Genomic DNA, 72,089 nt, shown 5'->3' with positions numbered 1-72,089 from the left:
TGAGAAAGTTGTGGCATCACCGGGCTCACACAGATTTCCCACCACCCAGCGTTCCCCCAGGTCTCCCGATAAAAATGGTGCCTCACTCGTGTGGGAGGCCCTAGTAACCGCGACAGGCAAGGGCCCAAAACGTAGTGAGGCGACATCAAAATTGCCTCTCTCAAAACCACCTGGTTTTGCAAGGGGGGTCACCTGGGTTTTTGGTCCGTGCTCGGCAGCCATCTAGGAAAACCTACCAAACCCACACATTTCTGAACGCTAGACACCCGGGGTCTTCCAGGGAGGTATGGCTTGCGTGGATCCCCCAACATTTCCTTACCCAGAATCCCCTGCAAACCTCAATTTTAGCTGAAAAAAACACTTTTTTCACACATTTTTGTGTGGGAAAGTTGTGGCATCACCGGGCTCACACAAATTTCACACCCCCCAGTGTTCCCCTAGGTCTCCCGGTAAAAATGGTGCCTCACTTGTGTGGGAGGCCCAAGTACCCGCGACAGGCAAGGGCCCAAAACGTAGTGAGGCGACATCAAAATGGCCTATCACAAAACCACCTGGGTTTGCAAGGGGGGTCACTTGGGTTTTTGGCCCGGTGCTCGGCGGCCATCTAGGGAAACGTACCAAACCCATACATTTCTGAAAACTAGACACCCGGGGGCTTCCAGGGAGGTATGGCTTGCGTGGATCCCCCAACGTTTCCTTACCCAGAATCCCCTGCAAACCTCAATTTTAGCTGAAAAAATCACTTTTTTCACACATTTTGGTGTGGGAAAGTTGTGGCATCACCGGGCTCACACAAAGTTACCACCACCCAGCGTTCCCCCAGGTCTCCCGGTAAAAATGGTGCCTCACTTGTGTGAGAGGCCCAAGTACCCACGGCAGGCAAGGGCTCAAAACGTTGTGAGGCGAAATCAACATTGCCTATCAAAAAATTTTTTGGGCCCTTGCCTGTCTGCAAGACCCAAGTGACCCCCCTTGCAAAACCAGGTGGTTTTGCGATAGGCCATTTTGATGTCGCCTCACTACGTTTTGGGCCCTTGCCTGTCGCCGGTACTTGGGCCTCCCACACAAGTGAGGCAGCATTTTTACCGGGTGACCTGGGGGAACGCTGGGTGGTGGTAAATTTGTGTGAGCCCAGTGATGCCACAACTTTCCCACACCAAAATGTGTGAAAAAAGTGATTTTTTCAACTAAAATTGAGGTTTGCAGGGGATTCTGGGTAAGGAAACGTTGGGGGATCCACGCAAGCCATACCTCCCTGGAAGCCGCCGGGTGTCTAGTTTTCAGAAATGTGTGGGTTTAGTAGGTTTCCCTACGTGCCGGCAGAACTAGGGTTAAAAAACTACAGCTAGGCACTTTGCAAAGAAAAGGTCATTTTTCACAGCAAAATTGAGGTGTGACCACGTTGCGTTTTGCGCCGTTTCCTGTCGCAGGCACTAGGCCGACCCGCACAAGTGAGGTACCATTTTTCTCGTAGGACTTTGGGGAACGCGGGGTGGGTGGAAATTTGTGGATCCACACAGATTCCAGAACTTTCCGTCATAGAAATGTGGGGAAAATGTGTTTTTTTTGACAATTTTTTAGGTTTGCAAGGGATTCTGGGTAACAGACCCTGGTGGGAGGCACTCAAGTTACCCCATCCTGGATTCCCCTGGGTGTCTAGTTTTCAAAAATATATAGGTTTGCTAGGTTTCCCTAGGTGCCGGCAGAGCTAGGGTTCAAAAACTACAGCTAGTCACTTTGCCACAAAAGGGTCATTTTTCACTGCAAAATTGAGGTCTGACCACGTTGCGTTTTGCGCCGTTTCCTGTCGCGGGCACTAGGCCGACCCGCACTAGTGAGGTACCATTTTTCTCGTAGGACTTTGGGGAACGCGGGGTGGGTGGAAATTTGTGGATCCACGCAGATTCCAGAACTTTCCATCATAGAAATGTGGGGAAAATGTGTTTTTTTGGACAATTCTTTAGGTTTGCAAGGGATTCTGGGTAACAGACCCTGGTGGGAGGCACTCAAGTCACCCCATCCTGGATTCCCCTGGGTGTCTAGTTTTTAAAAATATATAGGTTTGCTAGGTTTCCCTAGGTGCCGGCAGAGCTAGGGTTCAAAAACTACAGCTAGTCACTTTGCCAAATAAGGGTCATGTTTCACTGCAAAATTGAGGTGTGACCACGTTACGTTGTGCGCCGTTTCCTGTTGCGGGCACACGGCCGACCCGCACAAGTGAGGTACCATTTTTCTCATAGGACTTTGGGGAACGCGGGGTGGGTGGAAATTTGTGGATCCACGCAGATTCCAGAACTTTCCATCACAGAAATGTGGGGAAATGTGTATTTTTTGACAGTTTTTTAGGTTTGCAAGGGATTCTGGGTAACAGATCATGGTGGGAGGCAGTCAAGTCACCCCATCCTGGATTCCCCTGGGTGTCTAGTTTTCAAAAATGTATAGGTTTGCTAGGTTTCCCTAGGTGCCGGCAGAGCTAGGGTTCAAAAACTACAGCTAGACTCTTCGCAAAAAATGTGCAAATTTTCATTGTGAAAATGTGGTGTGTTCACGTTAGGTTTTGAGCCACTTCCTGTCGTGGGCACTATGCCTACCCACACAAGTGAGGTACCATTTTTATCGGGAGACTGAGGGTAGTTCAGATTTGTAAAGCTACTGTTATTACCTATTGATTTTTGATGCATTTTTATTCCCAATTTCGAAAATGTGAAAAAATATACACTGTTTCTAAACTCTGTAATTTGTTCCCATTTCAGAAATACATAGGTGTCTTTCATACCGATTTTTCCACGTATACATTTTCCCACAATAATTGCTATATACCCGGAACATAATAAAAAACCATTACAAAATGCTGCTCAGTTTTTTACTCTGGGTTCGTTGGGCTCTTGGTGAACCTCCAAGTCCTATATATCCCCACAACCAGGAAGGTCCAGCGGATGTAACGGTACATTGCTTTAAAAGAGATGTCATAATTAGAAAAAGTTACAGGTGAAAACGTTGACACAAAAGGCTGCTTTTTTCAACTAATTTTTAATTTTTCCTATATTTAACTGGTAGTTTCTATAAAGAAACCTTGATGGATCTACACAAATGACCCCTTGCTGAATTCAGAATTTTGTCTACTTTTCAAAAATGTATAGCTTTCCAGGATCCATTATTGCTTTTGTACCCATTTCTACCATTAACTGGAAGGAGGTTGAAAGCACAAAAAATAGCAAAAATAGGGTATGTCCCAGAAAAATGCCAAAACTGTGTAAAAAATGTTGGTTTTCTGACAAAATTCTGTCATTCCCTAAAAGCTAGAGAAATGGTGATTTCAGCCCCACAAACCCTTTTTTGATACCATTTGCAGAGAAAAACCCAGACGCTTTTATTTGCAGCCCGTTTTTCCCATTTTTCACAAAAAAAACAAAATGTTGCTGTATTTTGGCTAATTCCTGGGAACCCTCTAGGAGAATCCACATTCCCTGGGTACCTTTGGAATCTCCATGATGTTGGAAGAAAATGACGCAAATTTGGCGTGGATACCTAATGTGGTCAAAAAGTTACAGGGGCCTAAGCGCGCACTACCCCAAATAGCCCAAAAAAGTTTTTCCACAGGAGGGGAAAAGGCCTAGCAGCGAAGAGGTTAAGAGAGTCATAGTTACTCACGCCCCTTAAGAGACTCATAGTTACTCCCGCCGTTTACCCGCGCTTAATTGAATTTCTTCACTTTGACATTCAGAGCACTGGGCAGAAATCACATCGCGTCAACACCTGCCTCGGGCCTTCACTATGCTGTGTTTTAATTAAACAGTCGGATCCCCCTGGTCCGCACCAGTTCTAAGTCAGCTGCTAGGTGCCGCGCCCAACCCCGCTTCGCACCCCAGCCCGACCGACCCAGCCCTTAGAGCCAATCCTTATCCCGAAGTTACGGATCTGACTTGCTGACTTACCTACATTATTGCTTTTGTACCCATTTATACCATTAACTGGAAGGAGGTTGAAAGCACAAAAAATAGCAAAAATAGGGTATGTCCCAGAAAAATGCCAAAACTGTGTAAACAATGTTGGTTTTCTGACAAAATTCTGTCATTCCCTAAAAGCTGAAGAAATGGTGATTTCAGCCCCACAAACCCTTTTTGATACCATTTGCAGAGAAAAACCCAGACGCTTTCATTTGCAGCCCGTTTTTCCCATTTTTCACAAAAAAAACAAAAATTTGCTGTATTTTGACTAATTTCTGGGAACCCTCTAGGAGAATCCACATTCCCTGGGTACCTTTAGAATCCCTATGATGTTGGAAGAAAAGGACGCAAATTTGGCGTGAATACCTAATGTGGTCAAAAAGTTACAGGGGCCTAAGCGCGCACTACCTCAAATAGCCCAAAAAAGGCTTAGCACAGGAGGGGAAAAGGCCTAGCAGCGAATAGGTTAAGAGAGTCATAGTTACTCACGCCCCTTAAGAGACTCATAGTTACTCCCGCCGTTTACCCGCGCTTAATTGAATTTCTTCACTTTGACATTCAGAGCACTGGGCAGAAATCACATCGCGTCAACATCTGCCTCGGGCCTTCACGATGCTTTGTTTTAATTAAACAGTCGGATCCCCCTGGTCCGCACCAGTTCTAAGTCAGCTGCTAGGTGCCGCGCCCAACCCCGCTTCGCACCCCAGCCCGACCGACCCAGCCCGTAGAGCCAATCCTTATCCCGAAGTTACGGATCTGACTTGCTGACTTACCTACATTGTTCCAACATGCCAGAGGCTGTTCACCTTGGAGACCTGCTGTGGATATGGGTACGGCCCGGTGCGAGATTTACACCATCTCCCCTGGATTTTTAAGGACCAGCGAGAGCTCACTGGACGCTGCCGGAACCGCAACGCTTTCCAAGGCTCGGGTCCCTCTCTCGGGGTGAACCCATTCCAGGGCACCCTGCCCTTCACAAAGAAAAGAGAACTCTCCCCGGGGCTCCCGCCGGCTTCTCCGGGATCGTTTGTGTTACCGCACTGGATGCCGCGAGGGCGCCCATCTCTGCCACTCTGGGTTCGTGGATCTGAACCAGACTCCCTTTTGATCGGCCGAGGGCAAAGGAGGCCATCGCCCGTCCCTTCCCAACAGCGCTCGCCCATCTCTTAGGACCGACTGACCCATGTTCAACTGCTGTTCACATGGAACCCTTCTCTAATTCAGCCTTCAAAGTTCTCGTTTGAATAATTGCTACTACCACCAAGATCTGCACCTGAGGCGGCTCCACCTGGGCCCTCGCCCTGAGCTTCGGATGGTACGGCAGCGGCCCTCCTACCCGTCGTGGCTTAGCCCCCGCGGCTCTCAGCACTGGCGACGACCGGGTATGGGCCCAACGCTCCAGCGCCATCCATTTTCAGGGCTAGTTGATTTGGCAGGTGAGTTTTTACACACTCCTTAGCGGATTCTGACTTCCATGGCCACCGTCCTGCTGTCTATATCAACCATTACCTTTTTTGGGGTCTGATCGGCATCGGGCGCCTTAACCCGGCATTTGGTTCATCCCGCAGCACCAGTTCTGCTTACCAAAAGTGGCCCACTAGGTTCTCGCATTCCTTTTTTTTTTTTTTTTTTTAATTTTTATTAAAGAGTATCATGACATAGATATCCTTCATCACAAATGAGAACGTCACCAAAGAAAAAAAAAAAATAAAAATACAGGCATCTAACCACACCTCTCATTATCTACATCATCTGTATCATAACTCTTATTTTTAACGATTTTACCCCTGAGACCCCTCCCTACACCCCACCCAACCCACCCTAGAGGGGCTGTGGACTGGAGATATACATAGAAGAAATCAATTGAACCGTAAACCAATTTTTCTCAATAAATTCATAGCTAGAAAAAACACTATATACAATATACACAATATATATACATTACTATCATACTTCATTAATTTCAAGAATCATTAATTTGCACGATCCAGCCAGTTAATCAAAGGTGCCCAAATCAATTCCCCATTTCTGCGGGCCCTTGGGCCTCTCTTTCTGAAAACCAAAAGCTCCCACTTCCCAACATTTATAAATTTACTAAACCACTCATATTCTGAAGGAGGGGATGGATCTAGCCAAACAGTTGCTAAACATAATCTAAGTATAGCCATGGAAACAAAAAATAACTTTTGCTCAGAGAGCGTCATATCCACATCGATTACCCCCAATATAACTGCCTGAGATAAAAGTTGGAGCGTACGATGAAACAATATCTCTAACCATCGTTTAACTTTGTTTAACAAAGGAGTTAAATTAGGACAAGAAGAGAACATATGAATAATATCAACCGCCAGCTCACCACATCTTGGACAGTTAATTCCCATAGTCCCGCCCCATTGATGTATGCGCTGTGGGGTTATGTACAAATTATGCCAGGTTTTAAAGCATTGGACTTGGAGATTTGCAGATAAGGTGGAAATATGACTAAGCCGTAATGACTTTTCACAGACCTCCTGACCAGCATGCAATCCTATATACCATCGGCCAAAGTGTTTATCTAAGTCATCATTCCTTCTTTCGTTGATCAATTTATAAATTGAGGATATAGTGGAATGTCCACCTTTGATAGCCTCAAGTAACGGAAAAGAAGTCCAACTAACCGTCTTCCGAGAAAGAAAATCCCGGATCTGTAGAAACTTAAAAAAATGTTGGTTATTTAAATTGAATTTCTGTTTTAGATATTCAAACGTCCTGACCCCATCATCCGATACTAAGTCCCCTAGCTTTTTAACACCATGGGCCCTCCATTCTCTAAAATATCCATCAGCAAAGATTTGAGGCAAAAGAATATTTCCGTTAACTGTAGTAAATATATGTATTCTACCTATATTAAATAATTTCCGGATAGAGGTCCAGACTTTGAAAGCGGCTAGTAGACCTTTAAACCTCACACGTTTAAAGTATGCAAAATCTAAATGCTTAAATAAAACCCCTGACACTTCTTCTCCATAAACAAGTTTATAAATTGAATTCTCCCGGTCCTCAAAATCAGGACAGTCTAGCAACACAGAAATATGTCTCAAGGTGATGGCCCAATAATAGATCTGAAAATTAGGCACAGACCAGCTACCCCTTTCTCTTGGTAGCGTCATAAATTTAAAAGCTCGTCTAGGTCTTCTCCCTGCCCAAAGAAACCATGAGACAATACGTTCTATTTTTTTAAACCACGTTAAATCAAACAAAACAGGGATAGCTCTGAGGAGATACAATATCTTTGGTAGAAAAAGCATCTTTACAACATTGCATCTCCCCATGAGTGTTAGGTGAAGATTATTTATCCTACAAGCATCTTTTTCAATCTTACACAACATAGGATTAAGATTAATCTCCACAATTACTTCTGGATTTGAATTTATTAAAATCCCCAGATATTTTGCAGTCTCAGTAACCCTAGAGTCCGCCAGTAAGATCTTATCATTGCAAATAATTTGGGTTTTAGATTCATTAAGATGATAGCCAGACAATTTGCCAAATTGAGATGTCAATTTTTGAATTTCCAACAAAGCCAATTCGGGCAAATCTGTTAAGATAGCAAGGTCGTCTGCATAGCCCAATATTTTAGTTTCACCACCCTTAGATCTCACTGGACTGATCAAATTATTCAAAAGAAATTTTTTAATTAAAGGATCTATATAAATGGCAAATAATAAAGGAGAGCAGGGACAACCCTTTCGAGTGCCTCTTGAAATATTGATAGTTCCCGACTGGGTCCCCATAATTGAGATTTGCGCTGTGGGTTGTCTATACATAATTTGTATTGCAGTAATAAATCCTTCTCCAAAACCATAGTGTCTCAAAACTGCCCATAAAAAGGGCCAGGAGACCCTATCAAACGCCTTCTCCGCGTCCAGCAGAATTAAGGCCATAGGGTCCCCTGCAACCCTAGTGTAATCAAATAATGTAATTGTGCGTCGAATATGATTGATTGTTTCCCGTCCTGGGACAAAGCCATGTTGGTGAACAGAAACCAACGACTTAATCACACCAGAAAATCTCCTAGCGAGCACCTTTGCATATATTTTAACATCACTGTTGATAAGCGTAATAGGGCGGTATGATCCCATGTCCGTTGGATTTTTATCTTTCTTTAAGAATGTAATAATTCGGGCCTTTTGCCAGGATTCAGGGGAAGATTCCCCCTTCTGCACTATCTTAAATAAAGCCAACATAACAGGAATAAGTTGAAGACGAAATATTTTATAGAATTCTCCTGGCAAATAGTCTGGGCCAACAGCTTTCCCCCACGGGAGAGAATCTATACCTTGTAAGAGCTCTTCCATACTTATCTCAGCATCTAATACATCACGTTCTTCCGGAGGTAGTGTATCAACACCCAATACTCTTGTATTTCCACCTGATGCATATCATTATTGCTAATATCTTCACTATACAGATGTTGATAAAACTTTTGGAAAGCAAGCAAAATGTCCCCATCCCCGGACACTAAACCAACATCTGGATCTTGGATATTTTTAATACGCGTCGCTATTTCTCTCTCTTTAATTCTTGAGGCTAACAGATGCCCTGCTCGCTCACTATTTTCAAACATTTTGGATTTCCAGATTAAAAATTTGCTGGCTGCCTTAGCCTGAGCAAGTTCGGTTATAGCTGATTTCGCTAAAATAATCCGAGTTTGAGCAGAATCACTATCTCCGCCCGTCCGTATCTGAATAACCAGGTTCTGCTCTGCTTCTGCCAGTGCTGTATATAGTCGTTGCAGTTCTGCCTTTTCCTTCCTTTGAGATTCCCAACCAAACCGTGTTGTTTCACCCCTTACCCCTGCCTTTAATGTATCCCAGACATTCTGAATACCTGTACTATCGATATTTTCTTCCAAAAACCTAGTGATCCATAAAGACATTGTTAGACCTGTCAGCCCTTTGGGTGGTCCCTCCTCGTCATTATTTATTTTGTCCCACTTCTGCCTCAAACCCTGTTATAATTTTTTCCTTTTTGGGAACCACCAGACTTGTTAGTGTTGATGCAGGGTCAGGGAGCCATTTTCCCTACCCCTGGAACTTCTGTCTGAGGGCCTGAGACACAAAATGGTGGCCATCCATTGTCACCTGTGACACAACCAGAACTCACTGGAGGTTTCTAGAACCTCCTGGATCATTCTAGAATCCTGTGATAGTGGGAGGCAGTTTTAGAATGTTGGGAGGCCATCTAAGAGTGGCAGTTGGCATCTGACTGGAGAGGAGAGAGGACAGAGATAGAAGGAGGTCGGAGTAAGGCAGCAGGGGTGGAAACCAGTGCTTGGAGTGGGGTTCAAAAACCCACCCTTGATGCTAGTCCCTACTGACCAAGCCCAGCCTAAAGCCCTGTGTGGGACCAAGACCAGAAGAACCATCTTAAGGATCTGAACATTTGGAACAGGCCTTAAAGAGGAAGAACAGCAAGCTCCTGACCTGTTCGGCGGTGTCCTCCTGGAGTCCTGACGTCGAGAAGCCTGGAGACCTGGGGCCTGAGGTAGAGAAGCGGCGCTGACAGAAAGCAGACGTCGTACCCGGAGCCGTCAGAGGTCGTGGAGAGGCACCGGAGGTCGAGTAGGAAGTCACCTGAGGTTGAGGTGAGGCGTCGACGGGGGAGTGAAGTCCGCTCACCGGAGTCGCCGGAAACTGAGGTGAAGCGCGCCGGAGGTCGGGAGTGGAGATCGCACTCCGGAGACACCCGGAAGCGGGGAGACCGTGTCCCTGCGACGCCGGAAGGCGACATCGAGTCGAGGCCGCCCAGCGACATCGAGCAGAGACCGCCCAGCGACACCGAGCCGAGACCGCCCAGCGACATCGAGTCGAGGCCGCCCAGCGACATCGAACCGAGCCCGCCCAGCGACATCGTTCCGGAGCCGCCTCACGGCGTCGACACGGCGCCGAGCGGAGCCGACCGTCGTGGAAGGGACAGTAAGTGGTAGAGGGGGCGTCTAAGGCCCCGTGGAGCCCTAAAGACCATCCTAGGGGTTAGAGGGGTGTTAGGACCAGCCTGGGAGTGCCAGGGGTGAACTGAGACTGGTACAGTGACCTCCGTAAAGGGCTGTGTAGTTTGGAGGGCCAGATCTTTAGGTTACCCTCGTTCTGCCTCAGCTTAAGCCCCAGCCTTGACCAATCTAGGTGGGACACTCCCATGCCATCCAAATGACCACAAGCTGTGTATGGGCAAAGTAAGACCAAGTGACCTCATGAAAGTGATCTGATCTGTAATTGTCATTGATTGCTTCACCTTAATTATTGAAGGTGCTTTACTTATTGTCTTCCACTAATTTATTCTTGCACTGTATTTATTGTCTGACTGTATTTATTTGCCATCTGTATTTATTGCGCCTCTATTTATTCCTTGCTTAATGATGACCTGAACCTATTTGTTGAAACTCCGAAGTAGCATTGTTTATTTCACCTGCTCTGTTGAAGGAAAATCCTATTGTATTGTATTTATGATGTGAAGCCTGCAACTAAGAGAAAATAAGATAAAGACATATATATTTTCATCTTGTCTTCCATAATTTTTACAGTGTAGTGTCGTTTTTGGAACGGATGAACGCATGGTTATTGTGAGGGTGTGACGTACGCTTAACACGGTGCCTGACCCCCAACCGCTCGAGCCAAGCTACCACTGTGCTGGGAACCTGGTGACCGCTAACCCGGTTGTCCGATTTCCAACAGACATATTATCAATATATTCTATATCCTTAAGCAGGGCACGGGTAAACGTCCAGATGTTAGTTTGAGTTCTACAAATCAATGTGTTTATTTCAAGCAAGAGCGGATTATGATCCGACATTACTCGCGGAAATCTAATAATACCAGAACCCTGAAGTAAAACGGGTGAAACAAAAAAATAATCCAACCTTGAGCATATTCTATGAGGTGCAGAAAAATATGTAAAGCCAGGATCATCTGGATTGAAATAGGCCCATATATCCGTTAAACCATGCAAATCTATTAAGTGTTGTAGAGCGCGGTATACCCTAGGCTTTCTCCCAGTATATACACTCCCTATTTGATTTAAGGTTCCACACTCTATATTAATGTTCAAATCTCCGCATATAATAAGCGGGGATGGCCATCCTATCAGCTCTAGGCTAAGCCAATTAACTATGGTAGGGTCATCCAAAACAGGGCCATAAATAGAGCAAAGTGTAAAATGTTTGCCCTGAAAATTGCCGTAAACTATTACCCAACGACCTAAGCTGTCCGCTGCAGAGCGGGTGATATTAACCTTTCCTCGTCTTGCTAAAATTGCGACACCCTTAGTCTTAGCCTCAAGTTTAGTCCAAGATACAAGCTGGAATCCCTCAATCTCCAAGAGTTTATGCTTACTGGCTTCGACATGCGTTTCCTGCAGACAGAGAACATCTGCCCGCAGGAAACGCAGATCTTCCCTTATCCGGCGTCGTTTAGACGAGTTATTAAGTCCACAAATATTTATTGATACAATTCTTAAATTAGCCATACAGAAGAAAAAATACATCCAGTAGCCATTTCTCGGCCCCTTGTACAGGTTCAAACTTAATTGAATTATCATAAAAATCAGATCCCGTCTCCTCCCAAAACAAGTCTCCGTCCGCAGCCCCCCACCCCTCTAAAGCTCTTCCCTCCCCCCCTAAAAGACAGGCAAAATAGGTCAATGGACCCATGTGATGGCTTCCCTTACCCGAGTGTCCCAAGGTCGCTCCTACCTCTGAGGTATATAATTCAGCATACCCACAAGAAGAAAAAAAAGGAGGGAGATTCCCCCCCCCTGTCCAAAACACTAATTACATCTTTAACCTTCCCCAAGTTCTTTTAGATATTCTTCAGCCTTAATCTCTGATGAGAATACCCGGATTCTGCCAGAAAATATAACCTTTAGGCGTGCGGGGTTCATTAAGAACACCTCGCACCCTTTTTTTTTAAAAGGAGTAATCAGGGAGCGGAGTGGCCACCTCCTTTCCACTGTTGTGTGGCAGAAATCCGGGCGAACAAAAAAAGTTTGCCCTTCTACAGATCTTTTGGCATCAGGACGAGCTTTCTCAAAAATAGCTTGTCTCAATAAAAAGTTCCCAAAAAAAATCAGAATTGCTCTTGGTTTAACTCCAGAATCTGGGCTCTTTTTCAACATTAAGGGGAACCGATGGACTCTCTGGATCTCCGAATCCCATGACCATTGAGAGAGTTCTGGAAAGGCAGCCTTAAATAATTTTAAAACGAAGCCTCTAATATCCGCCCCCTCAACATTCTCTTCTATTCCTAATAATCTAAGATTATTTCTTCGGAGTCTGTTCTCGGAGTCCTCAAGTTTCCACATGATATCAGCTAGTCTATCATCATTTGAAGTGGCTTTGATATCAGTCTTTTGGAGCCCCTCCTCGAGATCAACAATTCTTTCCTCCAAAGCCGTAGTCCGGGCAATGACCTCAGAGCATGCTTTTGTGTTTCTTCGAATTGCACCCTGAATCTTCATCGTAGCAAGTTGAGCCCGTTTATGCTCTTGACGTGCCTCCCCTTGTATTGATTTTAACAAAGCATAAATCGCAGAATTAGAGGGAGGAGAATTTTCTTTTTTGTGAGCACTAAGTTCCTCTAAAGCTGCCAAACTCATTGCAGCCTGAGTGTAATCCCATTGAAGTTTATTACTGATTTCAGAGCCGTCGCTATCTTCGTCCTCTAAGCCATGCTTTGAATCAGTTTTAGGATTATTGCAGCGGATAGAGGCCTTCTTAGAGGTGCTCGCCGTTCTCGGGGGGCTATCAAGCTCACCACTTGAAGTTGAGTTATCGTTAATAACCTCTCCCTCAGATTCAGTATCTGACTCTTCTGCGACAGAAAAGAAGCTGTCCCCTTCAATCAGCTCCAGCAGAGGGCCTTTGTGCTTTTCTAACCTCCCGCCAATGGGGGTTTGAAAAATGTAAGAATTTACAGCAGAGTCATTTGGCCCCCCAGATTTTTCTCCACTCACTGCTTCATCGCTTATTTGGGGGGACTTAGCATTTAGTGATTCCACAGAACGTTCGCTATTAACCAAACCCCCTGCAGTTCTATCACCCCCTTCATTATTTTCAATCACCACATCCAAAACGCCTTCATTACCCTCCATTAAAGGGCCGGCAGCATTTATTGCGGATACTGAAGAAACCTGTGACTGACTTTTAGCTACTATGCTCTTTCCGGCAAACATCCCAGGGACCGTTAACATTTTTACCATATCAGAGCTGCCAGCAGAGGGTATCATTCCTGTTTGATTAACAACTTTAGCAGAATTGTTGCAGGGCGGTTTCTCAAGGACTTTGTCCACCTTATCTCCTCGCTTTCCTCTGATCAATGTGGCACTCACCGCTGGGATCCTTCCGGCCGGCTTCCCCAACTTCTCCGACTTGCCCGAGGTGTCCGTTTTGTCAGCGGCAGGATTTCTCCTTCCCCCGGTACCCAAGCCGACCACAGGCAGCTCTCCTGTCAGTTTCGCTGCAGAGCTGCCGCTTTTACGGATAGGCATCCTGACAAATGCGATGTCCTGGTTCCTCCTTCCAGCTACGGTCCACACCCGCCAAGCCCTCAGGTGTGCGCGGCTCAGAGAGGCGGAGACTACCCGTAGCCAGGGCTGGCGAACGTGAAGAACGGTGAGCATGGGTTTTTTTCCCCCCGTTTCTTCTTGATTTAAGGCCAAAAGCGAGAAATAACTAGTCCCTCCAGGGGGGTCGGGTCAACATCGTATTGTCAATAATGTAAATCCGAGACAAACATGCCTTTTAACTCATTGAACGATTATGCGAGCACCTGCTGTTCAGACCGATCAGCGGGAGCGACCTTCACTCAGTATCAAGCGGCCGCCATCTTGCCTCCTTCTCGCATTCCATGCCCGGCTCCACGCTTCTTACCCATTTAAAATTTGAGAATAGATTGAGATCGTTTCGGCCCCAAGACCTCTAATCATTCACTTTACCAGATAAAACTGGGGGCTCCGAGCGCCAGCTATCCTGAGGGAAACTTCAGAGGGAACCAGCTGCTAGATGGTTCGATTAGTCTTTCGCCCCTATACCCAAGTCGGACGACCGATTTGCACGTCAGGACCGCTACGGACCTCCACCAGAGTTTCCACTGGCTTCGCCCTGCCCTGGCATAGTTCACCATCTTTCGGTGCCTATCACACACGCTTATGCACCACCTCCCCGACGGAGCAGGCAAGACGGGCCGGTGGTGTGCCCGTCGCTGGAAGCGCGGCAGGATCCCACGTCACCCGGCAAGCGCCTGCCCTCACCTTCATTGCGCCATAGGGTTTTGCTCGCCCTCCGACTCGCACACGTGTTAGACTCCTAGGTCCATGTTTCAAGACGGGTCGGGTGGGTAACCAACATCGCCACAGACCGCTGGCGCCTGGCGTGGGCCTCCCCCCGACAGCACGATGCGTCGGGACGCACTGAGAACACCCGCCCCAATCGACAGTCGTGCCACGAGCAGGGGGCCCCGTCCCCCCTTCCCCGCCCCGGCGCGCCCCAAGGGGCAGCCGGGAGAGAGGGCAGAGGCGGTCGAATTTCCCTTGGCCCCGCGGACACAGCAAAGCTGCTGCCAGGGGGGCTGTAACACCCTCCGTCGGAGCGGAGGGCCACCTACCACCCCGAAGCCTTCCCAGCCGACCTGGTGCCGGTGCGCCACCCGGCCACGGAGGAAGTACGCCCTGCAGGGGTTATTTAAATTGAATTTCTGTTTTAGATATTCAAACGTCCTGACCCCATCATCCGATACTAAGTCCCCTAGCTTTTTAACACCATGGGCCCTCCATTCTCTAAAATATCCATCAGCAAAGATTTGAGGCAAAAGAATATTTCCGTTAACTGTAGTAAATATATGTATTCTACCTATATTAAATAATTTCCGGATAGAGGTCCAGACTTTGAAAGCGGCTAATAGACCTTTAAACCTCACACGTTTAAAGTATGCAAAATCTAAATGCTTAAATAAAACCCCTGACACTTCTTCTCCATAAACAAGTTTATAAATTGAATTCTCCCGGTCCTCAAAATCAGGACAGTCTAGCAACACAGAAATATGTCTCAAGGTGATGGCCCAATAATAGATCTGAAAATTAGGCACAGACCAGCTACCCCTTTCTCTTGGTAGCGTCATAAATTTAAAAGCTCGTCTAGGTCTTCTCCCTGCCCAAAGAAACCATGAGACAATACGTTCTATTTTTTTAAACCACGTTAAATCAAACAAAACAGGGATAGCTCTGAGGAGATACAATATCTTTGGTAGAAAAAGCATCTTTACAACATTGCATCTCCCCATGAGTGTTAGGTGAAGATTATTTATCCTACAAGCATCTTTTTCAATCTTACACAACATAGGATTAAGATTAATCTCCACAATTACTTCTGGATTTGAATTTATTAAAATCCCCAGATATTTTGCAGTCTCAGTAACCCTAGAGTCCGCCAGTAAGATCTTATCATTGCAAATAATTTGGGTTTTAGATTCATTAAGATGATAGCCAGACAATTTGCCAAATTGAGATGTCAATTTTTGAATTTCCAACAAAGCCAATTCGGGCAAATCTGTTAAGATAGCAAGGTCGTCTGCATAGCCCAATATTTTAGTTTCACCACCCTTAGATCTCACTGGACTGATCAAATTATTCAAAAGAAATTTTTTAATTAAAGGATCTATATAAATGGCAAATAATAAAGGAGAGCAGGGACAACCCTTTCGAGTGCCTCTTGAAATATTGATAGTTCCCGACTGGGTCCCCATAATTGAGATTTGCGCTGTGGGTTGTCTATACATAATTTGTATTGCAGTAATAAATCCTTCTCCAAAACCATAGTGTCTCAAAACTGCCCATAAAAAGGGCCAGGAGACCCTATCAAACGCCTTCTCCGCGTCCAGCAGAATTAAGGCCATAGGGTCCCCTGCAACCCTAGTGTAATCAAATAATGTAATTGTGCGTCGAATATGATTGATTGTTTCCCGTCCTGGGACAAAGCCATGTTGGTGAACAGAAACCAACGACTTAATCACACCAGAAAATCTCCTAGCGAGCACCTTTGCATATATTTTAACATCACTGTTGATAAGCGTAATAGGGCGGTATGATCCCATGTCCGTTGGATTTTTATCTTTCTTTAAGAATGTAATAATTCGGGCCTTTTGCCAGGATTCAGGGGAAGATTCCCCCTTCTGCACTATCTTAAATAAAGCCAACATAACAGGAATAAGTTGAAGACGAAATATTTTATAGAATTCTCCTGGCAAATAGTCTGGGCCAACAGCTTTCCCCCACGGGAGAGAATCTATACCTTGTAAGAGCTCTTCCATACTTATCTCAGCATCTAATACATCACGTTCTTCCGGAGGTAGTGTATCAACACCCAATACTCTTGTATTTCCACCTGATGCATATCATTATTGCTAATATCTTCACTATACAGATGTTGATAAAACTTTTGGAAAGCAAGCAAAATGTCCCCATCCCCGGACACTAAACCAACATCTGGATCTTGGATATTTTTAATACGCGTCGCTATTTCTCTCTCTTTAATTCTTGAGGCTAACAGATGCCCTGCTCGCTCACTATTTTCAAACATTTTGGATTTCCAGATTAAAAATTTGCTGGCTGCCTTAGCCTGAGCAAGTTCGGTTATAGCTGATTTCGCTAAAATAATCCGAGTTTGAGCAGAATCACTATCTCCGCCCGTCCGTATCTGAATAACCAGGTTCTGCTCTGCTTCTGCCAGTGCTGTATATAGTCGTTGCAGTTCTGCCTTTTCCTTCCTTTGAGATTCCCAACCAAACCGTGTTGTTTCACCCCTTACCCCTGCCTTTAATGTATCCCAGACATTCTGAATACCTGTACTATCGATATTTTCTTCCAAAAACCTAGTGATCCATAAAGACATTGTTAGACCTGTCAGCCCTTTGGGTGGTCCCTCCTCGTCATTATTTATTTTGTCCCACTTCTGCCTCAAACCCTGTTATAATTTTTTCCTTTTTGGGAACCACCAGACTTGTTAGTGTTGATGCAGGGTCAGGGAGCCATTTTCCCTACCCCTGGAACTTCTGTCTGAGGGCCTGAGACACAAAATGGTGGCCATCCATTGTCACCTGTGACACAACCAGAACTCACTGGAGGTTTCTAGAACCTCCTGGATCATTCTAGAATCCTGTGATAGTGGGAGGCAGTTTTAGAATGTTGGGAGGCCATCTAAGAGTGGCAGTTGGCATCTGACTGGAGAGGAGAGAGGACAGAGATAGAAGGAGGTCGGAGTAAGGCAGCAGGGGTGGAAACCAGTGCTTGGAGTGGGGTTCAAAAACCCACCCTTGATGCTAGTCCCTACTGACCAAGCCCAGCCTAAAGCCCTGTGTGGGACCAAGACCAGAAGAACCATCTTAAGGATCTGAACATTTGGAACAGGCCTTAAAGAGGAAGAACAGCAAGCTCCTGACCTGTTCGGCGGTGTCCTCCTGGAGTCCTGACGTCGAGAAGCCTGGAGACCTGGGGCCTGAGGTAGAGAAGCGGCGCTGACAGAAAGCAGACGTCGTACCCGGAGCCGTCAGAGGTCGAGTGAGGGCGCCGACGGAGGTCGTGGAGAGGCACCGGAGGTCGAGTAGGAAGTCACCTGAGGTTGAGGTGAGGCGTCGACGGGGGAGTGAAGTCCGCTCACCGGAGTCGCCGGAAACTGAGGTGAAGCGCGCCGGAGGTCGGGAGTGGAGATCGCACTCCGGAGACACCCGGAAGCGGGGAGACCGTGTCCCTGCGACGCCGGAAGGCGACATCGAGTCGAGGCCGCCCAGCGACATCGAGCAGAGACCGCCCAGCGACACCGAGCCGAGACCGCCCAGCGACATCGAGTCGAGGCCGCCCAGCGACATCGAACCGAGCCCGCCCAGCGACATCGTTCCGGAGCCGCCTCACGGCGTCGACACGGCGCCGAGCGGAGCCGACCGTCGTGGAAGGGACAGTAAGTGGTAGAGGGGGCGTCTAAGGCCCCGTGGAGCCCTAAAGACCATCCTAGGGGTTAGAGGGGTGTTAGGACCAGCCTGGGAGTGCCAGGGGTGAACTGAGACTGGTACAGTGACCTCCGTAAAGGGCTGTGTAGTTTGGAGGGCCAGATCTTTAGGTTACCCTCGTTCTGCCTCAGCTTAAGCCCCAGCCTTGACCAATCTAGGTGGGACACTCCCATGCCATCCAAATGACCACAAGCTGTGTATGGGCAAAGTAAGACCAAGTGACCTCATGAAAGTGATCTGATCTGTAATTGTCATTGATTGCTTCACCTTAATTATTGAAGGTGCTTTACTTATTGTCTTCCACTAATTTATTCTTGCACTGTATTTATTGTCTGACTGTATTTATTTGCCATCTGTATTTATTGCGCCTCTATTTATTCCTTGCTTAATGATGACCTGAACCTATTTGTTGAAACTCCGAAGTAGCATTGTTTATTTCACCTGCTCTGTTGAAGGAAAATCCTATTGTATTGTATTTATGATGTGAAGCCTGCAACTAAGAGAAAATAAGATAAAGACATATATATTTTCATCTTGTCTTCCATAATTTTTACAGTGTAGTGTCGTTTTTGGAACGGATGAACGCATGGTTATTGTGAGGGTGTGACGTACGCTTAACACGGTGCCTGACCCCCAACCGCTCGAGCCAAGCTACCACTGTGCTGGGAACCTGGTGACCGCTAACCCGGTTGTCCGATTTCCAACAGACATATTATCAATATATTCTATATCCTTAAGCAGGGCACAGGTAAACGTCCAGATGTTAGTTTGAGTTCTACAAATCAATGTGTTTATTTCAAGCAAGAGCGGATTATGATCCGACATTACTCGCGGAAATCTAATAATACCAGAACCCTGAAGTAAAACGGGTGAAACAAAAAAATAATCCAACCTTGAGCATATTCTATGAGGTGCAGAAAAATATGTAAAGCCAGGATCATCTGGATTGAAATAGGCCCATATATCCGTTAAACCATGCAAATCTATTAAGTGTTGTAGAGCGCGGTATACCCTAGGCTTTCTCCCAGTATATACACTCCCTATTTGATTTAAGGTTCCACACTCTATATTAATGTTCAAATCTCCGCATATAATAAGCGGGGATGGCCATCCTATCAGCTCTAGGCTAAGCCAATTAACTATGGTAGGGTCATCCAAAACAGGGCCATAAATAGAGCAAAGTGTAAAATGTTTGCCCTGAAAATTGCCGTAAACTATTACCCAACGACCTAAGCTGTCCGCTGCAGAGCGGGTGATATTAACCTTTCCTCGTCTTGCTAAAATTGCGACACCCTTAGTCTTAGCCTCAAGTTTAGTCCAAGATACAAGCTGGAATCCCTCAATCTCCAAGAGTTTATGCTTACTGGCTTCGACATGCGTTTCCTGCAGACAGAGAACATCTGCCCGCAGGAAACGCAGATCTTCCCTTATCCGGCGTCGTTTAGACGAGTTATTAAGTCCACAAATATTTATTGATACAATTCTTAAATTAGCCATACAGAAGAAAAAATACATCCAGTAGCCATTTCTCGGCCCCTTGTACAGGTTCAAACTTAATTGAATTATCATAAAAATCAGATCCCGTCTCCTCCCAAAACAAGTCTCCGTCCGCAGCCCCCCACCCCTCTAAAGCTCTTCCCTCCCCCCCTAAAAGACAGGCAAAATAGGTCAATGGACCCATGTGATGGCTTCCCTTACCCGAGTGTCCCAAGGTCGCTCCTACCTCTGAGGTATATAATTCAGCATACCCACAAGAAGAAAAAAAAGGAGGGAGATTCCCCCCCCCTGTCCAAAGCACTAATTACATCTTTAACCTTCCCCAAGTTCTTTTAGATATTCTTCAGCCTTAATCTCTGATGAGAATACCCGGATTCTGCCAGAAAATATAACCTTTAGGCGTGCGGGGTTCATTAAGAACACCTCGCACCCTTTTTTTTGAAAAGGAGTAATCAGGGAGCGGAGTGGCCACCTCCTTTCCACTGTTGTGTGGCAGAAATCCGGGCGAACAAAAAAAGTTTGCCCTTCTACAGATCTTTTGGCATCAGGACGAGCTTTCTCAAAAATAGCTTGTCTCAATAAAAAGTTCCCAAAAAAAATCAGAATTGCTCTTGGTTTAACTCCAGAATCTGGGCTCTTTTTCAACATTAAGGGGAACCGATGGACTCTCTGGATCTCCGAATCCCATGACCATTGAGAGAGTTCTGGAAAGGCAGCCTTAAATAATTTTAAAACGAAGCCTCTAATATCCGCCCCCTCAACATTCTCTTCTATTCCTAATAATCTAAGATTATTTCTTCGGAGTCTGTTCTCGGAGTCCTCAAGTTTCCACATGATATCAGCTAGTCTATCATCATTTGAAGTGGCTTTGATATCAGTCTTTTGGAGCCCCTCCTCGAGATCAACAATTCTTTCCTCCAAAGCCGTAGTCCGGGCAATGACCTCAGAGCATGCTTTTGTGTTTCTTCGAATTGCACCCTGAATCTTCATCGTAGCAAGTTGAGCCCGTTTATGCTCTTGACGTGCCTCCCCTTGTATTGATTTTAACAAAGCATAAATCGCAGAATTAGAGGGAGGAGAATTTTCTTTTTTGTGAGCACTAAGTTCCTCTAAAGCTGCCAAACTCATTGCAGCCTGAGTGTAATCCCATTGAAGTTTATTACTGATTTCAGAGCCGTCGCTATCTTCGTCCTCTAAGCCATGCTTTGAATCAGTTTTAGGATTATTGCAGCGGATAGAGGCCTTCTTAGAGGTGCTCGCCGTTCTCGGGGGGCTATCAAGCTCACCACTTGAAGTTGAGTTATCGTTAATAACCTCTCCCTCAGATTCAGTATCTGACTCTTCTGCGACAGAAAAGAAGCTGTCCCCTTCAATCAGCTCCAGCAGAGGGCCTTTGTGCTTTTCTAACCTCCCGCCAATGGGGGTTTGAAAAATGTAAGAATTTACAGCAGAGTCATTTGGCCCCCCAGATTTTTCTCCACTCACTGCTTCATCGCTTATTTGGGGGGACTTAGCATTTAGTGATTCCACAGAACGTTCGCTATTAACCAAACCCCCTGCAGTTCTATCACCCCCTTCATTATTTTCAATCACCACATCCAAAACGCCTTCATTACCCTCCATTAAAGGGCCGGCAGCATTTATTGCGGATACTGAAGAAACCTGTGACTGACTTTTAGCTACTATGCTCTTTCCGGCAAACATCCCAGGGACCGTTAACATTTTTACCATATCAGAGCTGCCAGCAGAGGGTATCATTCCTGTTTGATTAACAACTTTAGCAGAATTGTTGCAGGGCGGTTTCTCAAGGACTTTGTCCACCTTATCTCCTCGCTTTCCTCTGATCAATGTGGCACTCACCGCTGGGATCCTTCCGGCCGGCTTCCCCAACTTCTCCGACTTGCCCGAGGTGTCCGTTTTGTCAGCGGCAGGATTTCTCCTTCCCCCGGTACCCAAGCCGACCACAGGCAGCTCTCCTGTCAGTTTCGCTGCAGAGCTGCCGCTTTTACGGATAGGCATCCTGACAAATGCGATGTCCTGGTTCCTCCTTCCAGCTACGGTCCACACCCGCCAAGCCCTCAGGTGTGCGCGGCTCAGAGAGGCGGAGACTACCCGTAGCCAGGGCTGGCGAACGTGAAGAACGGTGAGCATGGGTTTTTTTCCCCCCGTTTCTTCTTGATTTAAGGCCAAAAGCGAGAAATAACTAGTCCCTCCAGGGGGGTCGGGTCAACATCGTATTGTCAATAATGTAAATCCGAGACAAACATGCCTTTTAACTCATTGAACGATTATGCGAGCACCTGCTGTTCAGACCGATCAGCGGGAGCGACCTTCACTCAGTATCAAGCGGCCGCCATCTTGCCTCCTTCTCGCATTCCATGCCCGGCTCCACGCTTCTTACCCATTTAAAATTTGAGAATAGATTGAGATCGTTTCGGCCCCAAGACCTCTAATCATTCACTTTACCAGATAAAACTGGGGGCTCCGAGCGCCAGCTATCCTGAGGGAAACTTCAGAGGGAACCAGCTGCTAGATGGTTCGATTAGTCTTTCGCCCCTATACCCAAGTCGGACGACCGATTTGCACGTCAGGACCGCTACGGACCTCCACCAGAGTTTCCACTGGCTTCGCCCTGCCCTGGCATAGTTCACCATCTTTCGGTGCCTATCACACACGCTTATGCACCACCTCCCCGACGGAGCAGGCAAGACGGGCCGGTGGTGTGCCCGTCGCTGGAAGCGCGGCAGGATCCCACGTCACCCGGCAAGCGCCTGCCCTCACCTTCATTGCGCCATAGGGTTTTGCTCGCCCTCCGACTCGCACACGTGTTAGACTCCTAGGTCCATGTTTCAAGACGGGTCGGGTGGGTAACCAACATCGCCACAGACCGCTGGCGCCTGGCGTGGGCCTCCCCCCGACAGCACGATGCGTCGGGACGCACTGAGAACACCCGCCCCAATCGACAGTCGTGCCACGAGCAGGGGGCCCCGTCCCCCCTTCCCCGCCCCGGCGCGCCCCAAGGGGCAGCCGGGAGAGAGGGCAGAGACGGTCGAATTTCCCTTGGCCCCGCGGACACAGCAAAGCTGCTGCCAGGGGGGCTGTAACACCCTCCGTCGGAGCGGAGGGCCACCTACCACCCCGAAGCCTTCCCAGCCGACCTGGTGCCGGTGCGCCACCCGGCCACGGAGGAAGTACGCCCTGCAGGGGCCGGGTGGGGCCCAGGCGCCAGTCCCGTGGAGGGGATCCGGAACTCCCAGGCCACCGACCCTCCCGCCGGGTTGAATCCTCCGGGCGGACTGCACGTACCCCACCCGTTTACCTCTCGACGGTTTCTCGCCCTCTTGAACTCTCTCTTCAAAGTTCTTATCAACTTTCCCTTACGGTACTTGGCTATCGGTCTCGCACCCGTATTTATCCTTAGATGGAGTTTCCACCCGCTTTGGGCTGCATTCTCAAGCAACCCGATTCCGAGAAGACCCGATCCCGGCACGCCGGAAGCTGCTACCGGCATAACACCGTCCGTGGGGTGAGCCTCGGTCAGAAGGACTTGGGCCCCCTGAGCGATGCCGGGAGTCGGTCTTCTGTATGCCACATTTCCCGCGCCCACCGCCAGGCAGGGATTCGGCGCTGGGCTCTTCCCTCTTCACTCGCCGTTACTGGGGGAATACTGGTTAGTTTATTTTCCTCCGCTTAGTAATATGCTTAAATTCAGCGGGTCACCACATCTGATCTGAGGTCGTAGTCGGAAAAAAACGCCGGAGCGTCGGGGGGGGAACTGCCGGGGAAGGCCAGGACCCTGCCGACTGAGACAGGAGGTGCTGCAGCGTGAGTCGTAATCGCTTCGCTCCTTTTCTTCCCAAATAATAATAGGAAGCATATCTCGGATCGGGTCCGACGCAATTGATTCACCGGAGTCGGCTTTACTTAAAAGAACAACGCCGGTTAAGAGATCACATCGGATGAGGCGCTCTGTATTTCTACGCGTGAACTTTTGTCTGCGACAGGCCATCCTAGACCACTGGCTAGGTTGCCATCGTTTATTTTAATGTCCTGATGAAGACCCTACATGACGATTCAAAGTCGCTTATATTGGGTTGAAACGTCGACGATAACTGTTAGGACCAGTGCGAGACCTGTTTTTCATACATGTTTTGATTTATCCGTGAAACAGTGTCATTGTGATCTTCCTCGATACTGGCCCTCCTCATGTATATTGTGTACATAAAAAGTCTTTTCTGCATTCGTTCACTGTATATACTATGCACAATTCGGTCACTTATGTCACCTTGTCACAAATTCACTGACTCACTCTACAGTTTACTGCTTTGGTAATCCTGCATTACAAATGTCATTTGTGCTCTTTCATATAAATGATGCAATTTATATATAAAAAATGACATCATATCCTTCAAAACAAGCCTAATTGTGATTTGTACTTTGAGATTGTGTGGTCAACTAGATTGATTCCCATTTTTTCCTTGATTCATTTTTTCAACAAAGTAATTGTTTTACCCATACCCGACAGAACCATTGTTTTCCTATAACAGGACCCTGCCGGAGCAAGGGCCTGGCGACCTAGCCGCACGTGCGCCCTATTTCCCCAGATCAGATCTGGAGGGGGTTTGCTCTCCCCAGGAAGCCGAGGTGGGCACCCAAGGCACGTGCGCACGGGCAGCCGGTGGGACACCACAGAAAGCCACGCACGGCATGCAGCCAGGCGCCACAGGACAGGCCCGGGGCAGACCAGTCGCCAGACCCCTTCTCTGGGCGTACCTCCGTGGCAGGACCCGGCGAGGAACCCTGCCACGGGCGATCGTGGGGGGACGAAGGGAAGCGGAGGCAATTGACAATCGAGTGACCCTCAGACAGGCCACAAGGTGCATTCAAAGTGTCGATGATCAATGTGTCCTGCAATTCACACTAATTCTCGCAGCTAGCTGCGTTCTTCATCGACGCGGGAGCCGAGTGATCCACTGCCAAGAGTCACAGGCAATTTTTCAAAAACGTTTGCCAACCTGCAGGCGCAGGAGAGGCAGGAGGAAGGTGATGCCGTCCGTCCGCCGCCTGCGTGGTGAGACGGCCCAGGCGCCCCATTCAAGGCTTCCCCTGTGGGAGTCAGACTGCACCATTGGAAGACAAAAAACATTACCAGGTGCTTGGCCTGTGAGTCCCCCCAACACACCCACCCGCGGGCAAGGAAGGGGTCTCCCAGTGCGACAGGAGCAGGCAGCCCCACAGCCACCGGTACGTCCTGGAGTAACCAGGAGGGACCACGCGAGTCTCCAAACCCCTCGGCCCGGCCGCACGGGACCAGATCGAACCGGATACCTGGCAATGAGGGAGGGTTGCTCCACCTGCACATCAGCTGTCTGTCGCAGGCTGGTCCGAGCCATGCCGGTGGGCAGGCTTTTTTCAGCCCACCCCACCCTTGCCCGGGTTGGAGGCGCCGGAAGGGAAGAGCCAGGTGGCTCCCCATCCAGCACACCTCCCACCGAGAGGAGCTGGGGTCCCCTTGCAGGCCCTCGGCCCCTTAGCTTCCAGGCTGCTCTGCCTCAGAAGAAGGGCCACTCCTAGGTCACCCGGATCCCGGTGGGGCTGGGACGTGGGTGCCAGAGGGCCCAGCCGGCTGCATGGCCTTTCGAGGGGGTGGTACCATCCCGATGATGCACTGCCATTCGGTTTCCCCACACTGTGGGGGCCATGCCGGGTGAGCTTGGGTTCCATCTTGGGAGGGCCTACCACTGAGCCCCTCCCAGAGAAGGACAGGGGATGGGGGCTGCCGACCATCCCCGGTCCCTCGCCCATCGGTCAGGCCCTCCCCGGGGGAAGAGGACCACCAAAGTCCCGGTCCTCACCCTGGCGCCCCATGCTGCCACGGACTGCTCCGCCGGCCAGGGTGCGCCAGGGCAGGGCTGGGCCCTATGCCTACGGTGTGTGCTTGCAGGAGGCAGCCGAGGGCTTTGGGCTGGCACCGTCGGTTGCTCGGGCCGCTTCGCCATTAATGATCCTTCCGCAGATTCACCTACAGTCAAGTTTGATCGTCTTCTCGGCGCTCCACCAGGGCCGTTGCCGACCCTGGCGGGGCTGATCCAAGGATCTCACTAAACCATCCAATCGGTAGTAGCGACTGGCAGTGTGTACAAAGGGCAGGGACTTAATCAACGCGAGCTTATGACCCGCACTTACTGGGAATTCCTCATTCATGGGAAATAATTGCAATCTCCAATCCGTATCACGAACGGGGTTCAGTGTGTTCCCTGCACCCGTCGGCGAAGGGTAGACACACGCTGATCTGTTCAGTGTAGCGCGCGTGCAGCCCCGGACATCTAAGGGCATCACAGACCTGTTATTGCTCGATCTCGTGTGGCTGAACGCCACTTGTCCCTCTAAGAAGTTGGACGCCAACCGCTGGGGGTAGTGTAACTAGTTAGCATGGGGGAGTCTCATTCGTTATCAGAATTAACCAGACAAATCACTCCACCAACTAAGAACGGCCTTGCACCACCACCCACAGAATCGAGAAAGAGCTATTAATCTGTCAATCCTTTCCGTGTCCGGGCCGGGTGAGGTTTCCCAAATTAAGCCGCAGGCTCCACTCCTGGTGGTGCCCTTCCGTCAATTCCTTTAAGTTTCAGCTTTGCAACCCTACTCCCCCCGGAACCCAAAGACTTTGGTTTCCCAGAAGCTGCTCGGCGGGTCATGGGAATAACGCCGCCGGATGGCTAGTCGGCATCGTTTATGTTCGGAACGACGACGGTATCTGATCGTCTTCGAACCTCCGACTTTCGTTCTTGATTAATGAAAACATTCTTGGCGAATGCTTTCGCTTTGGTTCGTCTTGTGCCGGTCCAAGAATTTCACCTCTAGCGGCACAGTACGAATGCCCCCGGCCGTCCCTCTTAATCATGGCCCCAGTTCCAAAAACCAACAAAATAGAACCAGAGTCCTATTCCAATATTCCTAGCTGAAGTATTCAGGTGACCGGCCTGCTTTGAACACTCTAATTTTTTCAAAGTAAACGCTTACGGACCCCCAGGACACTCAGTCAAGAGCATCAAGGGGTCACAGAGAGGCAGGGGTTGGGACAGGGGGTAGCTCGCCTCGCGGCGGACCGCCAGCTCGATCCCAAGATCCAACTATGAGCTTTTGAACTGCAGCAACTTTAATATACGCTATTGAAGCTGGAATTACCGCGGCTGATTGCACCGGGCATGCCCTCCAATGGATCCTCGTTAAAGGATTTAAAGTGTACTCATTCAAATTACAGGGCCTCGAAACAGTCCTGTATTGTTATTTTTTGTCACTACCTCCCCGAGTCGGGAGTGGGTAATTTGCACGCCTGCTGCCTTACTTGGATGTGGTAGCCGTTTCTCAGGCTCCCTCTCCGGAATCGAACCCTGATTCCCCGTGACCCGTGGTCACCATGGTAGGCACAGAAAGTACCATCGAAAGTCGATAGGGACGACATCCGAATGTATCGTCGCCGTCACAGGAATGTGAGATCGGCCCACGGTTATCTAGAGTCACCAAAGCGGCTGGGCGAGCCCGGATTGGTCTTGGTCTGCTAAATGCACGCATCCCGGGAGGTCAGCGCTCGTCAGCATGTATTAGCTCTAGAATGACGACAGTTATCCAAGTAGCAGATGGAGCGATCAAAGGAACCATAACTGATTTAATTAGCCATTCGCAGTTTCACTGTACCGGCCATGTGTACTTACACATGCATGGCTTAATCTTTGAGACAAGCATATGCTACTGGCAGGATCAACCTTTTAGCCGCACCTGCTGACGGGGTGGGTTCGGGGGCCGCGTGCCCATCTCCCCGAACGGCAACCTTCACGCACCCCTGGAGGGCTCGCTGGAGGGGTAGAGAGGTGCAGTCACATGGGCACCTGCAGGCCCAGCCGTCTCCCCCGGAAGAGAGAGGCGGGCCGAGGCACAGCCTGAGCGAGACGCAGGGGTGCCGGAGCCTGGCGGCAGCACCCCTTGGAACGGTCGTTCCGAGCTGCTGTGGAAATGTGCTGGGCGGAGAGGGGTGACAGCGTGGTGCATGGGGTCTATGGACCTGCTGGGCAGCAGCATCCGAGGGCCTGGCGCCACCCGACCCCTTCCACTTGGGTCAGACCACTGGGGGGCACGAGCTGCCGGGCCACTCTGCCTTTGCTCTGCTGGGTAGGGTGAAGGGGCTCTTGCCAGGCGGAAGGCCCTCGAGTCGGACGGACCATGCGGGGTGGAAGCTCCTTGCTTGAAACAACAGCAGATGCTGGCCAAGCAGTCCATCCCTAAACGGACCGAGAGTGCCCAATCGATCAGAGTACGGCTGGGGCATCCCCTGGCAGGCCGCCCTGCACTGGGGGTATGTTGGCTTAGCGTCCCTGCCTGCTCCCGGGGCAAGCAGGCTCAGAGTAAAAGGACCATCGGGAAGGGGCTGAGAGGCTAATGTGTACCCGGGCCCCTGGGGGCCCCGGCGGGTGGGCCCGGGTGCTGTCTTCCCCCATCTCAGCATCGCCGGACCTCACGGAGGTCTGACTGAGCAAACTCGGAGAAAAAGGACCATCGGGAAGGGCTGGGAGGCAGGTGCGTACCCTGGCCGCTGGGGGCCCCAGCGGGCTGGCTCGGGTGCTGCCTTCCTCCGTCTCGGCATCGCCGGACCTCACGAAGATCTGACTGAGCAAACTCGGAGAAAAAAGGACCATCGGGACGTGGCTGAGAGGCAGGTGGGTACCCGGGTACCTTGGGGTCCCGGCGGGCGGGCCGGGGTGCTGCCTTCTCCCGTCTCAGCATCGCCGGACCTCACGGAGGTCTGACTGAGCAAACTCGGAGAAAAACGATCATCGTGAAGGGGCTGATAGGCATGTGCGTACCCGGGCCCCTGGAGGTTTCCGGGGGGCAGGCCCGAGGCCTGGAGGCAAAGCCTCCCGGGCCTATGGGACCCTGTCCCTGGCACCCTGCCACACGGCAGGACCGAGGACGGATCCAGGGTGGGGGGGCGCCCACCCTGGGGCCCCTGGGAGCCGCTGAACCCAGCTGAGCAGGGGGAGGCTTCCCGGGCACAACGGAACCCCGTCCTGGGCCTTTGGCGGGCTGGCAGGCCGGAGGACGGGGCCCAGGGCTGGAGCACCCGACCCAGGGGCCCAGTGGGGCCCCTGGACCCACCCGGGGCTCCCGGGCCCTGAGGCGAAGCCTCCCCGGGCCACGGGACCCTGTCCAGGGCAGGACTGAGGACAGAGCCCGGGGTGGGGAGGCCGCCCTCCCCGGGACCCCTGGGAGCCCCTGAACCCAGCAGAGCAGTGGGAGGCCCTCGGGACACCATCTGGGGCAGCCTGCCACGCAGCAGGCCCGGGACGGACCCTGGGTTGGGGCGGCATCCTGGTCCGTCCAGCTGCCGGCTGAGGACCGCTAGGCCAAGAGGGGTCCCAGAGTACCCTGTCCCTAGTAATCCGGAGGAAGGCTACCCTCCTTTCTGGTAACCTGTGCGCACTGCAAGACTGAGGGGACCCTAGGCATGGATGCGCCTGACCTCTTGAAGCCCTGGCTGGGATCGGGGAGGCAAATGAGCCCTCATCGGGGCTTCCAGGGCAGCCCGCCCATCTGGTCGCCCCATTGGAAAGCATGGCGTGCGACCAGATGGCCGAGGGGAAAGGTGTGACCAGATGGCCGAGGGGGAAAAGGTGCGACCAGATGGCCGGGTCCAAAAGGACGCCCATCTGCCCGCACCAAACCTTCGCCGTAGGGCTCCCACCTGCCCTTGCAGGGCTCAGGGATGCGCTTCCCATGGGCTCGGAGACCCCGGCTGGGCCTCAGGCACGGGGAGGCCCGCAGGTGCTCTCGGGTCCCGGACACCCGGGGGAAGACTGCCCGGCACCGATGGAGCCCGTCCCGAGCATTTTGCCACAGCGCGGGCCAGTCAGAGGGAGCCCTGGAGGGTAGGGAGGTGTCATCCGGGCCCAGCCCATCTGATCCCCAGCTGAGAACCGTCAGCTTAGGAGGGGTGTCCCGGGTGTCCCGGCATACCGTGCCCCTAGTAATCTGGAGGAAGGCTACCCCTCTTTCTGGGAATCCGTGCGCACCGCGAGACTCGGGGGACCCTAGGCCTGGACGTGCCCCACCTCCTGGAGCCCTGGCTGGCATCGGGTAGGCGAATGAGCCCCCATCGGCCATCTGGTCGCCCCATTGGAAAGCATGGCGTGAGACCAGATGGCCGGGACCGAAAGGACGCCCATCTGCCCGCCCTGAGCCTTCGCCGTAGGGCTCCCGCCTGCCCTTGCAGGGCTCGGGGGATGCGCTTCCTATGGGCTCGGAGAACCCGGCTGGGCCTCAGGCACGGGGAGGTCCGCAGGTGCTCTTGGGCCCCAGACGCCTGGGGGAGGACTGCCCGGCACCGATGGAGCCCCGTACCGGGCACTTTGCCACGGGCCGGTCGGAGGGAGCCCTGGAGGGTGGGGAGGTGTTGTCCGGGCATAGCCCATCTGGTGCCCGGCAGAGAACGGCCAGCCTGGGAGGGGTGTCCCGGCATACCCTGCCCCTAGTAATCCAGAGGAAAGCTACCCCTCTTTCTGGGAACCCGTGCGCACTGAGAGACTCAGGGGAGCCTAGGACCGGATGCGCCCGACATCCTGGAGCCCTGGCTGGGATCGGGGAGGCAAATTAGCCCCCATCGGGACTTCCAGGGCTGCCCGGCCTTCTGGTCGCCCCATTGGAAAGCATTGTGTGCGACCAGATGGCCGAGGGGAAAGGTGCGACCAGATGGCCGGGACCGAAAGGACACCCATCTGCCCGCCCCGAGCCTTTGCCTTAGCGCTCCCGCCTGCCCTTGCAGGGTTTAGGGGCTCCGCGTCCCGGGGAGCTCGGGGACCCCGGCTGGGCCTTAGGCACGAGAAGACCACCGGAGCTCTCGGGCCCTGACGCTTGGGACCCATGGAGCCCGTCCCAGGCACTTTGCCACACCGTGGACCGGATGATTGAGCCCCCGGACGGAGGGGAGGTGTTATCCAGGCATATCCCATCTGGTCCCCGGCAAAGAACCACCAGCCCAGGAGGGGTGTTCTGGCATACCCTGCCCCTACTAATCCAGAGGAAAGCTACCCTTCTTTCTGGGAACCCATGTGCACCGCGAGACTCAGGGGACCCTGGGTGCGAACATACCCGACCTCCTGGAGCCCTGGTTGGGATTCGGGAGGCAAATGAGCCCTCATCGAGACTTCCAGGGCAGCCCGGCCATCTGGTCGCCCCATTGGAAAGCATTGCGTGCGACCAGATGGCCGAGGGAAAAGGTGCGACCAGTTGGCTGGGACCGAACGGACTCCCATATGCCCGCCTTGAGCCTTCGCGTTAGGGCTCCCGCCTGCCCATGCAGGGCTCAGGGGCTCCGCGTCCCGGGGGGGCTCGGGGACCCCGGCTGGGCCTCAGGCATGGGGAGAACTGCCCGGGACCCATGGAGCCCATCCCTAGCACATTGCCATGTCGTGGGCCGGAGGATTGAGCCCCCGGGCGGAGGGGAGGTGTTGTCTGACTATAGCCCATCTGGTCCCCGGCAAAGAACCGCCAGCCCGGGAGGGGTGTTCCGGCATACCCTGCCCCTACTAATCCGGAGGAAAGCTACCCCTCTTTCTGGGAAACCGTGCGCACCGCGAGACTCAGGGGACCCTAGGCCGGGATGTGCCCGACCTCCTGGGGCCCTGGCTGAGATCGGGGAGGCAAATGAGCCCGCATTGGGACTTCCAGGGCAGCCCGGCCATTGGAAAGCTTTGCGTGTGACCAGATGGCCGAGACCAAAATGACACCCATCTGCCCGCCCCGAGCCGAGCCATAGCGGTAGGGCTCCCGCCTGCCCTTGCAGGCCTCTGGAGCTCTGCATCAGAGACCCTTGTCCCGGGCAGATGGACATTTGGCAGGCTGCAGGACGGGGGCTCCCACACCCCAGGCCCTGACCGCAACCCAGGCCCCGGGGCTGGTCCCCGCTTCTCAACCCAGCCAGGCTGGGGAGATCGGGGACCCTGCCCGAGCATGAGGGACCTCTGTCCCGGGCACACAGACCCTCAGGACGTGCGCTCGTTTTCCACACATTTTTTCCATAATTCCACATAGTGGCATTACGCCAATTGTGCCCAGCCCTACTTTTAACCCCATTCCACCCAAGCAGTGCTTTAATAGTGCATGTTTTCTCCCGGCTTTGCATTCCTCCCATTCTAATACGGCAACATAAGCTAAAAATACAGGTTCCCATATTTCCCAATCCATGTGAGGTTCTCCTGGCACAGAGAGAAAGGATGGATGTGGTACAATTCCAGACATGCTGATAGAAACCAACGGGAAAAATACAAGTTATGATGGAGAATATAAGTTCTTGAAAATTAAAATGGTTAATTATGCTGGATAAAATAACAAAAGTGGCCACCATTGTCTAGAAGACGAATATCCGAAAGATGCTGCCGCAGTATTTGCTGTTGATATAGAAAAAGCATTTGACAGTTTAGAGTGGCCCTATTTGTTCCATGTCATGGCCGGATTTGGGCTGGGGACAAATGTATAGAATGGACGGCTTTACTCTACAAGTGCTCCACGGCGCGGGTTAAGACGGGTGGGTTGATATCTGAGGCTTGCGAGGTAGGCCGGGGCACAAGACAGGGATGCCCGTTGTCCCCCCTCCTATTTGCGCTGGATATGGACCCATTGGCGGTGAAGGCCAGGACGGGGCAACACTACCAGGGCCTACAGGTGCATGGTCAGGCTCACCACATAGCCCTATATGAGAACGACCTGCTCATGTTCTTGGAAGACACGGGGTAAGCATTACTGGGGGCGAAGGCATTACGACACGAATTAGGAGAGGTGTCCGGCCTTAGAGAAAATTGGGCTAAGTGATGGCTGTTCCCAACAGAGATAGGGATGGGCCGCAGGACATAGCAGGAGTGCAGTGGGAATACAGGTGCCTCCCGTATTTAGGGGTCAAAGTCTACCACGCACGAGCGGATATGTTGGAGGGCAATATCGTCAGAGTGGTGAGAGGACTGGCGAGCAGTTTCGAATTTTGGGGATCACTTCCATTGTCAGTTGCTCGGCGAGTGGCCTTACTTAAAATGGTGGCCCTCCCCAGGCTCTTATACTATTTTAGGACCCTGCCGGTCTGGATCCCGGCACGGATTTTTAAGCAACTTAAATCCATGATTACAGGCTTCTTATGGAGTACTGGGAGACGGCGAGTGGCCTTTTTTTTTTTTTTTTTTATTTCAAAACTATTTTATTATTTTAAAGAAGCAAATACGGACATGAGATACAAGCAAAAGTGATACAATTGATATCAGACAAAGGCAATAAATATGTTAGAATAAAATTAAATAATAGGAAATCAAATCATTGTCATTCATTAATCCGCAGATATCAGATAAATAAATTAATTAAGGAGAGACGAAACAAATTGATATCCGGCAAAGATAATTATCAAAAGTATCACCATCAGATAGCAAAATAGGGATAAGAAGAAAGAAAAGAGAGGAAGAAAGAAAAGACGGAAAAGGTAGGAAAGAGACGAAGAAAGAAAAAGAGAGACAGGGAGGAAAAAAGGAAGAGGAGAGGATTTCCAAAGGATTCACCCGACACACAAGACAACACTAAAGAGACAAATCAAAGGGATATTGCTCCACCAACCCCTCGGAGGCCAACACCATGTACGAATCTAAGGCTTTCCAAACACCAGTAGATATAGAAGGAGAGAGATGAGCATGGTCAACTGACGTATGAGCACTTCGTAGAAAGGAAACCCAAGCCCACCAAGTATGGTAAGAGACGGATGAAAAGGATTTCCACTCCATGAGAATTACTTTGACTGCAATAGTCAATAAGAGATCCAGCAACTGTAACTCCATGGGATCTAAAGGCAGAGGGACTGGGGCCGCCAACGGACCTAAAAGGATTAATGGAAAAGAAAGTTGGAATTTAATATTAAAGATGAGCATGAGGTGTTTGTGAATTAAATCCCAAAAGGGTTGGAGAAGGGAGCAATCAAGGAACATATGTTGAAAATCGCCTGGTAAAAGCCCACAACTCCAGCACAGATTGTCTTCTTTGAGATTTAGCGAATACAAACGAATGGGAGTCCAGTGAAGAAGATTAATAGAGAAAAACTTAGACTGTATTAAAGAGGGGGCGATTTTGTTACGAAGAGAAAATTTACCAATATCTTGCCAGGTATCAGAAGAGATATGATCGGTAACTCTATGATCAAAATGATGTAGCCATTTTTGCTGTGCGACAGTTTGAGAAGGAAGTGAAGAGGACGATAAGAATTTGTAAATCCGAGACGCAACATGACCAGTCCTGATCCATAACTGAAAAAGCGTAATCATAGGGGAAGAAGGATGAAGGTGCTTTTTAGCAAGTGCTACCTTTATCTTAAGAAAGGTATAAAAGTCTAAATTAGATAAAGAGAATTGTTGAGCTAGGGATGAGAAAGGGGAAGGGTCATTGTTGGAATCATAGAGATGTTTAACAAGTGAGACACCTTTCCCAGCCCAGTAAGACATCAACTCTGGATCAATATTAATTTTAATTTTAGAATTCCGCCAAATAGACGACCATCTAGTTTTATGCAGTGGAATTGCTACTCTTTTATCAACCTTGCGAACCGCAGCAATAGTGTCTAAAATAATAGAACGAGAGAATGGAATAAAAAGGGTATTCGTGGTTAAAAAAGAGGCAGTCGGCAGTGGGGATGCCAGTTCCTGTTCTATTGTCAACCATGCTGGAACATGAAGAGATGGAGAAGAAAACCAAAGGGCACCCTGGGACGCCAGAAAAGCAGTTTGATATTTCCCCCAATCAGGAAAATTACAGCCTCCCATATCATAAGATTTCCGTAAAAATTTATAAGCAATCCTAGCCCTTCTGTCATTCCATAGAAATTTGGAGGTAAGTAAGTCAAGTTCATGAAAGAAGGAATCAGAAAGCCTTACTGGAAGCATAGAGGAAACAAAATTAATAATAGGTGTGATCATCATTTTAAGAGTCTGCAGTCGGCCCCACCAAGAAATATGCTTCGGAGACCAAGTTTCTAAAAGACGTCTCACCTTAAGAATAGTTTGGGATTCATTATAAGTAGCCGTAGCATATAGAGTGGAACAAAAATAGATACCCAGGTATTTTAGCTGTTTAGATTGCCACTTAAATCCCGCCGAACCCATATGAGAAGAGAAACAGTAAGCATTTAAGGGGAACATCTCTGTCTTATCTTTGTTCAGAGTGTATCCTGAAACTTTTGAAAAAAGAGAAATCGTGTCCGAAATAGCAGGGATGGCCAGTGCAATATCATCAGAAAAAATGAGAACATCATCTGCATACGCAGCTGTTTTAATCTGATGAGACCCAAAAGAGAACCCCTTAATACCTGGATGTGAGTCAATCATTCTAAGAAGAGGATCAATAGATAACAAAAATAAAAGAGGAGACAAGGGACATCCCTGCCTAGTACCTTGGCGAAGGTTAAAAAAGGACGACGTAGCTCCATTCACTCTTATGTTCGCTCTAGGTTGGGAATAAAGAGACATAACCATACGGATAAAGGAGTCACCAAGATTGTGCACACATAGAACAGCTCGTAGAAAAGGCCAAGAGACCTTATCAAAGGCCTTTTCCGCATCAAGGGCCAAGGCCGCTGCCGGAAGCTTGGAGCGCTTGGCAGAACCGAGAATGTGACAAAAAGTGCGGATATTGTCACGTGCAAGACGACCCTTCACAAAACCTGTTTGGGAAGGATGAACCAATAGAGGACTAAAGGATTCTAGACGTTTAGCTAATATTTTAGCAAAAATCTTAGCTTCCATGTTAAGAAGAGAAATAGGACGAAAGTTTTTGGGATCCGAATGATCTTTTCCTTCTTTGGGGATTACTACAATAGTAGCATCAGCAGCAGAGCCAGACACAGAGCCATCTTTAATAAAAGCATCAAAGACGGATTGAAGCTGCGGCACAATCTCAGGTATAAAGGTTTTATAAAACAAAATAGGATATCCATCAGGACCAGGAGCTTTACCAGAGCGAGTTGCTTTAATTGCAGAAATAATTTCGTCAGAGGTAATCGGGCCATTTAAAGAGATATTATCTGCCTCCGATATAGTTTTCACCGGAACTGTCTTTAAAAACTCTTGGCATTGTTCAAAAGAAGATTGAGTAGAAGGGGTATATAATTTATTATAAAAATCTCGAAAGACCTCAAGAATTTCAGTAGTCTGAAACTTTTTCTTACCAAGATGATCATTAATAGCAGAGATTTGTGAAGATTTATAAGAAGAGTCTTGGAACTTTAATGTAGCCGCAAGCATCTTGCCAGCCCGGTTTTTTAGCAGCAACTTCTTAGATTTCTGAGCCTGAAGACCTATATGAGCTCTCTTAGTGACTATAGTATTATATGTATATTTTAAATTCTTAATAGATTGAAGGCAAGATTTATCTTTAGATTGCCGAAAAAGAGATTCCTGAGTTTTAATTTCCGCTGCTAAGTCCGTAAGTTCCTTTCTGATGGCAGCGTTCCTCTTTGACATACATTTAATGACCTGACCACGGAAAGTGCATTTAAAAGAGTCCCAAAGCACAACAGGGGAATCAACTGAACCCACATTCTCACGGAAAAACAACTCAATAGCATGGGAAAACTCTCGAACCTCGGAAACATCATGTAATATTTCTGTGTTTAGTCTCCAAGATCGAGGACTCGCCCTAGGGGTGAAGGACAAAAGTGTGAACGTCACCGCGGCATGGTCCGAAACCAAGATAGGGTGAATAAGCGGAGATGAGGAAGATTGAACAAGAGAGGAGTGAACCAAAAGAAAGTCAATACGTGAAAAGGACGAATGAGGAGGCGAAAAAAAGGAGAAATCACTGCCAGTGGGATTATGAAGACGCCAGACATCCTGAAGATGGATAAGAGAGCACATATTGAGCATTTGTTTATGTGATTTAGGGGGACGAAAATTAAATGCAGAATTCCTATCTAGGATAGGATCCATTGGTAAATTAAAGTCACCACCTACAATAAGATTACCAGAATGAGGTGTGTCATTTAGCTTTTTGGTGATTACTTTCCAAAAAGAGGGATCATCCTTGTTAGGGGCATAAATGTTCATGACAAAGAGATCAGCATTACCATCAGACAACTTAGATAATAACCAACGTCCCTCTGTATCCTGTTCAGAGGAAACAATAGACAAACCAGAATGTTTAGAAACTAAAGTAATTACCCCATTTCTTTTGCCACAAGCATCTGAACAAGCAACAAAAGAAACCCATTCTTTCTTCAAAAATGACGCCTCCCTAGCAGAGACCTTCGTCTCTTGAAAAAGGACTAGATCCGAAGAAAGAGATTTGCAGTAATCTAATATCTTTGACCTTTTTACTGGATGATTTAAACCTTTCACATTAAGAGACAGTATATTCAATCCAGACATAAAACCAATAATAGGGAAAAATGATATTCTATATTTGATAGAGGATGTACAACAACCAAAAAAACTTGAAACCAAACACTAGCCACCAACACAAAACAGGAAGAATCCAAGGAGGAAATCCGAAGAGAGAAGAGGAAAGAAGAGGAAAGAGAAAGCAGGAAAGTAGGCAGAAGAAGAAAGAGAAGAATCAACAAGGAAGGTCTGAAAAAGACCAAATTCATACCAGGGGGGACATGGGAAGATGAGCAAGGGGACCATCGCGAGGGATAAAACAATCAGCATAACCAGCCCCAAAATAGTACATAACTGATTATACTTAACTTAGAAGGAAAAATATCTGATACATGAACTAGAACTAGAATTCATTAGAGAATTCTAAAAACTATTCATCATGTAAGTCTAGATCGGAACATGTATATACCCAATTAATAAATATGTAACCAATACATTGTAACATAAAAGAATGGAGAAAGCAGAAGAGGGAAAAATGTCCAATGTTACAAATGAGGAAATGGTGAAAAACAAGCTAATAACCATCTCAAATATGAGAAAGCATCAAAACCGATACATAACTTATGAAGAGCAGGAAAGAATAAAGAAAAAGAAACGATTTCCACAGAAGATTATAAGGTGTAGTATGAAGAGAGAAGATGAAGCATAAGAAAGTAAAGGATGAAATAACTGACCAATATAACAGTCAATAAAGCTCTATGAAAGATAAATAAGAAAGCAAGTACATAGTAAAAAATGTAACATCTAAAAAAAGTTATCTAGTAAACTATCCGCAAATACATAAACACTTGTTATACTTAATTTAAAGAGACAAGAGTATCTTAAATATATAACTATATAAGTAAAATAGCAGTGGAATAAAATAGAAAAACTAACTATACAGACAATAAAGTTATCTCTATATATAGCAATTAATAAGTGTCTACGAAGCAATTTATGCAGCTAAACCATAAAACAATACAGATAATAATCAATAACGTACTCCATAGAGACGAAAACACCAAAACAAAAGAAAAAATACAACACCGCAAGAATCAGAAATTGAAACCAGGAAGAAAGGAAGAACAAGAATGAACCGGAACCTGACCCATATAAAAAAACAAGCAAAAAGGAAAAAGAATAGTATGCACGAAAAAAGCGAACAGGAGTGAGACCAACCTATCAAGAAACAATATCACGAAACAATAGAAAGTACATAAAGAAGAAATATCGAAGATATCGGTCCATTTCACCATAAAGATATGAGGTAAACCTGACAAAGAAACGGCGAAAAAACACAGGCCACACTGAGCTTACACCGTCACGCACGAGAAGAACAGCCACAGCACACCAACAACAGCGGACTATAAGACCACCATGCAGATCTAAAAAAGACAAACTTAATAGATCTGGATAAGAGAAAACTCATTGCAGTTATATGTAACCACGTCAGGTGCCAGAGGAACCAGGGTCCCGCGAGGCCTCCACTTGAAGTTCCATCTGCAGCTCCATCTGATTATCCAAAAATGAGGCTAAATCAGCAGGTTCATCAAAAATTCTGGAACGACCTTTGAAGGTAATGCGGAATTTTGAAGGGCCAGAAAAAGAAAAGGGAATATTCATCTCAGAGAGACGTTTCCGGAGATTAAGAAAGCCCTTCCTCCTTATTACTGTGTCCCTAGCGAAGTCCTGAGAAATTGAAATGCGATGGCCATTCCATGAGACAGTTTTAACCTTCCGCATATGAGCCAGAATTTGTTCCGTATGTTGATGGCGCAGGGGCTTAAAAATTATCGCTCTTGGTTGCGTGGCAGATTTAGAGCGAAAGGTGGGAACACGGTGTGCCCGTTCCAGCTCAAAGTCTTTTTGAAAAGAAATTTGTAGCGTAGAAGGAAGCCACTGACATAAGAACTCAATCATAGCAGGGGCATCCTTCTCAACACCCTCCGGAAGACCAAAAATGCGCAGATTGGATCTGCGGTTACGATCTTCTTGTTCAGTGAGATCTCTCCGCAATGCCGCCATTGAGCGTTCTAACTGGCAAAGAGTCCTAGATTGCTTCTGCATAGTATCCTCTGCACCACTAATGCGAGATTCTGTGGCTGATACACGAAGGGAGAGAGCCTTGAAATCATTCCTAATGGCTGCCACCTCCACTTGCAGCAAATCTGTGTTAGTCTTGGTAGACTGCGCAATGTCGTGAACCTCATTAAGGCGCGTCAGAATAGTCTCAAGCGTGGAAGTGGTGTCTTTGTGAGGATTGTCCGGAGTAGGAGATATTTGCTTGGACCTCTTAAGAGAAGCTTTAGAGTCCTTTGCGTCTTTAGCAGTTGGTGACAAGCCCATATTTGCAGCCATAGAGCACACAGCCACCGTAGGCGCAAAATACAGCACCTCAGAGAAATGAAGGGAAGGAAAAAGCCAAAGGATACTAGTATATAATATATAAAAAAGAAATGAGCAAAAAGTGGAAAGCGCACTTTCAGCAGCCAACACAGGAAAGAACTAATGGCGGGCTTACATGGCAAATGAGAGGAGTCTCATGACAAAAATATAATGTTCTCCAGGTATCAAAAGAAACGCCTTCCGAACACAAAAAGACCAAGAAGCAGGGTGTCATAGAGCAGAAAAACACCAAATAAAGGCATCTGAGGCACTCTGAGGAGAAGTATAGTTAAAGAAAGTCCAAATATTCTCACCACAGGTAGTAATGCAGCGTGGGTAATGAACGAAGTCCAATATAAACCTCCAGAACTATAAAGATAATCACCAGCACCTGCTTTCCATCATTCCTGGCAAGTTCGGAGAAAAAGCGCCACCGTGTTGTGGAGAAAAAGCATCTCCGTCAGATAAGAAAAAAAAAAAAACAAAATGGCGGCCGCTCGTAAAAGCACCGAGCACCACCACAAAACGGCAGAAAAACAGTTATGGCAGCTCCAGAGATCGAAAATCCCGCTCAGGCAACACACGGCAACATCAGGGATAAAAGGCCACCTTTCAGCATGTATGGGGCAATGTGAGGTAATAAATAAGCCTCCGACGGCCCTCGCTCGGCACGGAGCTCAAGCGCAACCCGCCATCTCGTAGCGGCGCGCAAGCCACGCCCCCGGCGAGTGGCCTTGACTGTATTAATGCGTCCCAGATCGGAGGGAGGATGGGCAGTTCCTGATTTTGAAACCTACTATATAGCTGCACAGCTGCAATGGCTTACGCAAAGAGTGGCGACACGACTGCGTGGCCCAGAGGAAGAAAGAGAAAGAGCCCCTCAAATCATATTGGACCTCCCTCTCAGTGCCCATATTGGACCTCCCTCTCAGTGCCCTTCCGGAGGATCTTAGGACAGTACTGGAAATGGAGTTTAAAACCAGCCGGTGTGGCAGTGCCATATGCCCCCGATATTCCACTCTCTATGTGCGAGGCGCTCCCCCATGGAGGCTCCTGGCGGGATTTGATAGACTGGGATGAGAAGGGGTTGACCGCGGTAGGGGATCTGTACGAAGATGGGAACATGCTGCCCTTTCACGACTTGCAGGAGCGGTTTGATTTAAGAGGGGGTGACTTCTTGCTCCACGCGGTGCTTACTGCGACTATTCGTGCACAATGGAAGGAGGGCCAGACTGAACCTGGAACTTCATTGGGTTGTCAATATATAGTGACTGCCGCGGGGAAATATAAAGTGGTCATGTGCCTATACAAGAGTATGACAAAGGAGAAGCTAGCACCCCTAGATGTCCTTAAGCACAAATGGGAGGCAGATCTGGGGAAAGAGATACCAGATAGAGCCTGGGCCGACATAGTGGAAAGAGCGTGGAAGAGCACCAGGAATGCTCGTTTTCAACTGGTGCACTTTTACATTTTGCATAGAGCCTACCTCACCCAGCCAAAAATCAAAACATACTTCGCCACTGACTCAGATGCGTGTCCGCGATGTCGAGGGGAGGGGGAGGATTCCCCTTACATGATCTGGGGGTGCCCACTGCTAGTTAGTTATTGGACTGAGGTAGTGGCCTTGCTGAATGATGTGACGGACAGAGAACTGGAGCTAGCAATGGGGCCATGTGTGCTGCATTGGTTTCCTCATACGGCTAAAACTAAGATCACTAGCAAAATTATAGACATGGGCCTTTTGCTGGGCAAAAGGGAAATCACGATGCATTGGAAAGCGTGAGGAGGCCCCAATGTAGCCAGTAAATGGGCGGAATGTGATGGGATAGTGCGGCTGCAACTAGTAAAGAGAACGGGAAGTGAAAAGACGCTGGAAGCAGCCAAAGCATGGGAGCGCTTGGTGGGTTTACTGAAGGACCCTGACACTGATAACGAGGAAGACATCTAGTCAGTCATACCGGAGACAGAGCAGCACAGACTAGAACTCACATGATATGCGAGCACAGGATAGCAGCGCGTACACAATCCCACTATTAGGTTTGGTAGGCTGCCAACAAATGTACATACCTGATGTCTAATGACTGTAACGTGTGGAATTGGAAGTGACATGCCTGGGGGGGAAGGTGGGGAGGGGGGGAGGCACGGGAGTTTAATTAGAGTAGCATTGTGTGATTTATGATGGGGTTATAGCTAGAGGGCAGCATTGCTAAGGGAGGGGTATTCCCTTTATTTCAGTCTAGTTCTCCTTTCTGATTCAGTCATTGCACCACAATATGTCGATATGTGTAGTAGGCTTAATTTATAGACCTTAGCACTGTATGTTGGTAGGAACCCCCGAGCTGGGGGTATTAGGAAATAGTCCTTAATATGCTATTAATTGCTATTGACCTGAAAACTTAATAAAGTTTGTTTGCAAAACAAAAAAAAATGTGTCTGGAAGACGAAAATTAAGCTGGTGTATCCATCACCATAGCAACCATACACACTGGAACATACATCCAATTTAGCAACGGAGAAATACCATGGAAACTCCTCACAATATAGGGTGTTATGTGAAATGATTGTCACCATTCACTTAGCTGGTTTTGTTCACGTGGGGATGGCATGCAGCAGAACAGAATGCACACTTTGGGAAAATAATCTTGAAAGAGCCGTGCTGGACCTGTTCCGTTTCTTTTACTTGACAACAAAACAGACGTTGAGAGGGGAGTGACGTCAACTCTACTCCAAGACTCCAAAAGCGGGTGGAAAATTGAGGAATGACAAAAGTTGTTGACGTAGCTAATGAAAACACAAAAGCCAGAGTTAAAGCCAATCACAGTGAGGAAACTCTGTGCCCTATCCAAAAGGGCCAATTGGAAGCAATTTCAGCCAATCCAAATTAGAGGCTGAACTCAGTAGCAGGTGCCAATAATTAATCCTTCAAACGACAAACGTAGCTCTCTGCCAGCTCGCCGCCAGTGTAGAAAATACCAAACGAAGTAAAGCTTGAGTAAATTGTAATGAAGACTGCAGGTAATCCATGGACGTATTCCAATAACGTTTCACAAAACAGCACGATGTGCATAGAGCAAGGAATGACGTACAAACCGCTCACCATGCATATATCCCCCCCCCCCCCCCGAAAGCTTTTCAAACCTCGCATCCTCCCCGCCCCCCGAGCCAGCAGTTTACCACCCGTTGATGCCTCATATACAAAAGGCATCATACAAAACGGCATAGCAACCGCACGCTACAGCGATAAGGATGGCACGAACGCGTGGAGAATCGCTCTCGTGTCACCCTCACAGCTAGAAGACAAACACAATCAGAAAATGCGCACGCGTGCATGTAACAAATAGCTCATGAGGAACTAGAAACTCTCCTGAGGCATTTAAACATCAGATTAAATCAATTGCTGCTGTGGTTAAACACAGGAGACTAATTGGGAAATAGAGGCGTGCAAATGAGCGGCCCAAACTGTGACTGTGTTCCTTGATTTTAACCCTGCTGAGTACAAAGCTGATTTATTATGTGATTGTATGGCAACTTATTCGAACTTATTGAAAGATATTATTTTATGGTTTAAATGTTTTTATAAAAATATTATTGATTGTATCCCTTTCTTGTACAAAGTCAGTTAATTAATTAATTATACGGCATCCCACTTGACTATTTTGCATGATTGATAAAGTTTTATTTTTTTAAAGTTCTCCTTTTTAGGTCGAGCCTAGAGCAGCGCATGCGCTGCTTGCTCGACTTTTAGTAGGGGGTAAAAAAGTGCTACCACAAGCTTTTCGTGGCCTAAAGCTTGCGTGCATGTGCACATGAACGTGCGCAGCTGCCATCCGCATTTCTTATCTCTTTAAGCTTTCAAGCCGCTGATCGCAAAGCATGTGCACAACAGAATACAATCTAAATCTATGTATTTGAAACAATGCCGAAATCACAGAACGCTTTAATGTACAGTTTGCTGAGTGTATAATTCCAGGTTGGTCCAGCAGGGTCTATGTTGGTGTGTTGATTGATGCACACGGTGTTCAAAACATAATTGTGGTGCCTGTGCGTGTGACTGCTGTTTGACGTGACAAACATAGCCAAGGTTTTTCAAACGTTCCTGCGAAGGTAATCAGTGTGCGTGTCTGAGCATATGAAGAAAAAAATCACATATCTACTTGTTTGGGAGATATCGTTTGGGGAGACTTGGGGTACTTTTGTTAACCTCCTTCTGACTCGGTGCGGACTAAACACATCCTTCTGTTAAGAAAGAAAATAACCTTCAATGTTTTCATTTATAAATCGGACATAGTGCACCAATTAAGGAGATTATGTGGTAAAATGAGAATGGGCCAGTTTCACAGAACTAACTTAAGACAAAATCCTAAACTTACTACCATTTTAGTATTCACAAAAGGCACTTACTCATTTCGGTATTCACAGAAGTTAGAAGTCCTAACTTTAGGACTCCTAAATGCCTTCTGTGAATACTGAAAGTCTTAAAGTTAGGATTTTTCTCAGTTTAGGAGTAGTAAAGTTAGTACTCCTAACTTTAGGACTCCTAAATGCGTTCTGTAAATACCGAAAGTCTTAAAGTTAGGATTTTTCTCAGTTTAGGAGTAGTAAAGTTAGGACTCCTAACTTTAGGACTCCTAAATGCCTTCTGTGAATACCGAAAGTCTTAAAGTTAGGATTTTTCTCAGTTTAGGAGTAGTAAAGTTAGGACTCCTAACTTTACTACTCCTAAACTGAGAAAAATCCTAACTTTAGGACTTTCGGTATTCACAGAAGGCATTTATGAGTCCTAAAGTTAGGACTACTAACTTCAGTGAATACCGAAATGATTAAGTGCCTTCTGTGAATACCAAAATGGTAGTAAGTTTAGGATTGTGTCTTAAGTTAGTTCTGTGAATCGGGCCCAATGTGTTTTGTTCATTTCAAAAAGCATAGCGTATATTTATGGGCCCTTCCCCTTTCCGATAGCACTTCAAGGAAACATGCGAAAACATGCTGTTTGCTGCCATCTACTGGCCATAGATTCACTGCTGGGCTCTGTGAGACTGTGTGTGAGTGTCATTTAAACAGAATCCTGTCGGCGCAGATTCCGAGTCCTGGCCAAGGCCGTTTCTACCATTAGGCAGGACTAGGCGGCCGCCTAGGGCAGCAAAAGGGGGAGGGCGGCAAAATACAAGTTCTTTTATATCTAAAGAGGTGCTGCTATAATGCACCAGTTACAGCTGCAGAGGCAGCGCGGTCCTCCTGACAGGCTTGGGGGCTCAGGCTCAGCTGCTAGAGCTTGGCCTGCAAAGTGGTACAATGTAATTAATAGACGTCACAGTCAGAGTTGTTTCAGAAACAATAGTTGGGTCGCCGTGGCAGTTCTTCAGAAGTTTTGGGCTGCTGCGCAGTGCAGCTCAGGGGCAGATCTCAGGCCTCACAAACGGAGACTGCCAGCCAGAGCCTGTCCCATACTACGATCAGAACAAAGGCCGCGAGATCGTGGAGGCTCCCTCCCAGCCACGGCCGTCAGGCCCCAGAACTGATAGCTGGAGGGGGTGCTGATGATATCGCTGCCTGCGGCCCCCAGCGCGCGTCCCTGCACTGCATACGAAGTGAGACGGCCGGGAGACGCCCCGGGTGGTGGCGATTAGGGCCGCAGGGCTGATTATATTGCACCGCTTGCAGGGATTGGCTGAGCCGCTCATAGACTCATGCCTCGGGGCGCCTGGACTGGAGCAGGTGCTGCTGCCCCGACTCTGTGAGGGGGGCTGAGGGGCAAAGCAACTGGTACGCAGGGCAGCGGGGATAAGGTGGAGCGTGGAAGCCACACACTGCTTGGTCTCGGGACCGATAACCTGCGTGCCTGGATTGCAAACCCGAGAGAGTGAACAATGCAACGCACCTTGCCCCTCCGTGGTATCAGGGTCCAATACTGGCGATTCCTGTGATGCACTCGACCCGCCTCAAACCACCTGGCTCGATGCTACTGGTAGCGCACACTGGCCTGCTGCCTGGCAATGAATATGGCATTGGCAGTGAAGCACTGCATGCCAACATCCCACATCCTGCCACTGCAGGACCAAGCTGAAACAGTGTGTCTAGTGTGCTGTCCAGCCGAGAGCTCAGTGCAGAGCCTGAATTGCCACGCTGTGACTCGGGCGCCCAACGCCCATTGGGCTCAAAGGGCTTCAGCCCCCCCACCCCTCGTGTGTGGTAGCCCGGGCTGAGACAGCTTCCTGGGCACACACACAGCTGCACTCAAGTACTTCACAGGTCTTTAAAAGACCATTGGCTTGCTAACGAGGCTTTGTTGTTTATTCACCCATTCTTAGAGCCCCTGCATCTCCACTCTGCCTATTGCTGGAAGAATTAGCCTCCCCTGAATTTTTTCTTAGCCCCCCCCCCCCCGAAATTTGGCTCTAGTTGCACATCTGCTCTGACTCCATGCAACCACCACAAGGTCCGCTATTTGCCGTGGCGCAGGTTCGCTTGCTGGCCTCCCGCTTCCGAAAGAAGTAAGTGTGCCCTCAGAGCCCAGTATCTAGTTGCACTTGCTACTTGTAATGAGTGCTATAAAATTGGGTACATTCTGAGCTGCCTGCTGTGCCTCTGTAGTCTGAGAAGTGTGCAGTCACGCAGCCTTTCTCTGCTCAGTTTGAGCAGTGACGCGTTAGCGCACTTTAGTGTAGTGTAACTGAGTTGGGGTAGGGTGCCTGTGCGGTTGACTAGTGCTGCCTGCAATTCATCTAGTTATAGCGCCGTGGGTGGTGGCACATGCTAAACAAAACAACGATATCTCCTGCACCGGCTGTCCTGCCCAGCTTAAAAGTATGATCAAGTTACAAGGGCACTACGTCAATGCCCTTAAATTTCTGGTACTTTGCAACAGTTTTAGGATCTTCTTAGAGTTTCTCGTTGCTCATATGGGTTTAATTTCTGATATTTATGTTTCCCTCATCTTTATTGCTTGATTGTGCTTGTGAGAATGTGTCACACATAGTCATTAAAATGTCACTCATAATTTGCCTGAAATTACGAAAATGTCACACATGGTAATCTGAAACCTTGGCAGCTTTGCCTGGCGTTTGACAGCTGAGGCACTATAAGGCGTGACATTGCATTTCAGTGCGGTGATGCGGACCACCACACTGAAATGCATTAGTCTAACGCCTGATGCGTGATTCTTGACAGGGCTGAATGCATTGATTCTTCTAGCCTGGATGACAGGGGGAGAGAGTGATCAGGCCTGGGAGTGATGGTAGTAAAAGGGAGGGGTCGTCATTTTTCAATTCTCGCCTAGGGCGGCAAAACACCTAGAAACGGCCCTGGCCCTAGATGCATGCTTGCTTTTCAGAACGGCATTTTGTGCATAATTACCTTTGATGCTAGCTGTCATCTAACTCCTAAATCATTCCTCTTTTCTGTTCCTCCTTTCCTCCTTCTCTCTCCTTCTTCCTACTCACACCACTTTCTTTTCCTGCTCTCCCTTTCTCACCTTTCTTTGGTTTCCTCTCGGCCCCGCCTCTCCTCCAAGCCCCCCCTCACCCCCCTCCATCTGCTGTTGCCCTGTAATCCCCCCTTCTTGTAGGCGCGAGGCAGGCTCAATGAGCCCCTTTGGGGATGGGGCCGGACTGCAGAGATACAGCGCGGATTGCAAACAATTGACATTTTCCCATAAACTCGGGTTTGGGCACCTGATCCTCGGATCACACACACAGCTATTGATTGTTTTTTAAATTATTTCTCTCCATGCTGCAGACTGGGGGTAATTCCATAAAGTGATTCCTCTGCCTGCCTCATCTGGCAGGGATGAAGGGGGGCACGGCGAGGCCGCCCAGCTCTGGTGGCATCACTCATAACCTGGCGCCGAGCATGTCAGCCGCTGCGCTGGGCCGGCTTTTAATAAGATCCTTGGATGGAAGCTTCCTGCGCAAAAGTCAATTCACGTCTGCTGGTGGCTCTAATAGAGAGGACCCCGGAAGCAACAGAGAGGCGAGTGTCCCGGAGACACTGCGCCATCAAGCGTCCCAAAGGCGGCGCGTGGCCCAGAACCTCTACTGCCCAATCAAAAGTGTCCTGGAGGCACTAATGTGCCATTCCAAGCTTCCTGGAGACACTTCTGTGCAATCCCAAGCTTAACGAAGACACTTCAGTGCCATCCCAAGCTTCCTAGAGACACTACTGCACCATCCCTAGCCTCACGGAGACACTACTGCACCATCCCAAGCTTCACAGAGACGCTACTGTCCCATCACAAGCGTCCTGGAGGCCCTAATGCACTATCCCAAGCTTCACAAATACACTATTGCGGCATCTAAAGCTTCTCAGAAACACTACTGTGTTATCGCAAGCTTCCCAGAGACACTACAGCCCCATCACAAGCGTCTAGAGGCACTAATGTGCCATTCCAAGCTTCCTAGAGGCACTACCGCGCCATCCCAAGCTTCTCAGAGACACTACTGAGCCATCTCAAACTTCCTAGAAACACTACTGCACCATTGTACTGCTCGATTTTCCCTGCCTTCTTGTGTTGTAGAGCGATTAATATGACTTCAGTCTCTTTCCATCCAAGTCTAAGGATTAGAGTAGTGAATAGAGCCTATTTATTAGACACTTTGACACGATCCTGTGCTCCTCCCCATAGATCAGGGCTTACATACATAGCCTAGGGGATAGATTCGTTAGTATTAAGGATAACCTGCCCTATAGTGAGGGTATTTCATGGAGTCGTGCTGAATTCAGGCCTGGTAGGCCTCAGACAGGAGAGACTCCATCTTTCTTTCTGCCCCGGCAGCTTGGGACATTTCTAGGTGAAGGGTGATATTTTAGTTATGAGGTGTTATTCGCTCGGAGAGAACCGGTTCAGGCCGGCCCTTATCGAAGGAGTGTATTCTTCCCCTGCCGAAGACACTACATCAGGCCGGCCGGCTGGGAACGTGTCCTTGGCACGGGGAGGTACAGGAATTTGGTGGGCGGCAGGTTTCGAGCTGGAATTTTCCATGAGAGAATGCACCTCTATATTAGTGAAAGTCTGAGTTAGATATTGGCACTTGCTTCTAGTCCATAGGCGGCACCTGGCCGTTAGCAGAAAAGCTACTACTTATTTCAGGGAAGACAGATGATGAACTTGAATCTAAAGAGGAGAGAGTAGCCGATGAGGAAGAGGTTCCAGTGACTCGGAGAGGGAGAAGGGAGTAGATCCGCGACTGCGGAGGTGTGACTTCCAGGCGAAGCCGAGGCACAGACGAGAAGGGAACCTAGATGACCATTGAGCACAGGCTACATACGACTAAGGTGATGTCGACCCCTTTTTATTGAAGTGTATAACTTAACCTTTTACTTTCCTTGCAGGTTGTATATATGATGTATTCTGTGAGTGTGCATGTAGCAATTAAATAAAGTATTTAGCTTGTTGTGAGTCAGCATGTGTTGTGTATCCTTGTATAGGAGGATAGCCTATTCTTCTAGTCAGATTCAACTTGACATGAACAGATGTTAATCCTGATCAGGTAAGTGGTAACTGAATGAGGGAGAAAAGAGCCCCTCGAACTAAAGAACAGGTTGTGCTCAACTAATAGTCTTTGTGTGATCTGATACATAGTAACCCCGATTCCCCTATCGTGTACTACGGTGATAATAGGATGAGCTCGTGCTAAGGCTGCCGTCTGGGTAGGAAGTACTGGGTCCGTTCGAGACCGCGAGGCTAAGGCTGCCGTCTGGGTAGGAAGTTCTGGGTCTGTCTGAGACCGCGAGACTGTGGCTGCCGTTTGGGTAGGAAGTTCTGGGTCTGTCTGAGACCGCGAGACTGTGGCTGCCGTCTGGGTAGGAAGTTCTGGGTCTGTCTGAGACCGCGAGACTGTGGCTGCCGTTTGGGTAGGAAGTTCTGGGTCTGTCTGAGACCGCGAGACTGTGGCTGCCGTCTGGGTAGGAAGTTCTGGGTCTGTCTGAGACCGCGAGACTGTGGCTGCCGTCTGGGTAGGAAGTTCTGGGTCTGTCTGAGATCGCGAGACTGTGGCTGCCGTCTGGGTAGGAAGTTCTGGGTCTGTCTGAGACCGCGAGACTGTGGCTGCCGTCTGGGTAGGAGGTTCTGGGTCTGTCTGAGACCGCGAGACTGTGGCTGCCGTCTGGGTAGGAAGTTCTGGGTCTGTCTGAGATCGCGAGGCTGTGAGGTCTTGATATATATATATATATATATATATATAATAGGAATTCCCTGTCCCTAGGTGGTACATATATATGTGGTTATTTAGGTGTAAAAAGGCCCTAGGGAGGGGGTAACGTTCTGGTTTGGGTTAGAAAGGCTCTGTTGAGCGGGTTCCACCTGATCCGAAAACCCAAGCAGAACATTTGGCGTCACGAACTGTTTACGAAACCTGTGTGCGTTTTGTTTGTCTTATGTTTGCTTTCGGTGTGTGCGTGGTTTTCTTTGCATTCTTTTTTATATATTTGCGTGTATAGTTTTTTTTTTCCTCTCTCTCTTTCTCTCTTCCTTTCTTTTCTCTGCGTTTCTTTTTCTTTCTTTTTTCGCGATGTTTTCTAAGAAATCTAAATCTAGTCTTAAATTGTCCGTTGATATTCCCGGATGGGATTCAACGCCTTATGGAGCCTTAGCCCGTGAGTGGGCTGACTCTACTGGTCTGAGTGAAAATTGGAACTCTTCTTTGGAGTCGGCGGAACCGGCTGACGTGATTACTTGTTTGCAGACGGCACCTGTATTGAAGGGTGAGGAGGTTCCCGCTTTGGGGCGCAGAGGTTGGGTTATTCTGTCTGCGTATCGGATTCTGCATGAGAGATTGTTGAAATTACAGATCTCTCTTAAGGATGTGGAGGCACACTTTGTTGAGATTCAGAATTCTAATACTCTACTGCGATGTCAAAATAAGTTGCTTTCTGACAAACTTGACACTTACCAAACGGTTGCCGAAAGGGCGGCTGTGCGGATTGCTCGTTATAAGTACAAGAACAGGCGTGGTCGAGTTTCGACGCGTAAGGTGCGTCTGGTCGTGGCGAAAGCTGGACTAGATTGGAATCCTGATGAATGGGATGGTAATATCTGGGACTCGAGTACCTCTTGTTCCTCGGGTGAGGAGTCTGTTACGCACGAGTTTTCTCGTTCCCGTCATGAATGTAAGTCTGCTTCTCGCACCTCTGATGGTGCACCCCGTGATTATGCTCGTTCTTCGGGCGGGATCGATGCTTCTTACACTGATTGTCCCTCTACTAGTACTGCTCGGGCTCCTTGTGATGCTCGTCCCGTGGTCTCTGCGCATCCGGTTTTTCGTCGGAAGTTGCAGCAATCTCCTAATGCTCCGCAGGGTGTTTCTTTGGACTGTTTAGAAGATTTTACTCAACAAGAAATTAGTGATATTTTGCAGCGCTTTCGGCAGCGGACTGGTGAGGCCTTGCTCACATGGATGGTGCGCCTTTATGAACTGGGCGCTGCCGGTATTATGCTGGATACTGGCGACTGTTTGAAATTTTGTTCTTTGAGTTTGGATTCTACTGTGCAAGATCATTTTCGTAACTATAATGGTGGTGGTCAAATTTCTTTGCTCCAATTGGCGACTGAGGGTTGTAATTTGAAGTATCCTACTGAATCTGACTGGCCTGTCAATGACAAGCCTTGGTATACCTTGCGTGATGCTGCGCAACGTCTTAAGGAGGAAGTGATGAAAACGGCTATTTTTCTGGGCACTGCTGACAGGTTGCTTGATGGGATGTTGACTTCTTCTGTGCGGAATCGTATCATTCGCTCTTCTCCTGTCGCCTACAAGCAGGTCATGATGACTTTGTTGATTAACCAGACTGGTAATGTGCTATCTACGGTGTTGGAATCGGTGCGCCAACTCGGTGAGTTGGGTGAGTGGTTTAAACCTGAACGTCAGCCCCGGTCTGACACTCGTACTCCTGGTGAATATAAATTTACTAGACGTGATATCTTTACTGGTCTTTTGGCTGATGGTGTACGTCGGGAGGACATTGATGGTGAGACTACTGCTCATTTGTGGGAGTTGTTTCGCAAACGGGGCTTGGATCGGAAGGAGGGTGCCCGGCGTGTTCGAACGACTGAGTGTGATCGTGGTTGTTCTGATGGTAGCGGTGATGACGATCGCCGTGGGCGCTCTGATCGTCGTTATGATCGGTGTCCTGTACGTGATCTGTCCCCCCGTCGAGAGCGAGACAGGGAGAGAGAGGGGGAAAAGGAAAGGGGGAGAAATGATCATGCTTACAGCAGGCGTAGAGATGATAGGGATCAATCTCCTGAGTTGAGGAGGAGAGAGAATCGTCACAGCTTGGTTGATCGTAACCCACGGTATAATACTGAAGACTTGAATCCGTTCCGTACGGGGAATGGATATGAACAGGAGGTACCGATACCTAAGAAACGTGAGAGTCTTTATCCTGATTTGTCCTGGTACACAGAATGCAGTAAGAATGACTAGGAAATAGGTCAAGCTCCGGTACACAGATGGGCTCATAGAGATAATAGACCCTATGTAGATATTGATATTTATTGGAGACATCGTAATATCCAAAGGGCCCGAGCATTAGTTGATACAGGAGCGGAGGCCACTCTTATTCATGGAAAATCAAAGAAGTTTACAGGGCAGCCTTTTACTATTACCGGATTAGGAGGAAAAGAAACCCCTGCAGTTCAAACTTTGCTTGAAATGAGAATAGGTAGAATCCCTAGAAAGGAATATTCTGTATTAGTGGTGCCACTCTTAGAATTCATAATTGGAATTGATATTTTGAAGGGAATGACGTTGCATCTTGATGATGGGTGTTACCAATTTGGAACGACGCATTATATCTCGTCCAGACCTATACGGGTTGGTCGTTTAAGGATGCCCCCCATACAAGTTCCCCAGGCGACCAAAGTGGTTTGTCAGAAGCAGTATCGTATTCCGGGTGGTCATGAAGAGATTAGTACCACCATTCAGGAGTTGGTTGATGCAGGTGTTATAACTCCAGTTACTTCTGCTTGGAATAATCCTGTTTGGCCGGTGCGTAAGAGTGATAATTCTTGGCGCATGACTGTTGATTATCGAGAATTGAACAAACACACGCCCTCTTTGACTGTTGCAGTACCGGATGTTATTACCCTGATTGAAAGAATCCAAACACATCCAGGTACATGGTATGCGTCCATCGATATTGCTAATGCTTTCTTTTCTATTCCAATTGCCCCTGAGTGTCAGGAACAGTTCAGTTTTACGTGGAACGGGCGTCAGATGACGTTTAGAAGTCTTCCTCAGGGCTATGTGCATAGTCCTACGATTTGTCACCGGCTGGTGGCAGAACATTTGGCTGAGGTACCAGTTCATCCCAAAATTCAGATATGTCATTATATTGATGATGTTTTGATCCAAGGCGAAACACAAGAGGATGTTCAGACACAATTAGATAGAGTCATTGAGTGTCTGCGTGAGAAAGGTTGGGAGATCAATCCGGATAAATTACAAGGTCCGTCCCAAGCTGTAAAATTTTTAGGTATTAATTGGCATGAGGGACTCCGCGAGGTGATCCCTCAAGTTAAACAGAAGATTCTTGATTTTTCGGTTCCGAGGAATAGGAAGGAAGCCCAGAGCTTCATTGGCTTATTTGGTTTTTGGCGCCAGCATATTCCTCATTTGAGTCAAATATTGGCCCCTTTGTACCGAATTACACGTAAAAAGAATGCATTTGAATGGGATAAGCAACAGCAAGATGCATTTAGTCTGGCGAAAGAGGCAATTCAACATGCTATGGATCTATGGCCTGTACGTGATGGTGATGTGGATTTGAATGTGTCTGTGCAAGGCCCTTATGCAAATTGGAGTTTGTGGCAGAAACAAGGCAGGAGTAAGGTACCGTTAGGTTTTTGGACCAAAAAGCTACCTGATGCTGGTGAGCGTTATACACCCTTTGAGAAACAGCTACTTGCTTGTTATTGGGCTTTGGTGGATACCGAGCAATTGACTTTGGGACATGATATATTCTTGCGTCCTGAAATTCCTATTATGCAGTGGGTTCTGAGTTCACCGAAAACTCATCGAATTGGGCATGCTCAAGAGGCGAGCGTGATTAAATGGAAATGGTACATACAAGACAGGGCACGTGTGGGCCCGAAAGGAGTTGCGTCTTTACATGAGCAAGTGGCGCAAGCACCGTCGACTGAGACTGAGAGTGAGTGTTCCGTACCTTTAGAACAGGAGTCTCCTGTTAAGTGGGGTAGACCTTTTGATGATTTGTCCGCTGAGGACAGAAACCATGTTTGGTTCACAGATGGGTCGGCGAAGTTTATTGGGACGACACGGCACTGGAAGGCGGTGTCTTATAATCCGGTCACACAGAAACTGTTGAGCACAACTGGTGAAGGGAAGAGTAGCCAATTTGCCGAGCTTTACGCTGTTTACCAAGTTTTGAAACAAGAATTACCTGGTACATGTCATATTTTTACCGATTCTTGGTCAACTGCCAATGGACTGGCTGTTTGGTTGCCAACTTGGCATTCCCATAATTGGAAGTTACATTCCAAAGAATTGTGGGGAAAAGAGTTATGGCAAGAGATTTGGGAGATGCTCCCACAGAGTACTGTTACAATCTTCCATGTGGATGCTCACACTCCAATAGACTCCCTTGACAAATTTTTTCATAACATTGCAGATGAAAAATCTAAAATTGCTGAGGCAGTGGTGGACAGACAAGATCCTGATATTGCGGGATTGGCGAAATGGGCACACCAGAAGGCAGGACACTTTGGAGAGAAGGCCACTAGCAGGTGGGCTGCTGATAGAGGAATTTATATTCCCCTGGATCTAATCAAAAATGTTATTTTACATTGTCCCGTTTGTCAACATATCAGACAGCGTAAGGTACCCCAAATTGTTAGAGGCCATTTACATCGCGGGAAATTGCCCGCTCAAATTTGGCAGATTGATTACATCGGACCCCTTCCCATGAGTAGGAATTGTCAATATGTTTGCACAATTGTCGATACATATAGTGGCTTGCTGGTAGCTCTTCCATGTAAGCAAGCTACCCAATTGAATACCATAAAAACATTAGAATTAATTATGATGTATTATGGTGTGCCATTCCAAATTCAATCTGATAATGCATCCCATTTTCGTGGAAGATTGGTACAAGAATTCTGTGTGGAAAATAATATTGAATGGATATTTCATATACCCTACTACCCGCAGGCCTCGGGCCTGGTGGAGAGATTGAATGGCCTGTTAAAGGACCAATTATGAAAGTTAACAGATGACAAGTATAAAAACTGGCGAGACTTTTTACCACAAGCACTATTGATTCTGAATAATCGTCCTTTTTTAAATGCTGAATCTCCACTTATGCGTTTGTTTCCCCCAAATGTTGAGACTATGCCTAATGTAATCAGTGAAACTGTGATGTATTGGGAAATTACTCCCGGAGCTCTGACTCCATGCAGAGCTACCCCAGGGTCGGCAGGTTTAGACTTGCACGCCATGGATGACACCGTTCTGGAGAGTAAGAATCGGGTCATCATTGCTACTGGTGTTGGTATTCATATACCACCTGGGAATTTTGGATTGATCGCCCCTAGATCGGGGCTGGCTGTAAAAGGCATCCAGGTACTTGGAGGTGTCATCGACAGTGACTATCAGGGAGAGATTAAGGTACTTCTGCTAAATAGCAGTGAGATTGATTTACTGATACACCGCACTGACCGAGTGGCTCAATTACTCATTATGCCTGTTTTCAGTGGCGAGATATTGAAAGGCACTGCCCCAACTTTGCTAACTGTACGTGGCCAGAAAGGCTTTGGCTCTACGGATAACCCTGGGGCCAGGGTTTGGGTGCAATCGCCTAAGAATCCCCCTGAACAAGCAGAGGTTATTGCCACCGGTCAGGACAATACCATTTTGGTTATGAGGCCAGGGAAAGATAGCTGGGAAGCTGTCCCAGCTGATAAATGTTATTTACGAGAATGATTAATGCCTGTATTTGGTTCTTTTTCAGATCATTCTTTGGATTGTTGCTGCAGGATGTGTCGGAACTGGACTCCTTTTGGATTGGTTCGGCGAGAGAGAAGGGATCCCGTCAACCCGGGATGAACTGAGAACCCGAGTGTTGCGTTCCTTCAATGCGTGGGATTCGTCATCGAACTTTTGGACATTACTGGCCAAGAGAGTGACTGATGCCCCTCACTTCTGCTTGACACCGATGAGATCTGTGCATGACATTCTAGCGACTTGTCTAGTTGCTGTCCCCGCCTCACTGGAGACTTTAATTAGTATCTTTAACGTTTCGAAGGCTCGTCTGAATATTATCCTGGGTGATTTTGCTACCCATGTATATTGTCCTTTGTGCACTGAACTGCCGAATGAGCAACTCCCCATCCAGTCCCAAATAATTACGTATAATATCACACGAGGTGACCTATGCTTCTTTCTTACATGTAATCCTAATGCAATTTCTGAATGCCTACGCCTCAAGTTAAGAGGCGCCACTTCATTCACAACTCACGAACGGACTTTGTGTTTTCAGAGGACACCGACCACATGTGTCTCAGTCCAGAACAATATGACTTGCAATAGTTTGGTAGTTACTCCCAGTCACTATCGTGCGATGTTGCTACCTGCCGGATGGCTTTTCTCATGTGGTAACACTTCCTGGCCATATGTCCCTGCAAACATTTCCGGAGGCCCGTGTGCCATTACCAGACTGAGTTTGCTGATGTTCTCATCACATCCAAATGCCAACTCTCGTGTGCTTCGAGATACTATGATGTTACAGGAGGATTGTGACTCATCTTTGCATTTATATTCCAAGTCTGAATATCTTAGCCTAGCTGTTTCAATTATTGGTGTTCCTGCTTTGGCGGTTTATAATGCCAAATCTATTGGGAAAATGGCTTGCTGGATGGTGAAATCTATTAATCATACTTCTACAGTCTTGTCTGACTTGCTATTGGACGCCCAGGGTGAACGTAGGGCCATTTTGCAAAATAGAGCAGCCATTGATTATCTTTTGCTTAAACATGGACATGGTTGCTCGGACTTTGAAGGCCTCTGCTGTTTTAACTTATCTGATCATACACAATACATTCGTGCACACCTAGATAAGTTGCATGACTTAACGGATGAAGTTAGAAAACACATTGATCAGGGCTGGTTTGACTGGCTCTTTAATTGGTTACCGGACGTGCATATGTTACGCCACACATTAGGTGGCATTTTGATTGCTATCGCTGTTTTGATTTCTATCTGTTGCTTTATTCAGTGTATCCCTTCACTGCTTCACTTCTGTACACTCGGTACTAGACATAGATAATAATAATAATAATAATACTGATATTTGTAGAGCGCGAACAGCTACCTCACAAGGAGGTGTCCCGGCGCTATAGACCGCTGGGGAACCCGTCCTGGCTATCCCTGTGAGATGGTCCCTTTCTGGGTATCTCCAAGGTGAAACCAGGCATCCCCAGCGTCTGTGGGGGGCCGTTGTAGAGATGAGGCAAGCTTAATGCCCAGAGTTGCTGAGTGTGTTCCTGGTTAGAGTAGGTACCGAGGCGAGAATTATCGAATCCGTTTTGACCCTGGTCCACGACCCTGCCACGTCGGGAATTGAACCCTGGTCCCTGGCCAATTCTCTGCTTACGGGTCTGCCGCCTCTAACCAGTGAGCCACACCTCTCTACAGAGATCAGTTAGTTTTGTTTCATATTATTCTTCCACCGATGTTAGTTCTGTTTAATGGATGTATAATAGACTGAAGTCAAGGGTGAAATGTACTGCTCGATTTTCCCGGCCTTCTTGTGTTGTAGAGCGATTAATATGACTTCAGTCTCTTTCCATCCAAGTCTAAGGATTAGAGTAGTGAATAGAGCCTATTTATTAGACACTTTGACACGATCCTGTGCTCCTCCCCATAGATCAGGGCTTACATACATAGCCTAGGGGATAGATTCGTTAGTATTAAGGATAACCTGCCCTATAGTGAGGGTATTTCATGGAGTCGTGCTGAATTCAGGCCTGGTAGGCCTCAGACAGGAGAGACTCCATCTTTCTTTCTGCCCCGGCAGCTTGGGACATTTCTAGGTGAAGGGTGATATTTTAGTTATGAGGTGTTATTCGCTCGGAGAGAACCGGTTCAGGCCGGCCCTTATCGAAGGAGTGTATTCTTCCCCTGCCGAAGACACTACATCAGGCCGGCCGGCTGGGAACGTGTCCTTGGCACGGGGAGGTACAGGAATTTGGTGGGCGGCAGGTTTCGAGCTGGAATTTTCCATGAGAGAATGCACCTCTATATTAGTGAAAGTCTGAGTTAGATATTGGCACTTGCTTCTAGTCCATAGGCGGCACCTGGCCGTTAGCAGAAAAGCTACTACTTATTTCAGGGAAGACAGATGATGAACTTGAATCTAAAGAGGAGAGAGTAGCCGATGAGGAAGAGGTTCCAGTGACTCGGAGAGGGAGAAGGGAGTAGATCCGCGACTGCGGAGGTGTGACTTCCAGGCGAAGCCGAGGCACAGACGAGAAGGGAACCTAGATGACCATTGAGCACAGGCTACATACGACTAAGGTGATGTCGACCCCTTTTTATTGAAGTGTATAACTTAACCTTTTACTTTCCTTGCAGGTTGTATATATGATGTATTCTGTGAGTGTGCATGTAGCAATTAAATAAAGTATTTAGCTTGTTGTGAGTCAGCATGTGTTGTGTATCCTTGTATAGGAGGATAGCCTATTCTTCTAGTCAGATTCAACTTGACATGAACAGATGTTAATCCTGATCAGGTAAGTGGTAACTGAATGAGGGAGAAAAGAGCCCCTCGAACTAAAGAACAGGTTGTGCTCAACTAATAGTCTTTGTGTGATCTGATACATAGTAACCCCGATTCCCCTATCGTGTACTACGGTGATAATAGGATGAGCTCGTGCTAAGGCTGCCGTCTGGGTAGGAAGTACTGGGTCCGTTCGAGACCGCGAGGCTAAGGCTGCCGTCTGGGTAGGAAGTTCTGGGTCTGTCTGAGACCGCGAGACTGTGGCTGCCGTTTGGGTAGGAAGTTCTGGGTCTGTCTGAGACCGCGAGACTGTGGCTGCCGTCTGGGTAGGAAGTTCTGGGTCTGTCTGAGACCGCGAGACTGTGGCTGCCGTTTGGGTAGGAAGTTCTGGGTCTGTCTGAGACCGCGAGACTGTGGCTGCCGTCTGGGTAGGAAGTTCTGGGTCTGTCTGAGACCGCGAGACTGTGGCTGCCGTCTGGGTAGGAAGTTCTGGGTCTGTCTGAGATCGCGAGACTGTGGCTGCCGTCTGGGTAGGAAGTTCTGGGTCTGTCTGAGACCGCGAGACTGTGGCTGCCGTCTGGGTAGGAGGTTCTGGGTCTGTCTGAGACCGCGAGACTGTGGCTGCCGTCTGGGTAGGAAGTTCTGGGTCTGTCTGAGATCGCGAGGCTGTGAGGTCTTGATATATATATATATATATATAATAGGAATTCCCTGTCCCTAGGTGGTACATATATATGTGGTTATTTAGGTGTAAAAAGGCCCTAGGGAGGGGGTAACGTTCTGGTTTGGGTTAGAAAGGCTCTGTTGAGCGGGTTCCACCTGATCCGAAAACCCAAGCAGAACAACCATCCCAAGCTTCACAAAAACAATACTGCACAATCACAAGCTTCCCAGAGACACTACTGTGCCATTGCAAGCTTCCTAGAGCCAATACTGCACAATCACAAGTTTCATGGAGACAATACTGCACCATCCCAAGCTTCTCAGATACTACTGCACCATCAAAAGCTTCCTTGAGACAATAATGCACCATCACAAGCTTTACAGAGACACTACTGCTCCATCCCAAGGTTCTCAGAAATTCTACAACGCCATCCCAAGCTACTTAGAGATACTACTGTGCCATCGCAAGTTTCCTAAAGACACTACTATGCCACCGCAAGCTTCCCGGAGACAATACTCCACCATCCAAAGCTTCTCTGAGACACTACTGCGCCATCACAAGCTTTCCAAAGACATTACTGCGTCATCCCAAACTTCCTGGAGAAACTACTGTGACATCACAAGCTTCCTAGAGACACTACTGCACCATCAAAAGCTTCCCAGGGACGCTACTGCACAATCCCCAACTTCCTGGAGACACTACCGCTCCATTGCAAGCTTCCTAGAGACACTACTGCACCATCCCAAGCTTTCCAGAGACACTACTGCACCATCCCAAGCTGCCTAGAGATACTACTGCACCATCACAAGCTTCCTAGAGACACTACTGTGCCATCACAAGCTTCCTAGAGACAATCCTGCACCATCTAAAGCTTCATGAAGACTACTGCGCTATTCCAAGCTTCTCAGAGACAATACTTCACCATCCCAAGCTTCCTGAAGATACTGTTGTGCCATCCCAAGCTTCCTGGGGACCCTGCTGCGCTATTGGTAGGGAGTCATGACATCCATTACTGGATGGCATACACAAAATAAGCATTGGCATAACCAATAAGTCTCGCTTTTGGGACCTTATAAGTGTTTAGCCATGCAACAGTAATGTTGGTGCACCAAGGATATTGTGCTGCATAACTTAATACTTATAAGGTCCCAAAAGCGAGACCTATTGGCTATGCCAATGCTTGTTCCTATGGGCATGTCTTAGTTTCACCTCTTCGACTGATCCATGTGTGGCTCTGCTTCCTGAAACTGTTATACAGAGGGAAAATGCGATATTGTATAGTGTAATATCAAATGAAATTGTGATAATGCAGTAATAAACTGCACTGGAAAATGACAGCCGAAATTTCTCTCACATACTACACTGCTTTCATACTTCAGACTTCACTTATGGAATCTGCATACAAGTCTCGCAGTTTATACGCACTAAGGTGCCAGGTACAAGTGAGAAGGTAAATTCTGATTCATGCACAAACTTGTGTTTGTACATATAAATTGCAATGATGAGTACTGGTATAAACATTGCATCACTTGCAATTTCCTGCTAGTAAAATTGGCAGATCAAACCTCACAAAATTTCCCAGGGTTACCAATGTGCGTTAAATTGTGAAAGCCTTCTTTTTGTACGTTATTCCAACTTTCCCAGACAAATTCTTGCCATAGTATGTTTTTACCACACCTGGTAATTAGAGCACCTACACCCAGGAAATACAGCACCTCGTGGTATCATTCCCAGAAGATGTGGCCTAACGGCTGACCTCGAAGCTGGAGAACGGGTTGAAGTCTCGGCAGGGACGCTCAACATCCTGTGATTCTGGGCAAATCACATAATCTCCAAGCTCCACTGCGACCTGCGAACAACACAAGCCCCCACAAACCTGCACCCTTATCCACCCAAGGCCAGCCACGGCCGGCATGCTCACTATTTCCGGGTTTGACGCTCGTCGCTCTGTGGTATATACTAACCCGAGCGACTGAGGAGCTGGTGTGGAGTGAGGTTTTGGCTTTTGGACCGACCCGACGTTCATTGAGTAAGTGGATCGCCTTATGCACTCTTTCTTAGTCTTGTGACTTTGTGTTGGGATTATTATAGCGACGGATCCTTTTGCATAACGGGCATTATTATTACTTCAATTGTGTTTGCACCATAGGAGTAAATTGTGGAACCCGGTGTTTGGATCATTTTGAAGTTGAGAGTTACAGCTGGCGGGCTTTTATAATGTTGAAGAGGTAAGGCCGTCGCCCGCACTTTGGTGGTGGTTTGATTCACTAAAGGACTTGGGTCATGATTACGATGGCTTTTTATATTATTATTATTTATTTTTCATTGATGGTTTGTTATTGTTTGTATTTATTTACTGTAGGCAGTGTATTAAGTCTGCTGTCTACCCTGCAGCGTGAGAGAACTAGCGCCCAACTACTGTGGGAGGATGTAAGTGTATCTGGAGGGATCTTTTTGTTTTTGTTTTTCGTTTTTTGATTATTCGGTGAGATGGAACAAGGAATTTGGTGGTTTAGTTGAGGTTGATTTGGTTGTCTGGTATTAATGTTTAGGAAATTGTGGGCACTTGTCGGTACTAGGTTTATAGTTAGTTGAGTTGTTCTTATTTTATTTAATTTGTAATAATTCTCATAGATTGTCACTTTGTGGTGTTTCATGGTAAAAGGGCTCTTTATTAATTGGCTCATTTTGGTGTGGTTCTTTTGGGGACTTCTGTGTGGCACGTGCTGGGCAGTCACCATCCATATCTGTGGTTCACCATTCCGAATCCTGGATGAGAGTAATATGTCCTTTGTTTCATTGTAGTTCTGTATAACCCCTGTCCTGAAGAGGCCATAAGGAATAAGGGCTGAAACGTGGTCACGTCGACAGACATCGGATGGAGGAGTCACTAGAATTATAGTGATTCTTGGATTGTCGTGGAGATACTCAGAACTGGGCCACTTAGCCCTTTTAGTGTTCCCGTTTTGACTACCTCTCAGTGGTTCGCCTGTAATTAAGAGGGGGACACTGGTGTGAATAACTTGCTTTGGGTTATTGTTATTTGTACTATGTCCTTTGTTCATTGATATGTACAAGATTTTTTGTGATATGTGTCGTTGTGTTTCTCTTTGAATAAGCGCCTTTTTCTGTGTGTATTTGAAATTGATTTCTGATGTATTCACAATGAATATTAGATATCCTTGAAGGGGTAATTAAATGTGCTCTCTTCACTAATGTTTTTTGTATTGTTTCCTTGATACCTTTTTCTCTTGCATACATTTATTTCCTTATACCCAGGTATTATAGGGTTAATTGGGTATACCCCTGTTGTTTATGACTAGTCTGTTTACACTTTGTTAAGTGTGAGGTGGTTAGAGTAATCCATATCACATTAAGTGTGTGTAATAAATTGCTGTTGTTTTCACAGGTTCGGCGCTTTGCCATTGGGGGATATATATTGTATTTGTTATTTTGAGTTTTTTTGTTGTATGTATTTTGTATATTTTGTAATTGTATGTTGATGTATGAACTGTGTATGTACATCATCTAAATCATTTTTTAGAGAATATCAGAACCTTATATGGTGAGTTACTCAGAGGAGGATGTCAATAAACTGAAACAGATTCCATCACTTTTGGGTGTAGATACTTCTGGGGTTAGGAACCTTAACTCAGATAAGGGAGAACGATTGATACAACTTAGGAAAAAGAACACTAGGACTCAATTGCATGCCCAAGTACTATTGGAATATCTGAAATCAAATACTATACCTGCAGGCATGCAGGTTAAAAATATTCCTGTGGTCTTTATAAATGATAAGGCATATTTGGTAGATTTCAGTGGGGTAGGGACAAAGTGTTCCCGTGACTGGATTGTGTTGTCAATCCAGACTGCCTTAAGGATAAGTGAAGAGGAACTTAAAGAAATCAAGAGATTGGAAGAGGAAATTGGAGAGGATACTACCATAGCAGATGCTGAATCATTGTTAGAAACGATTGAGAAAACATTGACTGACTTTAAAACTCGTACAGTTAATTTGAAGACCTCTAAAGTAGTGAAAGACATCAAGAACTATAAATTAGAGTGGGTATATCCCTATCTAAAAGAGGATTTTTTCAAAAATAATAATCCAAGTAATCTCAATTTACAATATTGAGGGAGATCACGGACTAAATTTGTAACCTTTTCGGACTCGTCGTCCGACTCCGATCTAGGAGAAGGTTCTTCCTTCCAACCCTACTCCACATATCAGCCATACTATCAATATCCCAGGTCCTACCCTCCCCCACCCCCTTTTTTAGACAGAGGTGGAAACAGGGGGCGAGGGTTCCGAAGAGGATGGCGCACACCTGTACAACAGAATCAGGAACAGGGGTTCTTCAGGACACGACACAGAGTGTACAGACGTTAAAACAGAATGAGGGCTGCAATAACACTGGCATGGAGTTAATGCCAGTTTATAATTTGTCTAAACATTCCTTGACCGATGTGGAAATTACAGTACTCAGAAAGGGGTTATCCTTTGTTCCGACGGTGATGCAAGACCCTGTAGACACTAAAATTGAAGTTTTACAATTCCTTAGGAAAATTCGATTGAAGATCTTTTTTTCAGAGTATAATGAAAGTAATGAAAGAAATTTCAATGCTCTTAAGAGAAAGTCTTCTTTTTGTCCACAGCGTATGGCTATGCCTGATGAAGTTTTGGTTTTTGAAGACCAAATATTACGTGAAATAGATCTGTTGAACTCCAAACAAATTACCTTTAGATCCAATTTCTCCAAACAAGAACAATTGGCGTTACAACATCTTGCCAATAATCCCCTTACGGTTATTAAACCAGCTGATAAGGGTGGGGGAATAGTCTTATGGGACACTGAAAAATATGACGAGGAGATCATGCGTCAATGAAGTAATAGGGAGCATTACCGTCCTCTGTTGGATAACCCCATGGCTAGACTGAGAGCTCAGATATTACACTTTACCACTGATGCTATGGAATCAGGGTATTTGTATAAAAAAGAGTATGAGTACTTGAATTTCACAGAACATAAGACACCTAACATATACGTATTGCCAAAAGTACATAAAGATGTACACCAACTCCCTGGGAGCCCGATCATTGCCTCTTCTGGCTCGATTTTGGAGCCATTGGCTAAATATATTGACGTATTTCTGAAGCCATTTGTAGCACATACAAAAGCGTATGTGAGAGATACAATGGATCTCATTTCCAAAATTGAACTTGCGGTGTTTGATGGAGACCAACAGTTGTTGGTCTCCTTCGACATCGAGAGTCTATATACCAACATACCTCAGGATGAGGCGTTGATGGTTATGAGAATGGTGTTGGATACTAGACCGAGACCTTACCTGGTTCCCACTGAGTTCCTGCTTGATCTGGCAAAAATTTGCTTGAAAAATAATTTTTTTGCTTTTAAAACTGAATTATTTTTGCAGGTTAAAGGTGTAGGGATGGGATGCTGTTTCGCTCCTGAAATAGCGAATTTAGTGATGGACCATTTTGAAATGTGGTATATCTTCCATGAGGCGACTCCATTCAGGGATCACATTCTTGAATGGATTCGCTACATTGATGATGTTTTTATGATATGGAAAGGCACGCAAGAAGAACTGGAACAATTCCATATATGGTTGAATGCTCGGACAACTGATCTCAAATTCACTAAAACTGCTAGTAACACACGTATCAATTTTTTGGATGTATGGATTATTGACAAAAATGGTAGGCTGGAGGTGGATTGGTACACCAAGCCTACTTTGCTTGATTACACATCAGGGCACCCACGTAACCTCAGGGACAATTTGCCCTAAGGGCAGTTCCTGAGGGTACGCCGTAACTGTACTGATAAGAATGATTACTTTAAAAATGCTAAGATTCTACAAGAGAAATTAGTTACACAAGGGTATCCTAAACGATTGGTAAAAGGGGCACTTAAAAAAGCCTGGTATACCCCCCGGGAAAATCTACTTACACCAAAAAGCAAACTAGAATCTGAACAATTGGTATGTGTACTCACGTTCAATCCTAAAGCAAATAAAGTAAAACAGATCATTTTAAGAAACCTGAGGCTATTGGACCACGTGAACATTCCTAAGCCCTTATTTGCCTTTCGACGAGGTAGAAATTTGAGGAACCATCTGGTCAAAGCTATCCGCCAGAAACCCAATCCAACAGACGTGAGAGGTCTGTTGGGGTTACCAAGAGTTATAGGGCACTATAAGTGCAACAACTGTGCTGCCTGTACCTATACCAAAGATTCAAAACTGGTGGTGATTCATAAAAAGCAACATAAACAATTGTGTTAGCGACACAAGCTGCCAAAATGCGGATCATACAGCATAAATCTCGGATTCGATGTAAGACCATAGGGGCTCCTATGGTCCAGCACTTTATAGAAAAGGGACATGGAGAAAATGATTTAGAATGGTCTATTCTGGCGGTGGTTAAGGCACCTACTAAAACAACTTTGCAGAGTAAACTAAATAATCTAGAAGCGCGCTTGATAGAAATGTATCAGACATCAAGCATGGGCTTAAATGACCGAGATGAGGTTTGGGCTCTGATTGAGAATTAAAAATTTGCTAACATTCGTGACAAGAATTTTCAATTCTATTAAGGACAAGGAGGCGAGGATTATGCTTTCTCATTTCTTTACTAGAAATGCTCAGCAGCCAATAAAAACACAGTATAAGAAAAAACTACAATACCCATCAACACCAGGGTATGGCGTATAACCATAGAGTCCACAGTATATAAGGTAATATGGCAAGTACAACATCCTCTTTCTTTGGTGAGGAGAACAGAAGAAAAACAGATGAAGAGTCACGACGACCAACAGGAGGGACCACCATCAGAAGCCGCAGGAGTCTGTAAGGCAAAACGCACAGCACTGGAAGGTGACAGGACTCTGGTAGCCACAAGCCATCGGATGCAGATGAAACCAAAAGATGCAGTAAGATTGTCACTTCGGGTCAGAACCTGAAAAGAGACAGACTGCCGTAAAATACATCCAATATAAGAAAATGGAACAAGGGGGGGAAAAAATATCAGAGAGCAAAATAACAGCAGAAGATATATAATACATATGCAAACATCCGTATAAATGCAAATTAATACATCAGAAGAAACATAATGGGTGGGATAATCCTCGCCTCCTTGTCCTTAATAGAATTGAAAATTCTTGTCACGAATGTTAGCAAATTTTTAATTCTATGTCAGGACAGGAGGCTCCGATTATGCTTGTTCAAAGCTTATCCACCACTACTGAGGCAACATGATCAATAGGTTTATAATAAAAAGCCTTAAACATGGAATCAGAAGACCAATCTGCGGCCTTCATAATGTCAGACAAAGTCACACCCAAGGAAAAAGCTTTAGAAGCCAGAGCTCCACGTGTTGAATGAGCCCCAAAAATAGACACATCAATGCCGGCTTCTGACATAAGCCAGCGCACCCAACGAGCTAAAGTAGCCGGGGTAACAGGACGAAAGGGTTTCTGCAAAGCAATCAACAGTTGACCCTGTAAATCAGAACGTAAAGAAGCAGTACTTACCTCATAATCTTTGACACATTGGACCACACAAAGGTTGGGACAGAGAGGAAAAGAAGGATAGGATATCAATGAAGTATTCGTCTTGGTACGACGAGAAATTCGAAAAGTGACACCCTCAGGAGTAAAACAACGACCAGCCAAATCTAAGGCCCGAACATCAGAGACCCGTCTGCAAGAGACAAGGCATAGTAACATGGTCAGTTTGGCTGACAACTGTTTGCGGGAAAGCAAGGAGTTGGAAGGCCAGGCGTCCAAAAAATTCAAGACAATGGAGACATCCCATAAAGAAGTGTATTTAGGACAAGGGGGAGTCGTTAGGCGAATACCCTTGAGCAATTTAGTAATCAAAGGGTGTTCACCAGCAGGTTTACCTTCAAGAGGAGAATGGCCTGCCGAAATGGCACAACGGAAGTTGTTAACAGTCCGATAAGCTAAGCCTGAAGAGGCAAGAGACGCTAAAAAATTAATAATTAGAGAGACATCCGCTGTAGCGGGATCAGCTTCCCGTTGAACACACCAATCACACCATCGTTTCCAAGAACCTGCGTAGCGTTTGTGAGTGTTGGGTGCCCAAGATTCACTGATAAATTTGCAAGCGTCGCTTGAAAGGCCTGGGACCGACCAACGGTCCCCGAAAGTCGCCAAGCCAGAAGACGGAGAGAGCCTGACTGGATTAGGGGATGCGGATTCCCTAGAGGGTCCAGCAACAGATTCCACTTCTGGGGAAGAAGGATCGGCACCGCACAACACATTTCCAGAAGAACTGGGAACCAAGCCTGAGCCCTCCACAGAGGAGCAATCAAAATCAGCTCCGACTGAAATCGCTTTGTTCGAGCCAGGACTCTCGGAATCATCATGAACGGAGGAAAGGCATAGCACAGCAGGGCAGGCCAGGTCTGGAGAAATGCGTCCGTGGCCAGAGCCTCCGGATCCGGTCTCCAACTGAAGAATCGGGGAAGTTGCGCGTTGAGGCGAGAGGCAAAGAGATCGATGTGACTCTGCCCCCAAAACCGACTGAGGGAACGAAAGATGCGGGGATGAAGTCTCCAATCGCTGAAATCCCGAAGGTGACGTGAATGCCAATCCGCAATCAGATTGTTGCGGCCTGGAAGATATTCTGCAATAACAGTGATCTTCCTTTGCAGACAATAATGCCAAAAATCTTTGGCGATCTCCGCTAAAAGTTTGGACCTCGTGCCGCCCAACTTGTTGACATAACGAACCGCGGACACATTGTCCATGCGGAGAAGAATGCAACAATTGGCCTGAAGAGGCGTGAAGCAACGAATCGCAAAGGAGCCCGCCAGGAGTTCCAGACAATTGATGTGTAGAGACAACTCCTGCGGGGACCAACGACCCCCCGTTGAAATAGGACCGCACCGGGCTCCCCAGCCCCACCGGCTGGCATCTGACTCTATCACTATCTCCGGAGAAGAACCGAACAGGGCTCGACCATTCCAGGCCTCCATGTGGTCCAGCCACCACTGCATCCCGCATCTCGCCTCATCTGACAGAGGAATCTGATCTGAATAGCGAAGACCCTGCTGAAGATGACGGATCTTCAACCGTTGAAATGCCCTGTAATGCAGAGGACCTGGAAAAATCGCCTGAATTGAGGACGCTAATAGACCGACTACACGAGCTATAGATCTCAATGACACAATCCGTTTGGAGATAATCGACACCAACTCCCGTTTGATATAACGAATCTTCTGAGAGGGCAACAGAAGTTGACAGGTTAGAGAATTGACCTGGAAACCTAGAAACTCCATCACCTGAGAAGGAAGGAGGACAGATTTCTGAGGGTTCACAAGAAACCCTAAGGATTGGAGAAGATCGATCGTCCAATCGAGATGCAGGGTCAATTTGTGAGGACAATCCGCCATGATCAGAATGTCGTCCAGATAGACAATCATGCGGAGACCCCGAGCGCGTAAGTGTTCCACCACTGGCTTCAGAAGTTTCGTGAAGCACCACGGGGCCGACGAGAGGCCGAACGGAAGGACCTGGTATTCGAACCAGTTCCCTTGCCACTGGAACTGAAGAAAACGCCGATGAGGCTTGAAGATTGGGACTGACAGATAGGCGTCTTTGAGATCGAGATGAACCATCCAATCTCCCGCTCGGAGAAGATCTCGCAAAAGATGGATCCCCTCCATCTTGAAATGTCGGTAAACCACTCCGCCGTTGAACTCCTTTAGATTGAGGACCAGGCGGGAACCGCCCCCTCGTTTCGGAACTAGAAACATCGAACTTACAAACCCTCTGGAATGGCGGGTAGTTTGAAGAATAGCCCCTTTCGCAAGAAGAGAGACGATCTCCGATGAGATGATCTCCTGATCCTGAAGAGAAAAGATCAACGGGGTAGGAAGGAGAGGTTGAGGCATGGGCTGTTAAATTTCTATTTTGTAGCCCTGAACAGTTTCGAGAATCCAAGCATCGCTGGAGATTAGTTGCCAATTGTGGAGAAAAAACTGGAGCCTTCCCCCCAAAACCACATCGGAAAAAGGAATCAGTCTCACCTGAAGTATTGGAGTCGTGATGACCTCCTTGCTGTCCTCCGAAGCGACCCTTCCGGAATTGTCCCCTTCCCTTGCGGGAGGGATAGAAGTTTGAACGGGTGGTGAAGCCGGGATCCTGTCCACCGCCACTGTGGGACTGAAATCCTCGTTGAGAATTTTGCTGGGATCCGCGGCCGAACGAACGTCCCCTAAGACGCCCGGCCTTTGCAAAAACCGGCCGAAGCGCTCGCCGCAGCGAGGCCTGGGCTTTGTCAAGGCCACTGAAAGTGGCCACAAAACTAGAAAGTTCTTTGAGGAATGGTTGTCCAAATAAAAGCCCCTGAGCCAAGGGACCGGCCTCAGAAGAGGAGAGCTCCGCTAGCCTGGGGTCCAGGCGGAGAAGGATGGAGCGGCGTCTTTCGCATGAAAGCGCACAATTGGCATTACCCAATTGACATATGGCTCTCTGAGCCCATTGAATGAGTTCATCCGGATTAACAAGAGCCGATGATTCTTTAGCCAGAACACCCAAATCCAACATTTTTGTGAGTGGGCCCAATAAATCTAATAATTTATCCTGGCAGGAGCGCCAAGATCGATCCAAACCTTTTTTGGGGTCTCTTGCGTACTTCTTCAGGTAGGTGACCATGGTAGGATCAACCTCCGGAGTGTCGGCTAAATGATCTGCCAGATCAGGACGGGGACATTCAGATCTCATGCGTGCTCGGGCATCTTGAGGAAAAGGTTGGCGAATTTGGGATTGGACATAATCCGCCACCGCTGGTGAAGGTAGCCAAGAAGTGGAATGGGGATGCATAATCTCTGAAGGTTCAAATGTAAGAATGGGAGGAGTGGAAGGAGCGTCAACAAAATGCTCTTTGCGAGCCCTTTTCCGAGGAGGTGGTTCAAATTCAGACGAGGAGGAATGTGCATCATCAGCGTCAGGATCATGGGAGGATGAAAAAGAGGTCCCAGCCGACCCTTTAATAGAGGACGTGTCCGAAGACAGCGTCTTAGCCAACCTCTGAAAATCAGACTTATGAGGATTGACAGGGGACTTTGACGCACGGGACGGTAACCAACCCTGTTGCTGTGCATACAGAGACAAATGTCTCTTCAGAGGATTTATTGCGCGCACAAGCGCCTTATTCACGGAGTGCTGCACCCCTTGATCTAGAGCTTCCACCAAGTCCTGCTCCAAAGAGCCAGAAGGATCCTCCTCATAATAATAATCATCCTCGTCATAATATTCTGCCATGCTGACACAAAGTGTAACAGTATTCAATGCCCACAATAAACAATTAAATCAATAGTGCCCAAAGGCACAATGCAGGGGGGAGTGAAAAACCCCACAGCAAGCCGAAGTGTAGATAAAACTGAACACTTCAAGTAAACAAAATTCAAATGTGGAGGGAGGGCTTGCTGTAAACAAAAAACTAGCACTCTAGGCAATGCCTATGCATAATTATACAGCCCAAACCTTGTAAAATAGCAAAATGGGCGTAAATAGGGGAAAATACTGTGGCTGTGGGCTCTCGGCGCGTAGCGACCGCTCTGACAGGCGAGAAACACCTGTTGTCATCAACAAATATGGCCGCCGCGCATGCGCGGTAACGGCCGCCCAGTATTTGCAAAAACGGAGCACTCGCAGCACAAGCGCGAGTCTCCGAGCCCCTGTCTCCCTCTCCACAACTCTAGACGCGGGCGCAAGGCGCCCGGCAATGGGAGGTGAACCACACGCTCCCCGCACCTGAAATGATACGCGTGGCGAGCGAAGACGAAAACAACAGCGCGGGCAGAAAAAACTGCGTAACCATGGAGATTAAACAACAATGCGCGCTAAAACATGAAACCTTGGCAGCGAAGAGCAATAATAACAAAGCTGCAACCAATTCACAATAAATGCAGTGAAAAAGAAAATAAGCACTTAACTGGCTGCGGAGCAGCAAAGAAAGAGGATGTTGTACGTGCCATATTACCTTATATACTGTGGACTCTATGGTTATACGCCATACCCTGGTGTTGATGGGTATTGTAGTTTTTTCTTATACTGTGTTTTTATTGGCTGCTGAGCATTTCTAGTAAAGAAATGAGAAAGCATAATCGGAGCCTCCTGTCCTGACATAGAATTAACCTGGAGCATCCTATATACATATGTAGATGGAAAAGAGTAGCTCCCTGATTTTTATTTGGAAGGGGGGATTCAGAATTTTGATGTACAGCATTCCTCGTGTGTTCTACGTGGGCATTGTATGCCTTATATGTCACCTGTGTAAGGTTCTCTTCTTCTTTTATTCTCATTGTTGTATATATGTAGATATTGTAGACAATTGTATGGTTAGGAGTAGGATGTTGCTCTCGTCCTTCGGTCTGAGGCCCCCCAGTGTGGTGTGGTGACTGCCCAGTAAAATAGATTCAGTCTATTTTTAGTGAGTGGTGTAGTTTGAGTTGGTCGTATTTTATTTTAATTCTTTGTGCTACTGGTGACTCTTGCTCTTTTTGGGTTGGTTTGGTGCGTGATATATACTTTATTCTTATTACGATGGCCTGGGGATTTAGATGATTCGTTTCAGAATATGCCTGCCCCCAGTCCCCTCTCCATGTTACTGGTGCCGGAGGGTTAGACTGATGCATGCTGGGATCCATATTGCTAGGTGCAACTCGCGTCGCCTTGTTGTACTTATTAATTTCCCTTTATTTAATTGGGACATTGGTGACTCTTGCCTTTTTGGGATGGTGTGGCACCTGAAATATATTTATTATTATTATTTTTATTTTTAATTTTTTGATAAATTAGACGACTCGTTAGAGTATTTGCCGTTCTCCAGTCCCCTTTGTAGGTCTCGCTGGCGTTGCAGTGCGAAGCGCTGCCGCCAACGAGAACTATTGTCGCCGAGATGCCTCTCAAGGGAGACAGACGGGGCACGCGCAGCGATTGGGGTCTGTGGACGCGCAGACACACACGCGCGCGCGCGCACACACCCCGCCGCTGCCGACCCCCCTCACCGCATCCTGCCTAACGCGCGCGCTCACACCTCGCCACCGCCGCCGCCCCCCCGTACAACAAGCATTGGCAAGCACCATGGCGCCCCCAGTAGACTGTCACGCTTTAGGCTGAGCACCAGTAACGTGGACAGCAACCAAAACGTCCGCTCCAGGTATCAATCATAAACAGACCGTGACAGAAACCAAACAGCGCTCGCTCTTCACCCTCCTTCCTTTATGCCTCCTAGCCTGCCAGACCAATACAAAAGTGTTACGGACGGATATCATACGAGTAAACTCAGATCAGGCAGACGAGCTAAAGCTGTCAACAAACACAGAAGAAACGGTACCAAACAAGACGACTTA

The 72,089-nt window shown here is 47.6% G+C and overlaps 2 pseudogenes; both read right to left on the bottom strand.

The window, feature by feature from the left end:
• Nucleotides 1-24,329: 24,329 nt before the first annotated feature.
• On the bottom strand, nt 24,330-24,459 carry LOC146802368 (5.8S ribosomal RNA; annotated as a pseudogene).
• A 1,014-nt stretch (nt 24,460-25,473) lies between these two features.
• On the bottom strand, nt 25,474-27,247 carry LOC146802367 (18S ribosomal RNA; annotated as a pseudogene).
• Nucleotides 27,248-72,089: the final 44,842 nt, after the last annotated feature.

Source organism: Triturus cristatus, chromosome 8 (genome assembly GCF_964204655.1).
Source record: "Triturus cristatus chromosome 8, aTriCri1.1, whole genome shotgun sequence".
In the NCBI taxonomy this organism is placed as follows: Eukaryota; Metazoa; Chordata; class Amphibia; order Caudata; family Salamandridae; genus Triturus; species Triturus cristatus.
This window is presented reverse-complemented; position numbering and strand designations above follow the sequence as displayed.